The 70810-nt window shown below is 43.8% G+C and overlaps 4 protein-coding genes across 8 annotated transcripts in view; 1 reads left to right on the forward strand and 3 right to left on the reverse strand.

Moving 5' to 3' along the window:
- Positions 1–2762: 2762 nt before the first annotated feature.
- Positions 2763–4321, reverse strand: ccl27a (chemokine (C-C motif) ligand 27a). The gene is made up of 3 exons (XM_048243925.1): positions 4258–4321; positions 3444–3561; positions 2763–3190 (listed from the first exon to the last, which is right to left on the reverse strand). The coding sequence occupies exons 1-3, from the start codon at positions 4319–4321 to the stop codon at positions 3058–3060; spliced, it is 315 nt and encodes a 104-aa protein (XP_048099882.1). The 3' UTR covers positions 2763–3057.
- A 21795-nt stretch (positions 4322–26116) lies between these two features.
- On the reverse strand, positions 26117–36565 carry ubox5 (U-box domain containing 5). The gene is made up of 5 exons (XM_048244204.1): positions 36312–36565; positions 35416–35483; positions 33292–34588; positions 32120–32239; positions 26117–27148 (listed from the first exon to the last, which is right to left on the reverse strand). The coding sequence occupies exons 2-5, from the start codon at positions 35467–35469 to the stop codon at positions 26946–26948; spliced, it is 1674 nt and encodes a 557-aa protein (XP_048100161.1). The 5' UTR covers positions 35470–35483; positions 36312–36565; the 3' UTR covers positions 26117–26945.
- An 11186-nt stretch (positions 36566–47751) lies between these two features.
- lzts3b (leucine zipper, putative tumor suppressor family member 3b) lies at positions 47752–59189 on the reverse strand. 4 transcript variants are annotated; one of them, XM_048244493.1, is made up of 8 exons: positions 57698–58042; positions 56940–57289; positions 54726–55471; positions 54187–54368; positions 53472–53910; positions 52110–52430; positions 51429–51659; positions 47752–50898 (listed from the first exon to the last, which is right to left on the reverse strand). In XM_048244493.1, the coding sequence occupies exons 3-8, from the start codon at positions 55329–55331 to the stop codon at positions 50191–50193; spliced, it is 2487 nt and encodes an 828-aa protein (XP_048100450.1). In that variant the 5' UTR covers positions 55332–55471; positions 56940–57289; positions 57698–58042; the 3' UTR covers positions 47752–50190. The 4 variants fall into 4 exon arrangements, with proteins under 4 accessions (XP_048100450.1, XP_048100451.1, XP_048100452.1 ...); XM_048244494.1 differs by lacking the exon at positions 57698–58042 and adding an exon at positions 56042–56269 and having other exon boundaries at positions 56940–57425; XM_048244495.1 differs by lacking the exons at positions 56940–57289; positions 57698–58042 and adding an exon at positions 59092–59189.
- A 4345-nt stretch (positions 59190–63534) lies between these two features.
- smyd1b (SET and MYND domain containing 1b) overlaps positions 63535–70810 on the forward strand; it is a 10059-nt gene continuing 2783 nt past the window's right edge. Inside the window, exons 1-6 of one of the 2 annotated variants that reach the window (XM_048244205.1) lie at positions 63535–63796; positions 65496–65672; positions 66019–66232; positions 66452–66582; positions 67481–67519; positions 69143–69338. In XM_048244205.1, the coding sequence (XP_048100162.1) occupies positions 63675–63796; positions 65496–65672; positions 66019–66232; positions 66452–66582; positions 67481–67519; positions 69143–69338 (879 nt within the window). In that variant the 5' untranslated portion in view covers positions 63535–63674. The remainder of the gene's footprint in view (positions 63797–65495; positions 65673–66018; positions 66233–66451; positions 66583–67480; positions 67520–69142; positions 69339–70810) is intronic. The other variant, XM_048244206.1, reaches the window with a different exon arrangement.

Here is a 70810-nt window from a genome sequence, read left to right on the forward strand (position 1 = left end):
CCCAGACTTGGTGGAGGCTTAGCCACATTTACATTTAGAGGGTATTCTCTTTCTCAAAGCAGATGTAGGTGTGAAATGCTCCCCACTGGCTCCTACCATCTGTCAATCTCCTCTGTTCTGTCATTGGGTTAAACAAAGACCTTATAGTTAACTTTAGCTGAATTATGTGTTATTAACTGTAAATGTATTCATGTTTGGTATCATTGTAATAGTCTCAGTACAAGGATTGTAATGATTTGATTGTGAGAATGTTTGGAACATTCTATAAGTGAACTTCTGATATATAAGATATCTCTCCTCATGTTCTTCAGATAGGTGTGAAATGTTAATGTTTGTAGAACAGCATGTGTCCAGGCCTCTGAAGGACTTCCCAGGAAAGGGGGTAGAAGCTGACCAGACCTGATGAAGGCCTAATCCTCATCCTCCCTTTCTATTGCATATTCAAACTGGGTTGGACCTAGAGGTCCCTCCTTCTCTTTGTGTGTAACTTAAATTTGGTAGACTGTTTCTGTATAGTCAGAGAAGTCAGAGAATACTGAGAATCTGGTGAAATCCATGATGGGGTGAAACAAACATGTACTTCTCTCCCTTGAGGGCCACTGGCCCCTCATTGAAAAGAATAAAGCCTGGATCCTGATCTTGCATCGTCCTGATTGAGTCTCAAGAGAAATATGTTAGTAAAAATATACTATCAGAGGTTAATTCCTCAGTGCTGCCCTTAAGCGGTGAGTCTTGATGAGATTTAACAGCAAGTTTGAAAGCTGTTGTAGTTTGTTCATTTGTAGCTTTATATGAACTTTTTCTCGTGTCCATAGTTAGTAAGGTTTAATATGTTGTGTTTGCTTGATTTTGTGTTTGTTTTCCACTAGTAACCTAGCCTAGAAATGTAGACGCACCCTAGCGGCGCCAAATTAATTTGCTCAGCCTGTACGTCTAGTACCAAACCATAGGGATTTCTATTGGCTGACGCCGTGGACGTCATCCAATCACAGGGCTCTATTTTGTCTTAAGGCGGGCTTAACAGGATAACGACAGTCCTGCGACAGTGAACAACAAGGAAGGTGGCTATGGCGAACGAAGAGCGGTTGTTTGAATCGGTGTTGGCGTCAACTTTGGAGGAGTTGGACTAGTGCTTTTCTTTGAAAGTTGAGCAACACAATGCACTTAAGTCATTCCTTTCGAAGAAGGATGTATTTGCCGTTTTGCCGACCGGATACGGATATGGTCGTAGCGCTGGCCTATTGCATGCCTAGGCAGTTTGAAAGACAATTCTCTGCCCGCCCCTTGGATTAAGCCAGGTGAATGGTTCGATTCCAGACTATACATTTCAATGATATAGGATGGCCCGCCAGGCTACTAGTAACCGTTTGGTTGGTTTTTAAATATTTATGTCATGTGTCATCGCTTGTGTGCTGCATGTTTGGGAACCTTTGAGGCATGTTGCCTTAGGCTTCTCTGAAGGCTGGGGCTTTGAATAGACTGAGATTCTGTGGATACACTACAAAGAGATTATGTGGTTACACAAAAGCCAGGCGTAACTAAACATGCACCAACAGGAGCAAGCCTGTGATCCCTTTAATCATCAGTTGTTGTTTTTTTACATGAAATATTGAAAGAAAGCCAGACTTAAAGGAACCATATGTAAGATTGTGGCCAAAACTGGTACTGCAATCACTTTCAAATTACTGTAGAGCGGTGTATCCCCTCCCCCTCCCCCCTGACTCGAGGTTGCCAACCCACATGCCGAAAGACTACTGACTTTGTGATTAGTAGATAGGTGGAGAGTGGCACATCAGGCCAAAACACAACATGACATGACAAAACACAACATCAACATCAGATGAGGGCTGCAACTTCACATGACAATATCCTGGCCGGTCTACAATTGTCAGTGATATAAGTATTTGAAATGAACATGATTTCTTAATGTCTAGTGACATATCAGGGCCATTTTATGATTAATTGAAATACATTTCTTACATACGGGTACTTTAAGAGATAAGACCTAATGACCTAAATGAAATGGTCATAACACAGACAGTTTAGGCTGCTCTGAATTTATTTGCTTGTTAAGTGGCAACAATTCTTTTATAAAGAAATAACATATGCCCAGTAAAAACTCTTTGGCTTTGTCTTTTCAAGAGGTCATAACATCAGCCAGACTTTTTTCCCTCATAGTAGAGCGTTCTGGTCTTTGGTCACAAGTATGGTCTTGAATATTGAAAATATGAATATTACATAGAAAAACAATATGACTGAAATGATGAATGTTTGCTAAATGTGGAATAACAGTAGAATAGACATAGAGTAGGATGTAGGATGTTAAGAGGGGATATCTCAAAAGCCCCTCAAACCCACCTGGTGTCTCTGTCTGCTCTGTGGGGACACCTGTCCCCCCTAAAGCTGCCTTCTGTGATGCCTTTTATTGTAAGCTTCTTCCACTGTTTATTCTTGCCACTGCATTATGACCTTGCTCTTGCATTTAGGCCAGGAGCTCTTTTTTTTTTGTTCAGACTCTCTAAATGTGCAAAACTTTTAGAACATAATTCACCAGTGACTTGAACAATGACTTGTGATAGTTTGAAATATATCAATGTGGAGACCCAGGCTTGATGTCTGGATAGTCCCCTTTATTCAGTCAGACCCCTTAATACCGGTAAGTAAGAAAGGCTTGTTTGATTTTTGCTTGTTTGAGGGTTTAATACTAGCTGCCAAACATTAAACATTTCAGTTAATAATAATAATAATAATAATAATAATAATAATAATAATAATGCATTTTATTTATGGGCGCCTTTCTGAACACTCAAGGTCACCTTACAGAATCAACAATAAAACATTAAATCCATTAAACAAGCAATCAGAGAAAACAAGCAATAAAATAACAAGATAATACTATTAATAAAAAAGAGTAAATGAAAGAAAGAAAGAAAAAAAATGAACTAAGTTACAGCAAATTGGTTAGTTATTTGTAAGTAATTGAGGTGCGATAGCAAGCGTGCCAAGAAACATGAAACGGCAAAGTTATCCTCAGATGCCCTTTCCTACATACAGGGTTCATGGTGCTGCAATCTTTGAAGAGAACAGTTGTTTCTTTTTCATCCATGGTTTCAGCAGTTTCATGGCGTTTGGATGAACGCAGATTCTTTTGTCCTTCTTTCCTTTTGTCCTGGGCATCTTTACGTATATTCTAAAGTAGACAGGAAACACCAATAACATCTTGGTCAAGGTTTTGAGTGATTGAGTTTTCACATGCCTATATTGTAACCTACCTCATCTTGTTATGTCACACTACATGTTATGTCATCTTGTCATGTCAATGTTATACAGCTTGTATAACATTTTCCCAACAGTAAGTTAAATACAGTATAATGATATTTTAAAACATGCCTTGTAAAATAAATGACTGATAGTTGATTGGACAGACACATGTGCACACTCACATAATGGCATCGATGTCACACAGTCCTGAGCTGCTCTGCTTCTCAAACCTCTGCACATTCCTGATAATTTTGGTTGGGATGCGCTTTGAAACAGCCACACAGCACTTAGGAAGATGTCCTGAGGCCCACAGAACAACAGTATGAAAGTAGTTAAAACACTCTAATCAGTAACTACTGTGTGGACCATAAGACCGCTTCTTTGTTAGGGTTAGTACATAATTACATAGAGTTGTGTAAGAGACATACTTAGGTCTTAGGAAGCAACATTGGCCTGTGCGCTGAGTGATATCAATAATTCTGGTGTATTAAAAACTATCTCTGAATTGCTGTATAATTAAGGGTAAAATGTTGGCATGTAACACAGTAGTGGATTATGCTGTAATTGTGCTGTACATCAGTGCATGTTTCAACACATCAGTTCAGTGTTGAATGCAGGGGAGCAAATACCTGTCAGGGCAAGAGTCTGCCATTCAATCAACCCCCCACACACACACACACACGCACACACACACATTCCAATGCTTATTTGAACACACACACACACACACAAGCACACACACATTTCAATGCTTATTTGAACACACACACACACAGAGACACAATGAGAACATGACATCATTTTTACTACATTTTGAACTTTAAGTTCATCAGCGTTATCTTAGTAAAAAAATAAATAAATAACTAATCACAATTTTGCCTACAGTAGCTCTTGAAGGGCCCTATGTGACTCAAACTGAAAGATTTTTTTCAAACGATTATAACAGCTGAGGACAGAAAGGAGAAACGGTCTGTGAGTCTGAGCAAGGCAACTCACCATCAGTGCTGAGGAGGACTGCAGAAATGACAAGTAGAAGTAGAGTGATCCCTCTGAAGTCCATCGCGGCAATGAGCACTAACTGTGGTACAGGAAGATAAATACACCACCCGGGGAGGAGCAATTGCCACCTGTCTCTCATGCGCACACCTGTATGATCGCACACGTCGTACAGAACATCACTTCAACAAATACATTACGTACTGTTGTAGTGCTCCCATATAAAACATATACCTGTGTAATAAGATGGAAATGCATGGCAAATGTATTTTTAAAGGTAAAAAGGGACTGCCACCAGGCAAAGGGGGGAATAATATAGTCTTATTGTAGAACAGACAAGTTGCAAGGGGAAGCAAAAGGAATTTCAGAAAAGTAAGGGGTTCCATTCATCTAACCTTTACATTCTTACATAACAGTTCACTATCACTTCCCTTTACAGTAACTTCTTAATGGCGGCTGAATTACAGTTTTGTTTCTCGTTTATCTGTAAATGTGGAGCATAAATGAAAAAATCTGTAAACTCTGCAAACGTGGAGCATAAGTTAAAAATGCTCTTAATTATGGAGGCTGACATGGGTGCAGGAGACGGACCCTCCGCTCCTGCTGTTCCTGCCTCCAGGAAACTAACGGTACTTTGCCAGTGCACATTCATAATAGCCTTACTTGCCAGGCAGTAGGCTATCATGGAAGAAGTGAATGTGTGTGTGTGAGAGTGAGAGAGAGAGAGCGTGAACAAGTGCGTTTCTCAAGGGAATGATTTGTTCCTGAAAGAGCAGCTGTTCAGAAATCATCATAGTCATAGTTTTGTAATCCAAACATAACCATCAACGGCTGGGTATGCAACATTTCCTGTAGTTCTTTTACAATCTCAGGAGATACTTGTCTTAATGCCTACATGGTTAGGCTGTATTATACCGGACTTTGTGGTAAATAAAAGAAAAAGTAAATGTTGTCATATCAGGATATTATTTGCCTTATGTGTGGGTTGACAAGGTAACTGATTATGACCATACATTTTAGCAGATACATAGCAATGACCTATATCCAATTAGGCCTATTAGCCTACTCATTGCGTTGTGTATGAAAACTATTTTAAAACGTAGATTGTATTCATACCTGTAGTCCATGACAACGCAACGTCTGGATCATGTAACCTATCTCCTCAAGTGATTAAAAACGAAACAAATGTCAATGACTTATTTAGTTTGCTTTCTTGCAACAATACCCGAGGGATGTGCGCTTATCAGTAAGTTTAATTTGCGCTGGCATTTCGTCTGCCTGCAAATGAAGCCTAGGTTTAACAAGCTGCAAATTCACACTGGGTGCAGCAAAAATCCCAGCTATCCACAAGTTTCTTACATCCCATGTCTACTTAATTATAGCCATTTTCGTTAGATAGCCTATTTCGTAGGCCTACAACCTGTCCAAATATAGCATCATTATATGTGTAGCCTAAAGTGACTCAATATTGATTCGCATTGTTTATTATCGCATATAAATATATCACATTAAATAACCTAGGACTTCAGAGACAAGGCAAACTTCTACCACCATTCCCAAAATGTTATCCAATGAAATAAATTTGCGCTTATAACAAGGTGAAGTGAAGCGCGTTCCTCAACAAATTCTTTTCCTCTGAGGGAATGTCCAATCCTCATCAACGACATACCGTTGTACCTGACGTTGTCTCTGTCTGTAACGTGAAATCGAATAGGCTAATTCTAGCTGGTGCCGGAAACGAACACCCATGAAACGCCATTTTCATAAAGATGGCTGCGGTCAATTTCAAACTTTTTTGGCTGAAGTAGCTAGCCTAGCATGGGCCATTGAAATGAATGGGGGCGGGACTTAGTCACTCTCTCCAGTTATATATAATACCTCCATGGATAGACCAGGCGCTGTTGCTCACCTGTCCATCATCGTAAAGCCCGATTTGATTGGTCCACCCGATCTAGGGCTAGCATACTTGCTCCACAATGGAGCAATTCCAGACCGAACTTCCCGACCTCAAATGTTGTGGGCGGGACTAAGTTCAGCATTGCACCCAGGCCAGCCTTGACCAGCTGTTGCTATCAAACTCACCTTCTCATGTTTGCAGTAGGATATGTGGATATGAGGACTCGCTCAGGCACAACCACTGGTGAACCAAAAAATTAATAGCATGTTTGTGTTTGATTTGCTGTTTTGTTTTTTTGGTTCATTTAATACACTTGCTGATCACCAGATTTGTAACGCTGTACAAAATGAGAGGTATGAAAATTATTTAAGTTTGAATGTGTAGCCTAGGTATCCTTTTCCTTCATGTTTGGAGATTTTAAGTGAATTGATTTCAAAATCCTCACTTTGACAAATCCCTCAAAAAGTGGGCAATAACACCTGTAACCACTAGTAATATTTACCAAAACAATCCTGTAAAAGCTTCAATTATGCATGCCTTTAAAAACAGTTGGTTGTTTTGAAAAATAGCACTTTGATGGCAATGCTTGTCAAACAGATGTAGGGCCAGGAATCGCTGAGTAACGCAGGCATTATTTTCCTGCTAGTTTGATGTCCACGTAGTCTTACTGGCATACAGTGGGTCTGAGAACTTTTCAGTAAAAAATCACTTTGTAGATGTTTGAGGTAGGAAATTATTTCCTTATCATTAGTCCTCAAAAGAAACAAATAATGCAGGTGCGATAAAATGTAAATGTAAAAAAAAACATAGCTTGTTTTCTGTTTGACTTTACATTATTGACTTTTATTATTTACATTTAATTTATGTAGCTTTTAATGTATCAGCTCCAGCAAACATTGAAAAAATGGTGGAAATGAATGTTTTATGGAGAGTTAAAAAAAAAACAGCCATAGTTCACAGCAATCTAAACTATGCAGATAAGGCCAGTTGAGTATATTAGCATTGTTGTAATATGTTTGCTGCTCTCCTAAAAGAATGACATCGTCAACTTTTTATAGTCAGTTTGGGACCAGCTGGGGAAACTGGGCAGGTGGACGTCTCCACCAGTGTTGCTTTATATTTGTTATCCTTATGGAAGCCTGGTAAGCACTTAGTCCATGCTAGTGTGATAATTTATTGAAATCGTCAGGGTTGGATGCTGTATCATTGATTTTGTTCATCCTTTTAATAAAGCAAAACGTGTACTGTAAGAGGTCTGTCCTCTTTAGAATTGTTCACATGATCCAAATCCCATTACAGTGATTTTAAACTGCAGTGTGCCAGGTTAGAAGGAAGTTAGCAATTCTATAATAGTACAATTTTGTCACATTCTGGTGTTTGTACACAGCCTTGGCTCTGTAATTGAGAAACAAAAACAGGCTCGCATACACAATATACTAAACCAATTTCATCCAAACAACTGGTTCAACTGGCATTAGAACTGAAAACCTTGAGCAAGGCACTTAACCCTTAAGTTGCTCCAGGGACAATGGCTCTTGTAATGTAATTGACATGTAAGTCGCTTTGGATAAAAAAGCATCTGCTAAATGAATGAATATAAATAAAAAGGTATGTGATAATATAAGATATTAATATAATAATGTAAACGATATGACATTTGCCATTTTTGTAGTAGATTCATATATCATTCCTATTACAATAAGTCATGATTTCTTCACATTTTCTGTGGAAAGTTGTGTGTTTGCTGTTCATTTCTATTTGTCACATACATAGAGATAGGCTACTGTTGTAAAACATGTCATTCAAAATGCCATTCAGCTGCTCAACTTTCCTGTGCAGAGGTGTTTTGAGGAATCACCAACTATTTATAAGGATAAAGAAAGAATGTTTTAAAAGAATTGAATAACTAGATTGAGAGAGAAGTGGGTAAAGTGCAGTGTGTGTGAGCGCAGTACAGCAAGTCCATGTAAGCTAATGTAGTTTGATGTTGTACGTGTATGTGTGCAGGATGCGAATGGCTTGAGGAAAGAAACCCCTCCTCAGTCTTCCTGCTTTGGCCATGTGGGAGCAGAGTCGTCTGCCTGACCTCAGTGACCACACTCCATGATATGGATGCAACCATGTCTCTTATCCATTTGTGCCACTTGTGGGTCGGTTGGGTTCGGGTCGATGCTAAACGCATATTTTTTAGGTTCAGGCGGGGGTGGATTGGATTTCCAAAATGGGTCGGGCAGGTGGGGTTTATAAAACTCCCCAACCCACATATAGACAACTCTCTGAACCAGACAGGGCATGAATGAACACCCAACACCCATGAAATGAAGGATCTGCATCTAGCCTTTGACTCAGGGATTTCCTGGGATTTTCTGATAATGCTCTCCAGAATTATTGGCACTCTTGGTAAATCTGACTAAAAACAGGCATCAAAAAAATAATCTTTTGGTGATTGCTTGTAAATCCAATAAACATTGAGGAAAGATCAAACCTTGAAAGGAAGCAAATTTATTCTGAGAAACAAAAAAAAAACATATGACATCCCATAATATTGGAGAATACAAAGCAAGGGATTTGAGACCATTTCTCTTTACAAAATCTCTTCAGATCGTCCAGATTGTGCATTCTTCTCTTTGAATCACCCTGCGGTTTTGTTGTGGAGTTTAGATCAGGGGACTGATATGGTAATGGCAGAAGTTTGATTTTGTGTTCAGTGAACCATTTTTGTTTTGACATACATTTTGGTTTAGTGACCTGGTAAGTGATCCTTCATGACCCACGTTTAGTGTCTTGGCAGAAATTGACAGATTTTCATCTCTGGCTCCGATGCTCCAAAAACTGATCACAATCTTGCTTACGGTAGGCTAGCAATTGAAGGGCCCTACTGTGACTCAAACAGAAAGATGTTTTCAAACGATTGTAACCAAAGATTCTAGAACAGAGCTCCGCTCTAGAATCTTTGATTGTAACAGATAAGGACAGAAATGTGAAACGGCCTGTTAGTCTGAGTAAGGCAACTCACCATCAGTGCTGAGGAGGACTGCAGAAAGCAAGAGAAGTAGAGTGACTACTCTAAGGTCCATTGCTGAAATCTGGGAGAATCCCACACCTGCCAAGCTTAATGAGGAACACTAACTGTGTCCCCTTGGGTGTTATCTTACTGTACCATACATGTAGTTTTAGAGCAATATATGGTCCTTGCATTATTCTATTAGGACAGATAAGAATCATATGTGTTTTCAACAGGACTTTTCCATATGGGAAAATAACAGCATGAGGTATTTTGATGAAGTCACTGGCATTGTGATGTGCAGAGGTGGAAAGTAACGAAATACATTTACTCACTTTACTGTATTGAGTAGTTTTTGTGTGTATTTTGTATTTTTTTAAGTAGTTTATAAAATCGGTATTTTAAATTTTACTTGATTACATTTTGAGTGAAGTATTGTACTTCGCTACATCAAAAATCCCATCCGTTACTTGAGTAAAAAAAAAAAAAAAGTTAAGACTGACGAAAACGGAAAGGGAGAGAAAAAAAATCGCGCCCTAAACCACTAGCCTAGTAATAATGATCAGCGTGTAGCCTACAACAGGACATGAATCAAGCTGGCGCCATGCAGTCTTTCTGAAAGTGATGGAGCTGGATCACCAGATGCATCAGATTAGCCTAACCTATGAAAGTGTATTTTCCGCTATTCCAATCGGTTGTCTCAGTTCATTTTAGCACTAATGATTGCGGAGATATTTAAGCAAACACCATGGGATTTCGTGTTTTGACGTTTGTGCTCACCTTTCTTTGGAAAGAAGTTTATTAGCAGTTGTTGTTTCCCCTCATTTTGATGTCTCTCTTTTTCCTGTTTTGGCCTTTGTTTTTAGTAACCTGACTTGGCTTTCTTGGAGAAAGACATTGCACCAGCAGCAAAACAATTAGCGGTCCACTACTAGCGATGCTCAACTAAATAAACAAAAGATAGACTACCTTATGAATCGTGCAGGCGGACTAAACCATTTAGCTCTTTAGCAAGGGAGAGTGAGAGTGACCTTACACAGTTTTCACTATGTTTTGTATACAAAATCCAGTCAGTCAACCTTTAAATTTCGTCTGACATTCATTTTGACATTTAATTTAGAAGTTAAAATATTCAGGTAAAATAAATATATGGTGGAAATAAGTATTGAACGCTTAATTTTTTTTTTCAGTAACTAGCCTAAACTTCCAGTGAGTCTATTCGAAATTTTCACCACACATTATATTAACACACATATAAAAAATCCAAACATAAGAGTTTTATGTATTAAAGTGGAATGACACAGGAAAAAAGTATTTGTGCCTACTGAAATTTCTTCAATACTTTGTGGAAAAGCCTTTGTTTGTAAAGACAGCTTCAAGACATTTCCTATATGACAAAACTTATTAGTGATTTTGGCCCATTGTTCTAAACAGATTCCAGGGGTCCCTCTTGTGAACTATTTAATTGAATTGGCTGCCTTCAAGTCTTTCTGGAGCTTTCTCCGAGTGATTCTTGGCTCTTGGAATTGACTATCCTTCTGACTCCCTGGTCAGAAATATTGCGATCCTGTGCATGGCGGTTGATGATGCAGTGATGTTTCTTCCACTTGCAGATAATGGCTCCCATGCTGCTTACTGGAAGATTCTGATGTTTTGAAATGCATTTGTAACCAGTTTCATTGATATGTTTTGCAACAATAAGGTTGCAATGTCACGGTTCAGACAGACGACCAGAGGACCACAATTGCGTCACACCAGAAAGTTTATTAAACTTAAGGGAAAAGGGAAGTAGGGAGTGAGTGAAGGCTCCAGGGGTTACTGGGAATAACCGGATTCCGGCCCAATGCGCTGGGTCTGTGTGCCCCCAGTGGCAGCGATCAAGGCCCTATGACGACGGTGGTGGGTGGTCCGGAAGTCCTGGGGGAACACAGACACAACGGGCGGATGAAACAAGGCAGAAGTACAGTTCAAGGGAGATCCAAATTCGTAGTAGCAAGGCAGAAGGCTGGTCAGAGTTACCGGGATCAAGAGTAGTCAGGAGTCGTTACGGGCAGAAAGCAGGTCTGGTTCTCTGGGGCAGAAGAGTATCCAAGATTCAGGCAGGTCCAGGGTCACAAAACAAGAGTGAGCCAGAAGCCTTGAAAGCAAACAGGTTCCGGGTGTGAGCTTTGCAGACGATCTGACAAAGGAGAGCTGAAAGACAGGGCTTTAAATACTGGGAGAGGTTAGTGGGTAATGCAGCGCAGCTGGCAGAGTAATTAGAGCAGAGCAGAGCAGGGACAGGTGGAGCTAGTTAGGCTGAGTAGAGAGAGTGGTGAGCAGAGTGGAAGATAGTGGAAACCAATTAAGGTGGTAACCCGGTGGAGTGAGAGGGCTCATGACAGAACCCCCCCCCCAAGGGACGGCCCCAGAAGTCCCAAGAGCAACACCACGCCGGGCGGGAGGAGGGGAGCCGGAGGGGGCTAGAACTCCTCCGAACGGTCCCGAGTGAACGCCCTCATCCCTCGGAGGAAGCCGGAGGGTCGTGGTCGGGAGATGGGACAGGTCCCGAGACAGGGTCAGGCACAGGACGGGAAGCTGGGCGGGCAGGACGGTTAGGGACCCCTCTGGGGCGGCCCCTACGGATTGCAGGTTGATCAGGATGCCGTTGGTGGAAGGCGGTGATGAGAGTCCTATCCACAATCCGACTAGCTGGCACCCAGGTCCTTTCCTCAGGTCCATAGCCCTCCCAGTCAATGAGGTACTGGAGGCCCCTACCCCTCCGTCTGGACCGAAGCAGGCGGCGGACGGTGTAAACCAGACCACCATCGACGAGCCGTGGAGGAGGAGGACAAGGCGCAGCAGGGACCAGCGGACTCTCATGAATGGGCTTAATCTTAGACACATGGAAAGTGGGGTGCACCCTCATGGAATTAGGCAGTTGGAGCCGGACAGCAGTTGGGCTAATCACTCTTACGATAGGGAATGGGCCAAGGAACCGAGGTGCCAGCTTTTGCGACTCCACCCTGAGTGGCAGGTTCTTCGATGACAACCACACCCTTTGACCAACATGGTAGGTGGGAGCAGGAATTCTCCGACGGTTGGCCCCGGTAGTGTAGCTGGCAACGGATCTGAGGAGTGTGGCTCGGGCTTGTGACCAGGTGCGGCGACATCGACGGGCAAAAGCAAGTGCAGATGGGCAAGTAACCCCCCTTCCTGGCTGGCAAATAGAGGAGGCTGGTATCCATAAACACATTGGAAGGGGACATACCGATGGCAGAGCAGGTCAGAGAATTGTGTGCGCATTCTACCCATGTCAATTGCTGCGACCAGGAGTGGGGGTTGCGTGAGGTCATGCATCGCAGTGCCTTCTCGAGCCCTGATTTGCCCGCCTGACTGCCCATTGGATTGGGGATGGAACTGAAGTCAGACTGACTGTGGCTCCCAGCAGGTGACAGAACTCCTTCCAAAAGGCGGAGGAGAATTGTGGGCCACGGTCAGAAACTACATCCTTTGGCAGTCCGTGGATCCGAAGACGGTTCCAGGACCACCTGGGCGGCCTCCCCTTTGGCGGTTGGGAGCTTGGGGAGGGGAACGGGCGTGCCATCTTGCTGAATCGGGTCAACTATGGTGAGAATGACGGTCATGCCACTTGAAGGGGGCAGCCCCGTGACAAAGTCAAGGGCGATGTGAGACCAGGGACGCCTGGGCACAGGCAGGGGCTGCAGCAATCCGCTGGGGGCTGGCAGGACGACTTGTGTTGGTTGCAGATGGGGCAGGCTTGGACCAATTCCCCGCATCCCTTCTCAGAGAGGGCCACCAGAACCTCTGGGCGAAGCAGGTTGTAAGGCGCGGGTGGAGCCAGGGTGACAAGCTAGGGCGGGAGTCATGTCCCCACTGAATGACCTGGGACCCTCAGGTCTTCGGGACAAAAAGGCGGGTCAGCTGGGCAAGCTGGGACCTGGCTGGTTACGGAGAGCTTCCAGCACCTGTTCCTCAACAGCCCAGGTCAGAGCTGCTACGATGCAGGGACTTGGCAGAATCGACACAGGATCCTTGGAGGGGTGTCATCCTTCTGGAATTGACGGGAGAGGGCGCCTGGCTTGGTGTTGCGTGATCCAGGCCGGTATGACAGAGTGAAATTAAACCTGGTGAAGAACAGGCCCAGCGGGACTGCCTGAGTTCAACCGCTTGGCCGCGGGCGGATGTACTCCAAGTTCTTATGATCGGGTCCAAACGAGAAATGGAATGGTGGACCCTCCAGCCAGTGACGCCACTCCTCCAAGGCAAGCTTCACAGCCAGCAGCTCGGTTCCCTATGTCGTAATTGCACTCAGAGGGGACAACCGACGGGAGAAAAAGGCACAGGGATGGAGCTTCCTATCCTCCGCAGCCCACTGAGAAATCACAGCACCAACTCCCACATCCGGTGGCCCCACCTCCACAATGAATTGCCGGGTCCACATCAGGCATCTGGAGGATGGGAGCGAGGTGAACCTTACCTTGAGGGTACTGAAGGCTTTGTCGGCTGCTGGGGTCCAGGTGAAGGGGTTGCTTGGTGCTGGTTAGAGCAGTGAGAGGGGCAGCAATGGTACTGTAGTTCCGGATAAACTTTCTATAGAAGTTAGCAAACCCCAGAAACTGTTGCAGCTTCTTTCTGTTCTCCGGAACTGGCCATGAAGTGACTGCTGATATTTTGGCAGGATCCATCTGGATACTTCCTCTGCCACTATGTACCCCAGGAAGGCCACTGTCTTGACGCGGAAACTCACATTTCTCTGCCTTGGCGAGAGGGAATTCTCCAGGAGACGATGAAGGACTTGCTGGACATGGCGGGTGTGTTCAGACAGGTTTCTGGAGTAGATTAAGATGTCATCCAGGTAAACGAAGACAAACTTGTTTAACATGTCCCGCAGCACATCATTCACTAGAGCCTGGAACACAGCAGGAGCATTGGTGAGGCCAAAAGGCATAACCAGATACCGTAGTGGCCTGTTGGTGTATTGAATGCGGTTTTCCATTCATCTCCCCCCCGGATCCGCACTAGGTGGTAAGCGCTTCTGAGATCCAACTTGGTAAAACAGTGGCTCCCTGGAGCAACTCAAAGGCAGAGGTGAGCAGAGGCAGAGGGTAACGGTTCTTCACTGTGATGTCGTTGAGTCCCCTGTAGTCGATGCAGGGGCGAAGAGATCCGTCCTTCTTCCCCACAATGAAGAAGCCAGCACCAGCAGGAGATGAAGATGGACGGATTAATCCTGCGGACAGAGAGTCGTTGATGTAGTCCTCCATGGACTTTCTTTCAGGAGCAGACAACGACAAAGACGCCCTTTGGAGGGGCCGCTCCAGGGAGGAGGTCGATGGCACAGTCGCACGGGTCGGTGAGGGGCAGAGATGTGGCTCTTGCTTTGTTAAACACTTCTCTGAGACCATGGTAGCATTCTGGGACATTGGAGAGGTCAGGAGCGGAGTTAGTGGGTACTGGCCGAGGGGGTAGTGCGGCAGCAAGCAGGCAGGTTCGGTGGCAGTCCTCTCCCCACTCCCTGATCACCCCGGTCACCCAGTCGAGCTGAGGGTTGTGCCGGCGGAGCCATGGGTAACCCAGGATGAGGGGTTGGCCTGGAGAAGGGAGCAGGTGAAACTGGATAGTTTCTTGATGGTTTCCGACAGACCCATCGAGACCGGGCCGTGACATGAGTGACCGATCCGAGTAAGTGTCCGGCCCAGTGCCCGGCAGGAATAGGAGGTGTCAAACGGTCGCTCTCCAGTCCCAGTTGGCGTGCCAGCTTGATGTCCATTATGTTGGCTTCGGGCCCAGAATCCACCAGAGCAGCCAGGGTGTGAGTTGAGTCAGAGAGGCGGAGGTGAACCTGCAGCAGGGGTTTGGCGGTCGGAGGACTGATGGTCATTGAGCTCAACCGACTCTCCCTATGCCCGGTGAGCTTCGCCCTTAAAAGGGCAGGTTACCACACGATGTCCATCACCTCCACAATAGAGGCAGAGGTTTGAGGTGAAGCGGCGCTGGCGCTCTGCAGGAGTGAGAGAGGCTCGCCCAATCTCCATGGGCTCAGACTGGTCAAGCTGACTTGGGTGAGTGGCAGTAGATGACAGGAGCCCAGTCGGATCTCTCCGAATGCCGGTAGTTGGTGGACCTTGGCGCCCCCTCTCACGACGATCGGTCTGTATCCTTCTGTCGATCCGACAGTCAGTGCGATGGCTTCATCAAGAGTGGAAGGCAGTTCATGGGAGACCAACTCGCCCTTGATATAGTTGGCCAAGCTATGGAAGAACGCTGGCCCACCAACGATGGTGTGTTCCAAGAACTTCGCCTTGCCAGGGTTCGAAGTCGATGGAATGGTCTGGCGACTGTACGCCTGCCTTGTCGAATACTGAACAGTTCACGAGACGCCTCTGCGTTGGTGAATCCAGGTCAAACACCTTCAGCATCTCCTCAGCAAACAGGTCGAAGGTTGCACATGCGGGGTTTGACGCTCAACTCTGCTGTTCCCCAGAGTCGAGCTCGCCCGCCAGGTGAGTGATGGCATACCCAACTTTGGCCCCTTCCGTGGCGAAGGTCCTTGGCTGCAAGGAGAACTGAAGTCGGCAGCTAGTCAGGAATGGCCGGACCTGGGTTGAATCGCCGCTGAACCGCCGGGTTTCCAATCTTGGGTTCGAGCAGCGCTGCAATGACCGGGCAGGTAACTCGGGGCAGGGCTGGTGGGCAGACTGCCTGAACTGGGCCGGTGGGCGGAGTGGCTGGGGTAAGGTTGGTGAGGAGTTGGATGATCATGGCGAAGTTGTTGTTGCTGCTGGAACTGCTGCTGGTGCTGCTGGAACTGCTGATGCTGTTGGTGGCCGACCTGAAGCAGGGGGAGGTGATGTCGCCGCCATGCGGGCTAGCCCTCTCTCAGTGTGTTCCAGGCGCTGCATGGCGGTGGGTTGCTCAGGTTCGCCGGTTTCCATGTCGGGGAAGTGTGCGCTGAGTCCATGATGGTCAGATCGCACTGTCACGGTTCAGACAGACGCACCAGAGGACCACAATTGCGGCCACACCAGAAAGTTTATTAAACTTAAGGGAAAAGGGAAGTAGGGAGTGAGTGAAGGCTCCAGGGGTTACTGGGAATAACCGATTCCGGCCCAATGCGCTGGGTCTGTGTGCCCCCCAGTGGCAGCGAGCGCGCCCTATGACGACGGTGGTGGGTGGTCCGAAGTCCTGGGGGAACACAGACACAACGGGCGGATGAAACAAGGCAGAAGTACAGTTCAAGGGAGATCCAAATTGTAGTAGCAAGGCAGAAGGCTGGTCAGAGTTACCGGGATCAAGAGTAGTCAGGAGTCGCACGGCAGAAAGCAGGTCTGGTTCTCTGGGGCAGAAGAGTATCCAAGATTCAGGCAGGTCCAGGGTCACAAAACAAGAGTGAGCCAGAAGCGCGAGCAAACAGGTTCCAGGTGTGAGCTTTGCAGACGATCTGACAAAGGAGAGCTGAAAGACAGGGCTTTAAATACTGGGAGAGGTTAGTGGGTAATGCAGCGCAGCTGGCAGAGTAATTAGAGCAGAGCAGAGCAGGGACAGGTGGAGCTAGTTAGGCTGAGTAGAGAGAGTGGTGAGCAGAGTGGAAGATAGTGGAAACCAATTAAGGTGGTAACCCGGTGGAGTGAGAGGGCTCATGACATGCAAAGGTCTTGGGAGAGCTTTTTGCTTTTATCCATCATGAAATGTTTCTTGTGTGACACCTTGGTAATGAAAAACCTAGCCCATTAATATTTAGGCTACTAACCAAGCTTATATTAATTTGCACAGATAGAAAGGATAACTACTCTCTACTACTCTCTACTAACTACAGATTCCAGCTCGTTCCTTCCCTTTCCTTGCCTTAGTGCTTTTTCTTAGCGTGTTCAATACTTTCCCCCTTTGTTATTCAACTTCATTACATGACTCTACTTATGGAGTTGTTTGGATTTTTTATGTGTGGATTACCTGAGTTATTACTAATGCCTGGTGAAAATGTTGTGCCCCCTGTATTGGGGCCCTATACTTCCCACTTTCCCCCCCAGTACGACGCGCTTTAATCTGCTGAACCTTCTGCTCGTTTCCAAATATAAAAAAAACTCTCTGCAACTCAATATTGGCCTGCCTGCCTCAGCTGCCTGTGAGGGGCTTTTCAGTTGTGCTGGATTACGGTTCACTGCAAAGCGACCCAAGGATGAGTGCAACTAACTTTGAAAATCAACTACTGCTCAAACTTAAAGGAGAACTCCGGCGGCCCTCGGCGGCCATATTGCAACACTTTTTGGGCACTTATCGTGCATCTATTTCAGCAGAAATGCGTGAGCGTAAGGCTTCACGACACCAATCTTGCTCCAGCAGCTTAGATCACAACAGATGATTGGCACGATGTCTTCACAGCACACCACATGATTGGCTCAATGTATTTTACAACACACCACATGACTGGCTCAATGTCACATGTCGACGTTTTGCCGCGGAAGGGTTGTGATATGTGTAGACATATGATGTGTAGACAACTGCCATATTGGCATTTGGCCCCATACATTACTATGACCCCATACATTACTATGGAGGATTTTTTGAGTGCTGTATCTCCTCATTAGAAAGTCTTTGGTAAAACTGGTTGTTCTGGTACCCCCAAAAAAAAGTAACTAAGTAACTTTTACTTAAAGTACATTTTAAATTAACTACTTTTTTTTTTACTTGAGTACATTTTCAGATCGGTATTTGAACTTGTACTTGAGTAATATTTCATCAAGGTATTGGTACTTTTACTTGAGTACAATATTTTCATACTTTTTCCACCTCTGGTGATGTGTGCCTGTATTACACTAAGTAATGTCATTGTTACTGGTAGGCGCATGATTCTTTTTATCAGTTTTAAACTAACTAGTGCAATGCCCTTTCAGACATGCTATTCCCTTAGAAAACCTGTAGCCCAATTACATGCCTGCTTTAAAAATAGGATGATAGGGAAAACATCATTTCAGCTAAGCATTCAATAATGACTACTGAATATTATATTATAATACCAGTACATTATAATACATGTGCAGTGAGCAGAATTTAAGCATGGCTGCATGTGTCATTTTTTACAGATCAAAATGACATAAGCCTAACAACTGTTTTGAGTTAGGGCAATATGTTTAGCCAATTGAACTTGATAATAGAGAAGACAAATTGTTTTGTGGAATGATGCATCTGAAATTTGCAACGATATGACTCAAAAACAATCTCTGGTAGCCTAGGCCTATATGTGCTATCACACTCTTGCGTTTACACATGGCCGGCTATTTTCATTTCACCCTCTCTGTTTTCAAAAATAACATCGTGCACACCTGTCAGTTTTCGGAAAGGTTTCCTTTACACTAACCCGGGTATATGCCTTCAAGAGCATGCCAAACCTGTACGTGGCAGTGTAACGAGAAGCTCAAGCCCATGTTAGCCAATCAGAATCCCGAAAATATCAACAACAGCAACACAGCAACAGAATCATTTCCTCTTTATCTTTTGAACTGACTAAAAATCTCATTACATCTCATCTCATCACATAAATCTCCGTTTGTGGGGGGGGGGGACCTCCACTTGCGTCTAAATGACAGGGTCAAACGCAGAAAAACATCACCGTTTGCGTCTAAATAACAGGGTCAAACGCAGAAAACATCACCGCTTGCGTCTAAATGACAGGGTCAAACGCAGAATAACATCACCGCTTGCGTCTAAATGACAGGGTCAAACGCAGAAAAACATCACCGTTTGCATCATTTCCGTTGTCGTCTAAACAGGGCCTCTGTCTGCCACTCGTTGTCTGTAGCTGATCAGTATATTTTAATTATATATTTGGGGCTTTTATGCCTTTAATGTGACAGGATAGTGGAGAGTGACAGGAAGTGTGTGGGAGAGAGAGTCAAGGTGGGATCCGGAAAGGATTGAGCCTGGGTCGCCGGCGTACGGTGCAGGTGCCCCAGCCAGTTGCACCACGGCTGGGGCCTAAAATATTTTTTATACATCATATTTTTATGTAGCATAGTCATATAATAATACCATTTGAAAGCTTGGACTCTTGGGAATCAATTCATGGTTATCTTTTTCATGTAAAACATGAGTAGTACATGATCAAATTGATCTACTATGTCTCAATTCCCCCCCCCCCATCTTATACACATGAATTGAATTGAAATAGAAATTGCCCAGATTTATATTTGTGTGTAATTATTCCATATTTAGTGTAGTCATTCCATATCAGAGTCCATGACATACAATCCAAATGCAAGCATGAAACTTCAGTGTTACCTTTCATTTGTGACCAATATTATGCTTCTACACAAAGGGGTCCATATGCAGTAAGCATTTGATTGTCAGTATGCATTTCGGATAACCAAAAGTCCTATAGGGTTTTTCCATAGGGCATTTTACAAAAACGCATGAGCATATCTTGGCAAATAATGGTCTAAAGTATTAGTAGCACTTCACTTGACAGTATCGACATAAGAGTGACATGACACTAACCCTAACCCTAAACCCAACCTTAACTTGTTATGACAAAAACCGAATGTCACCTAATAACAGAAGCGTTATGTCATAAACATTTATGACTTGTTTATAACACGTTCATGACAGTGTCATGTCACTCTTATGTCGACACTGTCAAGTAAAGTGTAACCAAAGTATTCATATTTTCATTCTAGATTGATTTACCTTTGCACACAGCTTCACAAGACCTGGTGCTAGGGCTCAGTTGTGTTTCTAAGTCATATAAAGTGACCTAGATGGCTGAAATGTGGTCAGGTCAGAGATGCTTGTTATCCAGCAGAAAGAAAAAACAATAATGTAGCCTCTGTAACTGTGTCGGTACATCATGCAGTTTTTCTGATTGTTTTCCAAGAAACTACTGTGTCTCAGCTTTCCAAAGAAAGCATTTGATTTTAGGCCAAACTAGGTGGGAACAGTGACCTCTGAAGCAGGCGTGCAATTTCAGGCAAAAACTTGAAATTGAGATCCATGCGGTTAAATTCGGGACCATTATCGCTTGTTTCAATTTGGGACCTTGCCGTTGAAATTGTCGTTTGTTTATTCAAAGTGCAAAGATAGTCCAAAGTAATGCAATATTTTGCATTACTTATCCAAACAAGGTCAAAACTGACTGTTGCAAGACACCTGTAAAGTTTGAAATCAATCGGATGAACGGTTGGAGAGATATGCGAATAACAGTCAAACAGACAGACAAATGTTCCTGTCATTTATAGATTATAGATAGATTGGCTACTTTGTTAGCACTAAATATAAACCTGCCTAAGGGACTTAAGATGGAAATTAGCCACTTATTGTTCATTAATACTGTATGTGCTGTCCCTGTTATAAATAAAATTACAAATCACAAAGTAGACAGCAGGCCTTTGTTGAAAACGGAAAAAAGGGGAATTCCTACGTTTTGTTACTTTAAGTGATACTTCTTCCTTCATTAACTTGTATTGTAATTTCAAGGGAGTGTTTAGTCTGACATGTGGCGCCAGTTTGTCAGATGTTGTTTCACCAGTGATTGTGATACCTGTACCAGCTGAACCACCAACACCAACCTCTGTCATATAAGCTGTCATATACTGCTCTTTCTTTCTTAAAATACCTTACCTTCCATGTCAGTCTTTCTCTTTTTCCTATTTTCATCTAATATTGGCATGAAGGCTTTTATCACATCCAACAGTTTAGCAATAATTTTTGAGAGAAAGCAGGAATTGGATAACAGGAAGAAGAGGCGTCAATCGCACACAGAAGCAAGTTCCAATGTCTCCGATTCTGAACTAGACAGGACATGAATCCTGAATGAAAGATTTGAGAAAAAAACACATGCCAACCTGCCATTCATAGCCTGAGGACTGAATCCCACGACGACTGGCGTTATTACAATAAAACCGAAAGTATGGGAATAAACACATGTTATCATTTAACTGACATTTGGGTGTGTTCAGTTTTTTTGTTTTGTTTGTACAGGCGTGCTTACTTTTTAGACTCCGTTGGCTGCCTGCAACAAATGTGAAACACGGCTCCCTGCACTTGAATGAACGGTGGAACCTGCACAACAGATCTGGAGATACTGTAGGCCCTAGGGGCTACAGGTGAATAAAAGACAACGAAAATGCCAAACCTAGTTGTTTTTGGCATACAGGTGTTGTTTTCTTAATGGTTATACCATGGTTAAACAAACCGATGACCCAGGGGCACAGGAGATATTTTCAAAGTGAAGGGGACCAAATTGTAAGCAAAAACACAGACAGTGAGATCAGGCTTCCAGATATCGGACCACTACTTCTGGCCCACTGTCGACCATCATATTTTAAAGCAACACTAAAGAAGAATTGCTCTCAGGGTCCCCATAGTTAAGAAGCGCAGATTCCTAATAAATTAACTAAATATGCGTCTGCAACAAAGTATAAATATATCTCCTATTATCTGTCGGGTGGGGGGTTGGGCTCCCTATGGCTGTTTTACAAGTGATAAGACCTGCTCAGAGTGCCGTTTGCCCTATTGAGAGTTTATGTGCCATCAAAATGATTTTGGAAATGTTAAGGTAAAAAAAAAAAACTCTTTAGGGGGCCTTGCAATGTACTTCAATGAACTCTACCCACTGCCCTGCTGTTTTTTTTCCCCTACAGTACCCTCCAGATTTATTGGCACCTCTGCTTAAGTTGACTAAAAACCTGTATCATACATAATCTGTTGGTGATTTATTGTAATCTCACAATGAAAAAAGTAGAAAAAATCCAACCTTGAAGGGAAGCAAATTTGTTCTGAGAAAAAGAAAAATCTCATAAAGAAATAAATATTTTTAACAAAATCACATCGCTCAGAATTATTGGCACCCCTGCTTGTAATACCTTCTTAAGCCTCCCTTTGCCAATAAAGAAGCTTGTAATATTCTCCTATGACGCCCTACAAAGTTGGAGAACACAAAGGCCGTTCGTCTTTACCAAATCTCCCCAGATCGTCCAGATTCCTAGGTCCAAAATATAGGCATTTTCAATAAAGTACCTAGTTTTTATAGACATCCCCTGACTTACAAATGTCAACACGCTTTGTTATTATTTAGATTTAGTGTATTCTCTTGTCTTTCCAATGTTAATTTTACTTTAGGTGTTCGAGTTATCAATGGTTTAAAAATTTAAGATCCAAAACTGACTTTGCCAGTATTCTCGCATGGGCTGCTCAGGTGATTTTCTTGGGTACAGTGTGCCGTCTCCTGGAACCCATAACGCAGCCATGGTTTTCCAACCAGCAGATGCTGGGACCAAAGCATGGGCCACGGCCTCCTGGACCACATGTCAGGCACTGCTTAAAAGGAATCAAATGAATTGTTTGTCATCTCAGACATGAGTATTTTCAAGTTAAAAGGCAATATTTAAAGACCATGTGTCTTAAACACCAAGCAACACAAATGCGTAATAGAACAGCGGTATGCCCAATGGGACATGTGAACAACCGAGACACAGCAACCTGTGCACACATGTTGCTGTTGCAACGCAGGGCGCAACTTTTTCTAAAATTAATGAGACAGCGAGTAACACTACCTGTCTAATAGCACTGGCTGGAAACGAGCGCATTTCACCCCTTGGACAGTTTTGTATGTAGCATGCCGATGAAAGCGTAAGAAAACACAAGAGGCGTATGATGGGCCTTGATGAAAAGCGTCGCTAGACTGTTCATACACATTTTAACGGGCCAAAGTTGAAGAGCTTTTGTCCGTTATTGTTCGTGCAAATATAGGCTGATTCATGTTCCCTTGCATTGTGTAACTGAGGTCCATGGCTAGTCTGGCTTTCATCAGACCAAGCTGAATCTTTTAAGAAATCAAAAAATAAATAGCGGGCAGATCAGGCTGGGTTCACCCAGCCTAGTCCATAGGCACCCGATATTGTTTAATTTTCCGATTGAGATATACACGCTCTGGCTTTTCTAAATGCAAAAATGCATCAGGGAGTTATGACAAAACGGTAACTAACAAACTAGATCCTAATAGAAAGCTGTTAGCTTCCCTAAGCTACAGGTAGGATTATAAGGTAGGCCTATTTACAACATAAATCGTCAATAGGCTATGCTGGCGACACAAATAAACGAAATTAAACGGGGACGAAATTAAATTTTTCCGTAAAAGTCTAGTGGGGCTACATACCCACCAAATTTCATGTACCCTGGTGGTTCGGTGTCCCGGGTATCAATGACCAAAAATTCAGGAAGTAGATGACGGGAAAAATTCTTGAATTGTGTGCATGTGCGTGTACAAGTTTATGTTTATGTGTGTGGGTGTGTGTGTGTGTGTGTATGTGCGTGTATGTGTGTTTGCCTGCGTGTGTGTGTTTGTGCATGTGCATGCATGCGTACATATGTCTACTGTGTGAGTATGTGTCATACGTATGATTACTGTAAATGTATGTGTGTGCGTGTATATCTGTTTATGCACATGGAATGGGTTAACATGACCCCTGGAGGCAAACATACGGAAAAAAATGGTCATCCTAGGCCCTACAGTTCTCAAGATATTCACAGAGAACTGTGTCTGCCCTACCCTCCTTTCAGGGGGTCCAGTCCAGCGGGGGGCTACAGATCAAAACGAAAAAAACGGTTCCATGCTATCCATGTGGGTTACATGCCCACCAAGTTTCGCACTACCCGGTCTTTCAGTGTCCTGGGACTCATTGACGGAAATTTGGGCATGCGAAAAAAAAAAAAATCTGACTAAACCTTAGTCAGCTTCGCTGCGCGGCGGTCATAATAATAGAGGCCCTAAACTAGAACCCTGGGAGACACCACACTTAATGGTAGCAGATGACGAAGAAGCATTGCCTAAATGCACTGAAAAAGATCTATCAGTTAAGTAAGATCTGAACCAATTTAATACAGTGCCTTGCAGACCAACTTCAACACCCAGGCGTTTTAAAAGGATCTTGTGGTCAATGGTGTCAAAAGCAACACTAAGATCTAACAGGACCAATAGGGTACAAGAGCCAGAGTCAACAGAGAGCAATAGATCATTATGGACCTTAAGTAAGGCAGACTCTGTACTATGAAGTGGTCTAAAACCAGATTGAAACTTGTCAAGGATATTAGAGGTGTTTAAATAGGAAGAGACTTGTGACAGAACAACTTTTTCTAAGATCTTAGAGAGAAAGGGCAGTTTAGAAATGGGCCTATAATTTTTCAAATCAATTGGATCAAGGGAAGGTTTTTTCAGGAGAGGTTGCACAATAGCGTGTTTAAAGCCAGAGGGTACTACTCCATTAGCCAGGGAGCTATTAATGATGCTCAAGATAAAAGGGCAAATAGCCGCAAAAGCTTATTTGAAAAGGTGAGATGGAAGAATATCAGAGTGGCAAGAAGAGGGCTTCATATGAGAGACCAAGTCTGACAACTGTGAGGAAGAGACTGGTTGGAATTGTTGGAGGCGGCAAACTACACTGATACAAAGCTGGATCAGAAATTGAGGGTGTGATATGAGACTTTATGTTGTCAATTTTGTCAATAAAGAAATTGAGAAACATCTCACAGGTTTCTGTTGTAGCAGGAAGAGAGGACATTGTAGTAGGAGGATTTATGATTTTATTAATTGTGTTAAACAACACTTTTGGTCTGTGAGCATTTTTGTGAATAAGCTCAGCATAGAAAGCTGCCTTTGCTGCTTTGACAGTGTTTTGATAAGCCTCAAGAGAATCTCTAAATATATCATAGGAGACCTGTAGTTTATCTTTTTTCCATTTTCGCTCTGCTTTCCTACAAGCCTTTCTGAGCGAACAGGTAGTGGAATTTAGCCAAGGAGTAGTTGACCTATTGGATTTACACCGCTTTTGTTTTAAAGGAGCTACAGAATCAAGAGTGGCAAGGCAAGATGTATTTAAAAGAGTAAGTAGATCCTCAGAGTCAGTGCAGGTGGAAAGAGAATGTAAGACAGCAGGTGAAAGAGAGAGCATAAAAGTATTAGTGAACTGTGAGGCTGTGGTGGAGGGAGGGGGGACAAAACAGTGAAGATTCAAATAAAATCATAAAATGGTCAGACACACCAGTACAAACTATTTTAACATTGGAAACTGAGAAACCAGAGGACAACACTAGGTCTAGTGTGTGACCCTTCTGATGTGTTGGGGCCATAACTGACTGCACAAGGTTAAAAGAGTCCACAAGGCTTAAAAACTCATTGACCAAAGGTTTAGATGGGCAGCATATGTGGATGTTAAAGTCCCCCAAGATTAATAACTTATCAGCACGAGAGGCCATAAAAGATAGAAGTTCAGCAAATTCTTGAATGAAATTACAATTAATATTTGGTGGACGGTAGACTAAGGCACAAAGTACAGATGCATTGATCTTAAACAGCTGTAGTTCAATAGTAGAAAACAGATCAGTTGGTACAATTCTACATTTAAAACTGTTCTTAAACACTTGTGTCACTTTATTTCCATACCTGGGTGAAAAGGAAAGTCGTGAACTACTCCTGAAAAGAGACTCTGGTTATCTTAAATAAATTGTTCGCAAATAGTTCTGTTAAATGTTGTATATAAGATTTTCTAGGGATGCCAATAATTGTGGGTAATGTGTTTTTGTTAAAAATATTAATTAATTTTGTTAAAAATATTAATTTCGTTTCGATTAAATTTGCTTCCCTTCAAGATTGGATTTTTCTTGTTTTCATTGTGAGATTAAGATAAATCACCAAAAGACTATTTTTATACCTGTTTCTAGTTAACTTTACCAATAATTGTGGAGGGTACTGTATGCATATTTATTGTATGTATATATACATATACTCCTGGCTTACTCCTGGCTTCCACCTTAACCCGGAGTTGCTCCAGGAACAATGTTACATTGCCCTTGTAATTTAATTGACATATGTATGTCACTTTGGAAAAAAATAATTATGAATGTAAATCTTTATCTACTGTATTATATTATATATCATGGCAACATTTCAAATGAAATAATATGACCAATTTAATTGTGACATCTTTTCCATTTATTTGTTGTCAAACAGTACACCATAATATAGTTGTGAGTAGTGTGGATTAGAAAGTCCTTTGAATTGCTCCGTGCTCACACGTCCAAAAGGGTCCAAATGAGCCTTTGGGAGGTGGAGGTGGAGAGTGCGACACATTGCGTTCTGACCTCCAGAGGCCTGGACTGCACCTCCCTTCATCCTCCTCCATGCTTTCTTTTCACACAAGCAAGTCAGCCTTGGGCCTCTCAGCACGCTCCCCCTCATCTCTTTCAAGCTCATCTCTGCTGCATTCTCTCTCTCGCTTGCTCAAGTTCTTGCAGAGATTTTCAATTTCCACTGGCCAAGGCCCCCAGCCAGAGCCCTGGGCCACATGACCAGGGGTACAGCATTTAATGACTGCAGTGGGCCAAGATGGAGATGATCAAGATGGAGCCGATCAAGATGGAGCCCATGACCTCGGACATCAGCATGGCAGGTTTGTATAGCCATGCTTCACATTCCATCTGAGCAGTTTTGGTAGGTCAGTAAGGTTGGTAAAAAAAAGAGGACAACGATGCTTTTGAGACAGAAGATCACTACAGCACAGAGCCTGTCCAATTCAATATTAAAGTCAGGACATTATGAATGTCAAAATGTAGAGTATCAGATGAGAAAATATTCAACCATCCCAAAGTTCCTGAGAGGCACAACTGAGTACAACCGATGCTATTCTCTGCCCGTCAAAAAGTTCATGCTGTACATTTCAACACATTTTGTCAGTAATCTGCTGCGTTCTGTGTACCATGGTCTGTCTGAAGTTCATTTTATGCAGCGGTCAACAGTAGTCAGTGGTGCACACGTGTGACCGCACTAGCTGCGGCAACAGAACCGCATGTAGGGCAGACGATCTGGGGTCCTCCAGTGTTTGGTGGAGCTTTGCGGGTGAGGCACGGGCGGCAGAGGAGATGCCTGCATGGAAGAGCGTAGGCCGCAGGGCTGGTTGGATAGCGGGTAAGAGAGACAGAGCAAAGGGCACACTGATCCTCACCTGGGAATGGAGGAACAGAAGAGCCGGTTAGTTTATCATACACCAAAATAAGCTCACTCAAAGAAGTGTCGGCGGCGGTGTGTACGTACAGTTATGAGTATATCTTTCTTACACAGTCTCCTTTAAATTTTCAGATTTAGGAATGTAGATAATCAATTATAGAATAGTGTAAATTGTTAAACAACTCTCAGATGTGCTTCATCCAGTGCCACAATCTCTAAGTTAACAGTCTAATCCTAATTAGTACAAATGTGTAGTTTCATGTTACAGTGATCAACCAGTTTTTTTTAATCCTGCAACTTTCCCACGCTAATGTAACAAATATGTGGGCGGGCAAAAGTGAGCCGTTGGAGCTGCTCAGACTTGTTCGTTGGTACAGTTGATTTGGTGATGGAGCTCATGCACTGGCAAGTTGCGTTAGCTCTTATGCTAGCACCATACTTCATTGTTGTTTTGAATTGGCTAATGTCAGACACTAGTTTACTCAGTCATTGACTTGTCGGTTGTACAGTGCCTATAGAAAATCATCATACCCCTTTGAAAAAGGTTACTTTATTTGTCATACAGCCTGAAATCAAAACCCATTTAAAAAAAATCTTTTTGCAGTTTTATTTACAAATTTAGCTGTACAGCATCAACATAATGGAAAAAAGGCAACAGTTCTGAAAATTAATAAAAAATGAAAAACTAGAATAACAGGGTTGGAAATCTAGAAAAACAGGGTTTAGTCATCAACCCCCTGATTTAATACTTCGTAGAGCTTCCTTTTGCTTTAATTACAGCCATCAATCTGTTTGGATATGATTCTATTAGCTTTGTGAACCTAGATTGGGGAATATTTGCCCATTCTTCCTTGTAGAATTGTTCAAGTTCAGTCAAATTCTGTGGGGAACGGCGATGGACTGCTCTCCTCAAGTCCATCCACAGATTTTCTATAGGATTTAAGTCAGGGCTCTGACTTGGCCACTCAAGGATATTCACCTTCCTATCCTTAAGCCACTGCTTTGTTCTTTTGGCAGTATTAGGATCATTGTCGTGTTGGAAGGTGAAGGACCTGCCCATCCTGAGCTGTCTAGCAGAGGGACGCAGCTTTTCCTCAAGAATTTGGGTGTAATTGGCAGCATCTATTATCCCTTCTATCCTGACCAATTGCCCAGTCCCCGCTGAAGAGAAACATACCCACAACATAATGTTGCCCCCAAATGTTTCGCCAAACATAGCGCATGGAGTTCAGTCCAAAAAGTAAAATCATTGTCTCGTCTGCAGTATGCAAAAACACATCTAGAATATTCAAAGTCAAAGTCAAAGTCAAAGTCAGCTTTATTGTCAATTTCTTCACATGTTCCAGACATACAAAGAGATCGAAATTACGTTTCTCACTATCCCACGGTGAAGACATGTAAAGTGTACAAGTGTGCAAGTGTTCAAGTGTGCAAGTGGAGTAGTGCAGGCGGCCATTGTGGGTCCAATGTCTAGGATGTTATGTAGCTGAGGGTGGAGGGGGGAGGGAGGGAGAGAGTTCAGCATCCTTACAGCTTGGTGTATGAAGCTGTTGGTGAGTCTGGTAGTGGGGGCGCAGGCTTCTGTACCTCTTCCCAGAGGGCAGTAGATCAAACAGATTGTGGCGGGGTGACTTGCATCACTCACAATTTTGGTCGCCTTTGGGGTGAGGTGGGTGGTGTAAATGTCCTTCAGGGGAGGGGAGTGAAGCACCAATGATCCTTCCAGCTGTGTTCACTATGCACTGCAGGGCTTTCCTGTTGTATTCAGTGCAGCTTCCGCCCCACACAGCGCATACAGCTGGAGAGGATGCTCTCAATGGTGCCTCGGTAGAATGTGGTCATGATGGCTGGTGGAGCACTTGCTTTCGCCTGAGTTTCCATAGGAAGTACAGGCGGCGCTGAGCTCTCTTAAGCCAGTGATGCAGTGTTGGTGGTCCAGGAGAGGTCTTCACTGATGTGCACCCCCAGGAATTTGGTGCTGCTCGCTCTCTCCACCACAGCACCGTCGATGGTCAGTGGCAGGTGTTGGGTGTGACCTCTCCGGAAGTCAACAACAATCTCTTTGGTCTTGCTGGCGTTCAGCAGGAGGTTGTTGTCCCTGCACCACGTGGTCAGATGGTCGACCTCCAACCTGTATTGAGTCTCGCCGCCCTTGGTGATGAGACCCACCAGAGTTGTGTCGTCCAGCAAATTTCACTATGTGATTGTTGCTGTAGGTTGCAGTGCAGTCATCGTCAGCAGGGTGAAGAGCAGCGGACTGAGCACGCAGCCTTGGGGGCCCCTGTGCTCAGTGTGATGCTGCTTGAGGTATTGTTGCCAACACGCACTACTTGGGGCCTCTGACAGAGGAAGTCCAGTAGCCAGTTGCAGAGGTAGGTACTGAGTCCCAGTTTGTCGAGTTTGCAGATGAGTTGTTGTGGTATTATGGTGTTGAATGCAGAACTGAAGTCTATAAACAGCAATCTCACATATGAGTCTCTTTTTCCAGGTGGGTGAGGGCTGGGTGGAGGGCAGAGCAGATTGCATCCTCTGTAGACCGCTTGGCTCGGTATGCAAACTGGAAGGGGTCCAGGGTGGGGGGGAGAATGGCTTTGATATGTGACATGACAAGCCGCTCAAAGCACTTCATGATGATGGGTGTCAGTGCCACAGGGCGGTAGTCATTGAAGCAGGATGGAGCAGTTTTCTTCGGCACAGGTATGATGGTGGCAGCTTTGAAACATGATGGGACGATGGCTTGCTTCAGGGAAGTGTTAAAGATGTCTGTGAAGACATCCTTAAGCTCCCCCTCAGTCCTTCAGCGCCGCGACCTGGGATGTTGTCTGGACCTGTTGCCTTACGGGTGTTGATAGCAGCAAGTGTCCTCTTCACGCTGTCGGCAGAGAGGCACAGGGGCTGCTCATGTAGAGGGGGATGGGTCTTCTGTGGGCAGGTGCTGTTTTGTGCTTCAAAGCGAGCAAAGAAGCGGTTCAGGTTGTTGAGCAGAGGGATGTTGCTCTCACAGCTCTGTGGCGGGGCTTGTAGTCCGTGAGGGCCTGAATGCCCTGCCATAGGCTTTGTGAGTTCCTGCTGTCTTTGAAGTGGGTGGTTATCTTGTGAGTGTATTCCTTTTTGCTTCCTTGATGCCACGGGGACAGGTTGGCTCTCGCTGTTTTCATGCCAGCTTCATCCCCAGCTCTGTAGGCTTTGTCTCTGGCCCTCAGCAGCCTGAGGACATCCCCTGTCAGCCATGGCTTCCAGTTAGCCCGAGTGATGATGTCTTTGTGTGGGTCACATCATCGATGCACTTGGTGATGTAAGAGGTTACAGTGTCTGTATACTCCTCTATGTCTGTCCGGTTGTTGTAAGTGGCTGCCTGCTTAAACATTTCCCAGTCTGTTGTGTCAAAGCAGTCTTGAAGAGCATCGGAGGCTCCCTCAGGCCACACTTTTACCTGCTTACGAACGGGTTTGTTCGCTTTTACCCTTTGTCTGTATCGGGGCATTAGCATAACAGTGATATGGTCTGAAAGTCCAATGTGGGGGAGGGGGGTGGCTTTGTATGCTCCTTTGTGTGTAGTGTAGACCAGGTCCAGGATGTGATCTCCTCTTGTTGGAAAATCAACATGCTGGTGTAGCTTTGGAAGTACAGATTTTAGATCAGCATGGTTAAAATCTCCAGTGAAGATGGTGAAACCGTCTGGGTGTGCCGTCTGTTGTTCACTGACAGCCTGGTACAGTTCACTAAGAGCCGCGTTCTTATCGCTGTTGTTGTTGGTAGGCGGGATGTAAACTGCGACTAGCAGAATCGCAGTAATTTCCCTTGGCAGGTAAAAAGGACGGCACTTTATGATCATAAACTCTGCCAGTGGTGAGCAGTGTTTGCATGCATATTCTGCTACAATGTGGAAAAAGGTTTTATGGTCAGATGACACTAAGATTGAACTTTTTGAACTCTGCGTCGCCGCGAACCCCTCTCCGTCGAGGCGACGCAGACCGCAAGGACTGTGATTGGTCAACTCGTCCTGTGTGTTGATAGTCGGTGTTTCAAGCAGCCTACTGTGGGGAGTTAGCAACATGTTAGTTCGCTGACATAAGCTTTGCAAATAAACTCAGACATATTTTGGTTACATTGACGGGGTTATCCGTTTGTAAAGTGTCTATATGTCAGTAACGTTTTGAAATTAGCACTTCGCCAGCAAGCAGTACTTTGTGGGCAGTTGTGCTAAGGTTCTCTTGCTACCATAACTTAAACTGGCTGGCAGACCTCGCAAGTAACTAGGTCAATGGATTTTACTGTGTCTATTTCTCGATACTTTGTACAAAATCTAAGCAAGAAAAGGCCAAACAAATAAGATTCATATTTTGGTTTGCCATTCTGAGTACTGTTTCGGTCATACAGTCTATTGTTTCGGTGGTGAGCGACGCAGACACAGGCGACACCGAGCGTTATGGCGGTGAAATGCACTGTGATGCAAAGCAAACCGACACAGAACCATAAAAGGGTCACAACGCCGTAGGAGTGGCGGCGTAGCTACGCCGTGGAGTTGACGCAGAAGCATGTTGTGCCCTTTAGATGACACATATATATTTGCATGTATATAACTATACATTTGTATAGTTTAATGTAAAGGAAGTGAGTGACAGAAAATTGCTGTTCTGATTTTGGTGAACACCATGACGTCTGGAAAAACACATAGATGTATAATTCATCTTAAATTATAGCCTGGAGCTGATTTGTGCCCTTGGCCTGACAAAATGATTTAAGTCTTTCTTGGAATGTACAAAAATAAATGTAATCACTGGCCATTAACTTGGTCTACATGCTGACTACAGCAAAAATGACAGAGCTGACCAGTTTTCTTTTCAGCAAAGCTTCCTTACAAAATGTGTAATATACCAAGAATATTACACATTTTGTAAGGACATTTTCTGTTCCCTTTCCATAATTGATTGCCACCTGATTGATTGAAAGGGGAGTGTGTTTGCACCTGTGTGTGGGGCGGGGGTGTGGCCCTGCGGATTCTTCTTGCTGGTGTAGGAGGGTAGCCCCTGCAGAGCACAGCTCAGCGCTGCATCCAGACTGGCCGACAGACGCTCCTCATGGGAGCCTGAGGGAGCAGCACACACAGGACATGGAGGAGAACAGTTCTGAGATCAGCCAACAGCATAAAACATCACACAAAAATAAACCATCATATGGAGAGAGGTAGCAGTAACGGATCCTACACACAGTTGCGTTCCGTCAACGCATGCCAGTGGGTGTTCCCGACGGTAGCTATGCAAATGACTTGAAGTATAACCGTAATTTGATTGGCTGGTGCCTTCCCTCGATTGGCTTGATTGGCCGGTGCTGTCCGTCAGTGCAGCAACAGCTTAACTTCTCAACGCGAGCAACGGGAACAACGCGACGCAACGGACCCACAATTCAGTTCGGCAACGGATGACGTAAGCCCATGTAAAGTGGACGGGGTGCGTCTCCATCACTGCAATGCACGCAACTGTGTGTATGAGCCGTAAGACATAGAAAAAAGGGAATTGATAAAAGTCAACTTAGACTAAAAAGAAGAACACAGCGTGCAGGTATATAATCAATACAAAGGTCTCAGGCCAGAGAGTAGAATTCAATCAAAGTTGAAGTCAAGATTTCAATTTGGGCATTTAATGAACCCTTCAGTGAGGTGTGCAGACATCTGAAAAGAGAACATCAGTAGTGTACCAACATGGGTAGTGTAGCACAAAAGGAGGCGCTCAGAAAACAGCACTAAGTTCAACCAGCCAACGTGGCTTTGCGCAAACATACACGCCACTTCAAAAATAGCCAACTGCAGTGTTATCTGCACACATTTTGCGCTATCTGCGTGTATGTCAACGCCACGTAAACATACACGCCGTCTCACTTCTGCGTGTATGTCGACGCCAAGTATATGGCGTCCTCTAGGGTTAGGGTTATGGTTAGGTTATGGTGTTGATAAACACGCAGTTCATGGTATCAGTCTGAACCAGCTTGTGGAGAAGAGTTGTGAGAAAGACATCTGCAGATTCTGTACAGAGAGACTGAACTAAGTCTGAGTGAGGAACACGGATCAGTACACAGAATAGGGCTCAGACAGAAAAGTCCACAGGACAGAGAAGGGGAATTACTTTTAGATTTGCACCTCACCTGTGGAGTGCGTTTGCTGTTCTGCTCTTGTTTTTTTGCATGGCTGCAGACTGTTCTCTGCTTTTTTGGACGCACTCTTACTAGCTACTGCACAATCCCTCAGTCTGTCCATGTCTGGATTAGAAGCATCCAGTCCTCTCTTTCTCCTCAGGACCGAACGCTCCCATCGTCCTGCTGCTGCTGGGGTCACCCCCTCACCCAGGGCCTGGTTACTGGGCGGCCCATCACTAGAGGAGGATGTGTGGCAGTCCACAGCACCATTGCTTGCAGTACAGCCGGGCTGGGTGTGTGAGGTAAGTGAACTGTTGGGTAACATGGGCGTCTGTGGTTGTTTGGGAGTCTGAGGGATGAGCCTGGAGGCCTGCGGGCCCAGGGTGGTGGCTCCTTCTTTGCTCCCGCAGACGCCCGGCCGCCCTCCTCTCCGGAGGACCATCTGATCGATGCGGCATTTCAAAAGTGGGCATGGCAGGGGCTTGGAGTCTGAGGTGAAGGGCACGCCGGTGAAGGGGTCACTGGGCGAGCGTCCCCAGGTGGCCTCGCGGCGCTGGTACTCCTCCAGGGAGCTGAGGTCCACCACCGCCCCACTGGGCAGCACCATGGGCAGAACCATCAGCTCCTGGGTCAGGGGGTCCAGGAACTCCTCAGGGACGGCTTCATCTGGGTCCGAGTAGGTGGCGGGCTCTGAGGTGTTGGTGGAGGCAGGGGCAGGTGGTCTGGGAGGCGTTAGGGGCTTTGCGGGGGCTAGGGAGTGGCGATAGGCCCTCTGGAACTCCTCCAGGGCATCAGGGGGACTAGAACGGGCTGGGAGCCCCCACACGGACAGCGCTTTGAATCCGAGCTGCGAGCCGGCGCTGCTGAACGGAATGGTCAGGCGCAGCCGGGCGACACTGCCCAGGGACTGCGGCCCCCGGCTCCAGAGGTCAGACTGCGTGGCCTCGCCAGAGGGTGGCGGGGGAAGATGAGGGAAGGGGGCGCGAGAGCGAAGCCGGGCCGGGGCACGGAAGCACACCAGCACCCCGTCCCTCACGTCACACCGGCCCACCTGGAGAAAGTGCCCCTGGGTGGCGTCAGCGTTGGCATCCGAGCTGCTGTGGACCTCCAGCCTGCGGGAGGCGCCATTCTGGTCCATCCCACACGGCCACAGCTCCACATCCACGCCACACACCTCCACCTGCCAGCGGAAACCAAGCGTCACCTGTACAGGCGGCCGCAGGAAGTACTCCAATTTGAAGCCACGCCGTCGGAGGGCAGGGTCCTCGGACACAAGGTTGGAGATGTCAAAGCCATCAGCACACAGCTGCAGAACAATGGGAAGAGAGGGAGGGGAGAACAGACATGCAGTAGAGGAGTGACAGAGAGATCAGAGTGGAGAAAGGAAGGACAGTTAAGTGAACTGAACCAAAGATGAAAAGACCTCAGAGAATGCAGGGTTGGAATAGACTACAGTGTTTCGCAGAGAACTAAATTCCACTTGTGGTGGTTGGTTTGCAGAATTAACTTGAATGCAACAGTTTTTAACAAATTAGCACAGCGTGGTTATGATGCTAACCAGATTTAAGCACAATTTAGTACAACCTGGAAAATCATTGTGTGGTGGTCAATGTTGATATTGGGGTGGGCCGCCACAAATAAGTCAATGTATGGGAAACACTGGACTAACACTCACATGCAGATACAGTTGCTACACTGTAAAGGAACACCACAAGGCATATACATACATGTACACACCTTCCTGGCCTTGGTCAGAACAGAACATAAGTTATGCACTGCATTGTAGGGCTGGGTTTAGAAGTTGAATTGGGATTAGTTTTTTGTTTTCTCAAATATAAAACACCTTCTTTGGACAGTTAATTTGTAGAGAAAGGTTAACCATCATATTTTCAACTCATAAGGTCTCAATATTAACTCAGGGGGAAAAAACTCTAAACACTATGTTACTTTTGAAACCATTTTTGACAAAAGCCTTCATTTCTATAGTCTAAATATATCCATTCATATATGTAATCTATATGCATTAAATACAGAGATTCTACTTATCCCTCTGCAAAATGTATACTGAACCTAATTACAACTACAAGTTTGAATTAAAAAGTGACAATTTTATTTCATGTGAAATATATGTACCTTATTGCACTGAACAGTGGTCTGAAAAGGTGGCTGACAAAGGTTGACCACCATTATCCTCTCAAGGCCTGACAACAAGGGCAACAACAAAACTGGAGTTAGCCAGAGTAGAGGTAGAAGAGGAAAATGAGTTAGATTAACAAGCTTTTAGTTGGAAAAACACAAATGTTTGTGATCTTTACTATGATGGAATGACACTAATGTGGGATGGGGGACATGTTTCTGTAGCCTACATTTTAAACTTGTCCGTTTCAGATTCCTCTATCCTAGAAACACCTCAAATATCAAAATGTGCACGAGCATCGGAATAAAATGTTCATCAGAAATTGATCATTATATCAAGTATTTTAAAGTAATGTGTTTAACAGCACACTAAGCAAACCAAAGCACAGCACTTTAACCTAACGGATGCATGGTTAAACAGGGCGAGAACGTGAAATGCAGTGCACGCAAAACAATGCAGATTACTGTTATTTTATTCAAGCTCGCTCGTTTGTATCATTTTATCATCATCTACTTCATCATATGGAGCATTTAAGTACTTCGACGTTGAACTTGGGCTGTAGCTTAACCTTAGCTTGCCTAACTGTCCAGCATCTCAGCCTCCCTCACTGACAATGAAGAACTCAATATTTCGAGGTTACATGGATGAAAAGTTGCCTTACTCGTCATAAACTATAGTTTGTTCAATGACATTACAGACGGCCATCTTCAATTGTCAGTTTATTACCAATCAACTCAAGTGCTAATGCAGGAGACTCAGCATGTGAGCGATTTTCTGTAAGCTAAGGCCGTTTCTCGTTAGTTGAGAAAGATGATGACGACAATAATATAATCGCATTTAAACACTTTTCATAATAAGCTTACAGAAGCGCCACTACTCCACACTGACTTACATTTGCCTCCTCAAAAAGTTGTAGCACAGCAGCTTGATCTTCCTGTAGCATCCTACCTCTGCAGTACAAAGCAAACGCAATCTAGTGCCGTACAGGGATTTACTGCCACCAAGAGCCTTGGCTATGTACTGCAGCAGTAATTCCACACTAACGAGTTCGCCAGTAGGAGTGATGGTTTACAATTGCAGTGAAGTTTAATAGAAGTCTAATAGAGGACGTAATACATTACACAGAAACTGATTTTAACATATTTTCCAGGCCGTGAATGAATGCATTACAAAAAGTTTACTCTACCGGGATATATATAAAAAAATGCCCATGTTCTTTTTACATCTATTACAAAATAATATATGACCACACTTTGAAATTGTGGTTTGATCCAGTATTTTGAGAAGGTTTACCTTCCTTATTATTATGACTCAGTAGGGCCTTTAAAACCAAGAGTAACATACATTACATTACTGTACATTTGGCTGAAGCTTTTTAACCCAAAGCGACTCCCAACAAGGGAAACAATAGCTGACATGTCCTTGTGATATGATTAATATGTGTTGATAATTATTTGGTTAACAGTGTCAACAAAGAATTAAACATGGCAAAGGTGGATGCATGTCAAGGCCCCGAGACACGAAAGACCACAAAAAGCCTGGTTTATTTCAAAGCCCGATCACCACATCAAGGTACATGCCAGGAGTGGGGTGTTAGTATGACAAGACAAGACACTGTGAGTACATAACAACATAGCATTTCAAAACTTCCTTAAGTTGAACTATTAACAAGAAACATTTTAATCTTAATTATTTGTTTTATCTAACAAATTATGTAAACTGGTAAGGTTTTTTGCAACATACAAATAAAATGTGCGACACAACAGTATAATTTTTTATTTAGCATTTATTTAAACAAACCATGCAGGGAAGACTATTTTAGTAAGCTGCCATTCATGTGTCACAGTTGTGAGCTTTTCCTACACACAATGGTAAAAAAAAAAAAAAAACAGTTTATGATTGTAGAAAGGCACTGGAAAGAATATAAAGGTCCATATGCAAATTTGCCCTTAAAACCAAAATACAACAAACATCTATGTAACATACTGTAAAAACAGACACACACACAAGAACAACATTTACATAGAACACATTAATACAAATATACCTTTAAAAACTATATTGAAAAAACTTTACTTATAAACAATCACATGTAGACAGGAACATCACCATGCATTTTGTTGCTGAGAGAGCAATATGCCCTCAGCAAAGGGGTTAGCTTTTGTGCCTTCACTTTCCTCAGTAAAGGGGATAGCTTTTGTGCCTTCACTTTCCTCAGCAAAGGGGATAGCTTTTGCGCCTTCGCTTTCCTGTTTGCTTTTGCACAAGGTGCTGCGTTCTGATCTGACAGTACCAGTAGGATGTCATTTTAACCAGCAGATGGACATGATTATCCTCCACGGCGGTCTCAAACATGTGCCTATGCAGCCCGGGAAAATAGTCCTTCTCTGCACTATCAGTCAGAATGTCTCTGGCAATAGCGCAAAGTGATGCGGTGTCATTTTCAAAAGTCTTTGAAAACAACGCTCTGTGGCTTTGCATATCTCCACAACCCCATGTGATGGCTTTCCTCCACATACCACAGCTCTTCCATTCACAGCAGCCAAAGAATGGGGAGAGGCATCAACGCTTAATGCTTTAATGCACGAATAGCATTTATGTTGTTCTTTGATCTTCTGAGTGACAAGCTCCACAAAGTGACTTAGCACTGACTCAGAAGTAGCTTCAGGCTGGAGTTCTGGCCTGGAGGAACAAAGGCGGTCCTTCTTCAGGGGTGTGACGGGATGAATATCAAACCTATGAACGAGTCCCACTGTTTCATGGGATATGTGTAGTATTGGAGGGTCGCCACCTGTGAGACCATTTCCTTCCCCTACAAGGACTCGGAGGATCTCCCTGTACCTGGCTTTTAACTGCCAGGCTGTGGGATTATTTCCAAGGCCAACCTCCTCCTGTATAGCTGCAAAGAAGACTTTCAGGTGATCCATGTTCAGTTTATGGGTGAGGAGGTACCGGCATGGTGCATCAGGAGTGTCTACAAGATCTTCGAAGACATTCCATATGCTTCTACAACAGGCTATGAGGCTAATGACATATCTGCCCCTTGGTCCTAAGTGCAATGGTTTTCCTTCTCTATCCTTAAGGCCAAGTAGGCAGCTCTCAGCATATTGCAAGATGTTTCTTAAGTCATCTTTATTCGATGTCTTCATTGGGGCCTTAGATCCATTGGCGAGGAGATTTTTGCTGGTTAGCACATCATACATGTTGTCCATTACACGAAGGAACTGAGCAGTCTCCTCACACCCCTGGAACTGAGGAAGGCGCAGCTCTTCATTGCAGTACTGCAGGGCATCTGCTAGACTGTGACTGAATATTTGATCTATGAGCTCCACCTTCATCACCTGCATTCGCCACTCTATGTGTCCCATTTTCCCATCATCTGGATGACTCAGTCCTCTTTTTTGGAGTTTACCAAGTTCAACTAAGTACTGCCATCTTATCTGCCCATCTGCTGTCTGTAACACTTTTTTCTCAGCCAAAGTGTGCCCAACCAATTTCAGCAAGATGGGAACATCCAAAATGACATGCACCAGTTGTGAAGGATCAGCTGGATGAGGGAAGTACTCTGGACTCTTTATGTCCAGACTGGCACCTAGAGCTTGAAGCATGTCCAAATCATAGAGCCAACTGCATGACAGGGCAGTCACAGTAACCTCTGTCTCACTGAGCCTGTGAAGAGACTCTCTGATTATATTGGCTATTTCTTGACTGGCTAAATGATTGATCAAGAAGTAGGCAATCGGAATCGCCCAGCTCTGGTTTAGAGACACCACCATGAGCACCATAGCAGCCCTGGCTTCATGTTCATCACACACCACATCATCGCCTAGATCCACATCCCCATGGAATTTTCCCTCTACATATTCGTCAAGGTAAGATATGTCCATCTCATCTATCATCAGAGCACATATTGTAGGATTGCCTTTTTTTTTTTGATCTTGGACATAAAATTTAAGAGCGGAAAATGTAGGTTTGGTGAAACCCGGACTAGAGGGGTTGCTATAAGACATTCGCATTGTGTCAGGGGGAGGTAACGGTAGACTGAAGCTTTCATGGACATAATCATGCTTTGGCTGAATAAAAGTGTAATGAGAATGCAAAACATTGAAGATCCTCTGCTGTTTGAATTTCTCTTCCACTGAAGTAGAACTCCAGTATGTCTGCAATGCTTTCAGAAATAAGACTTTTCTGTTTGATCTCAGTGATGACCACAGACAAATCAGACACCACTCTTTTCTTTCTCCATTTTTTTTCTCTTTCCATTTTCAACTTTTTGCCGGTAGACAGACCATGGGCTGACCTCAAATCCCGTTTTTGCATCTGAGGAGGCTGAGCTATGTTAGTGCACCTGGACACAGCTTCTGGGATCTGGGCAGTGCTGCTCTGTGACTCAATGACCACCTCTGCAACCATAATGTCAAGAGAACTAATCATGTCTACCGATGGATCGGAACCATCTTCTTGTGGCAAGACACTCATGTTGCTGGGTGAGGTTAGGTCCACACCCCTAAGCAGCAGAGGGCAAGCTGTTGAAATTTGGGGACCTTGGGACCTATAAGAAAAAAGAAAAGCAGGAGTCAGTGCTCTGAATGAGTAAAAAAAGTTTGTTTCATGTGTTGTTTTCTTCCATCAGGCTACCTGAAGTGGCAAGTTGACTTTAAAGCGTAACTCCCGCCAAAATGCTGGGGTCTTTTTGTGAATTTGTTTTGTTATCTTGAAATAACGTGATTATTTCATGTACTACAGTGATAATATCGTGTTATAACGTGACACATATCTTGTGAAAACGTGATCTTGTAAAAACGTGAAAATATCATTATCTTGAAGTTGAAATGTGATAATTCCATGTAATACCGTGATATAGATACATATCTTAACGCGATCGCGATCTTAATATAAAAATATTATTATAACAAGAAACTTTTTAAGTGATACTTTTTTTTAGTGTGGCAGCAATACGCTTCCGTTAGCCTAGAAATCTAGACGCACCCTATCAGCGGCAAATTAATTTGCTCAGCCTGTACGTCTAGTACCAAACCATAGGGATTTCTATTGGCTGACGCCGTGGACGTCATCCAATCACAGCGCTCTATTTTGTTAGAGTCTTAAGGCGGGCTTAACAGGATAACGACAGTCCTGCGACGGTGAACAACAAGGAAGGTGGCTATGGCGAACGAAAAGCGGTTGTTTGAATCGGCGTTGGCGTCAACTTTGGAGTTGAACTTGTGCTTTTCTTTGAAAGTTGAGCAACACAATGCACTTAAGTCATTCCTTTCGAAGAAGTATGTATTTGCCGTTTTGCCGACCGGATACGGATATGGTCGTAGTGCTGGCCTATTGCATGCCTAGGCAGTTTGAAAGACAATTCTCTGCCTGCCCCTTGGATTAAGCGAGGTGAATAGTTCGATTCCAGACTATACATTTCAATGATATAGGATGGCCCGTCAGGGTACGCTTCCGTATTTTTACACATGAACTCGAACATTGAGAACATTTTTTGTGTACACAGAGTATTGTAACGACTCATGCGCGGATCTACGAGGTGGCAAAGGGTGGCAACTGCCACCCCTGGGTCACAGTCTTGCCACCCCTGTTGCCACCCCATTTATAAATCAGATAATATTTTTTTAAGTATATTTTTTGTTCATACATGTTGGACTGTGAGAAGGTGTGAAACCCGCACCAAACTCCTCTCAAACAGAAATCGCCGATTTAGAATCCCCCGCCCCCTCACAATGGTTTCACCCATCACCATCAGCGCAGTGACCCCCGCGAAATTTCACCATTGGCAGCAGATTGCACAGTGCATGCAATTAAGTCAACTGTCTGTAGGCCTACAACGAAGTGGTACGTTTGACCACCAAGTCGAAAAAGTCCATAATCAGACCCATAGTCAGTCCATCAGTTAACCCGGCAACAACCTCACTGTTAGTCTACGTCATTTACATCCGCAAGACTTTGTCTCATCGAATTTTTGATGATGGTCAGGTCAGATAATAAGGGCATGCTCATCGTGTGGCTTAACGTTTAACATTTAAAGTCTATTTGTGTGTGTCGCTAGTTTATAACATTTGATTGTAGCCTAAATACTGCTGTCAATGTCAACCCATACACGTGATAATTCAACACGGGTTCTCAAAATTGTCATGCATCCACTTTCCCAGCATCTATGACTATCCAAATTTGGTCAACATGTCAAATCAAACTAGAATATCTAATCGGTGTCAAGCTATCTACCGATGGCTTATTTTGTATGACTAAATTTGTCCATATTCCCTCAAAACTCACTAGAAGACATCATTTGAGCGGTCATGTTTTAAAAATACCCCCAAATCATCAGAATCTTGTTTCAATCCATATAACCTAAATCTATTTATGGCTTATTTTATAAATGTATCCATATTCCCTCAAAACTAACTAGAAGAAATCATTTGAGGGGTAATTTTTTAAAAGAATTCTCTGGGGGAACATACCTCCAAACCCCCTAGAATTGCTTTTTGACACTGTATACTTTAAGTACAGACTACACAGAGAAAGAAATTCACATATTAAGACCCACATCATCCAAAACGCCAGCTACATCTCCGATTTGCCTCCGACCTCGTGTAATGTAATGTAGAGAACAAAACATATTCAATGAAATCCGTAGAATTGTAAGTTTTGAATAATGTCCATGGCCCCCCTCCTGGAACCTCATGTCACCCCTTCACCACCCCAGGAAAAAATCTCTAGATCCGCCCCTGTAACGACTGATGTGACAGCGTTGTCCAATCAAAAGTTTTATTGCCGGGCAGGAGCAGGGACACAAACCAGAGCATAGCACACGCTAGGGAAGTCATGAGAGAACACTCATACATTACACACACAGGGTTGGAAACAGTCACACCAACAGGAAGAGTCACACAAGAGGCAGAACTAAAAAGGGATTCACGCTACATTAAAAACACCTACATAAACAGTAAATAAAGTCACAACCCCCCAAAGTTCTCCCAGAATCCCCAGCGTGAAGCGTCGTGGACTCGTGGGAGCCGTAGCACACAGTCCAGTGCACAACGTTACAGTATAAAAAGAAGGGTTTGAACAACTCACTTTAGCAGTTGTTTTTTCCACTCGCCGCCATCTTGCCAGTCAAGAAGTGAGTTGTTTTTGAACCTGTCTTAGTTATTTCACCCACATGTGGTGGTTAAGAGCTGATTTCCAACCCTGGGTCAAAATATGACTAAAATCATTGACAGAGGACATTCTTTTTCCTCTCACATCTACTGGAATAGTGGCAAGCGTTTTGCGATCAAAAGCACCAGATCTCCTTGAGGAACTCAAGTTAAGCTAACGGTAAAACAGTTAACCTAGCCTCAGTTAACTAGCACTTTTCTTTTTACAGTGGCTGACGGTCAGTCAACTTACCCTCAAATTCAAACCGATGATGACAATATTTTGAGATTTAATAAAAGGAATAGGTATCCAACAAATGTTAACGTTACCTATCTTTTCTTTTAACTGTTACTTAGACATTTGTTTCCAGTTGGTAAGGACCAGTAAGAGCGCATCAACTTTTGCTAGTACACGAACTTCTGCTGGGTTGTCTCAGTGTCTCTCTCCATGGACTGTGTCTCATCACATTTATTGATGCATCACTGCCACCAAGTGTCCTGGAATGTATTGCAAACTGTGGAAAACATGATTGGACTGAGAATTTTTATGGTTATGGCTTTTGTCCAAATGCGACATAGGCTACATATAACAACAATACAATAGTTGCAATTAACAGTAAACAATTTAAAATGTTGGTAAGACTACATTAAGGAGAATAGCAATAATAAACAACAATGCCAATTCAAACAATAGCCTAATGACAATAAAGAGGCGGATTATTGTCCCTGCTGCCGAAACCATTCATAAGGCTTTGCATGTACAAATGGACTTATCAAAACATGATAGGCCTACTCTTTAGACCAGATCATGTTTAATATACGTGTAAAATGCTTTGAGTAGCCTTTTGTACCCAAAAATGTAGTCCTAGGCTACTTTAAATAAAGTTGACTTGACAAGATGTGGCCAACAGGTGTGTGCGTCATCAGGGCTTGGAACACTGCGGTAGAATGTTAGAACGTTAGAATGTTATGCAAAGTAGAATGTTAGGAAGTCCTACTTTTGTCTGATGTCCCATTATGGTTATGGTTATGGATTTGGCAGACGCCTTTGTCCAAAGCGACACACAAATACAAAACAACATAATATTTAAAATTGAACAGGGAACAGATTAGAATGTTGGTCAAATATAATAAAGAGAATAGTAATAATAAACAACAATATCAATTAAATCAATAGCCTAATAAAATAAGCAGTGAAAATGAGGGGGAAAGCAATAATACAAAAATAATGTCCATTCAATCAATAATATAAAAACAATGACATGGTAAGACTACATTAAGGAGAATATCAATAATAAACAATAATGTCAAATTAATCAACAGCCTAATGAAGATAAAACAATATTATACAAACCATAACACATAAGCGCTTAAACAACTAAGTACATGTTGAACAGGAATGTCTTTAGACCCCTCTTAAATGACCCAAAACTACCACAGGAACAGAGAGCACTGGGCAACTCATTCCACCAACATGGAACCACTGGGGAATAGAGTCTTGAATTAGACCTAGTTTTTATGACTGGTCGACATAACAGACGCTCATCAGAAGACCGCAGTGGGCGGTTGGGGATGTAAGGCTTGATTATTGAATAAAATAACTAGGAGCAGATCCAGTCAGTGTCCTATAGGCCAAAGTGAGAGATTTAAATTTAATTCTGGCTACTATAGGGAACCAATGGAGAGTAACTAGGAGAGGAGTTATGTGTCCTCTGGCTGATTGAAGACCAGGCGTGCTCCAGAATTCCGAATCAGCTGTAATGATCTTATTACACAAGCGGGTAAGCCAGCTAATAGTGAATTACATAGTCCAGCTTAGAGATGACCATGGTCTGAACAAGAAGTTGTGTGGAATCTTGTGTGAGATTAGGTCTGATCTTCCTAATGTTGTAAAGCATAAACCGACATGATTTTGCAATATAAGTTACATGCTTAGAGAAGTTAAGTCGGTCAACCTGTCCCTGCCAAGACACGTTGGAATTCAAATAGGCCTACACGACACACGAATTGTAAGATATGAGCTTAACCAGATATTAATGAAATCTAATCAATATTAGATTAGCTTATTCACACAACTAATACATCAGAAGACAGATGCTGTTATAAGATAGCTAGACTAGTACGCAGACAAGAAACTGTCGACGGGAGTGTGTGCCTAAACTAGCCAGCTGTCAATTTGTTTAGCTGTGTGTATTTAACTTCTAATCTACCGCACTTTATTGGTTGCAGCCCAATCCAAGGCCATGTCCGTTCACGTTGTAACACACATCAGCTTAGCGGAAGAGTGACAGCTCTGTTACCTGTGATGTTATTGTTGCCATTGAGAAACTGAACGATGAGTATGGATAATTTTGCTATCTTTCTTATCTTTGATATACTTCCTTATTCAATATAGAGTTTCTTAATCTTAACATATTTTTATGTAGACCTACTGTTCTTGGTCTAATCTTGGCTATGTTTCACCATTGTCAGAATAGCCTGCTGTCTATGTTAAAGAATGTGTTTGATATATTTTTTTCAGACAGTGGATGACCATTACAGGGCGCATGTCTGATGTAAGTTTTTACAGCAACTGTTTTACAATCATTTGTGGCATGCTTGTAGGCCCTACATTTCTTTACATGTTCTAGTCTGTTCTTTTGTGTACTGGCTCTGATAACCTTGTCTGTTGTTTAGATTGCAAGACTGGGCTTTGTAGAAATATGCTTATGCATTATTTCAAACGTGTCAAAGTCTGCACGCAAGATGCTCATGCCAGTTGTCCAAATCTTGGACTTCAGTACAACTCACATGGAGGAATCACAACAGTCTCTCAACTCACCTGGCACTGCTGTCTCAACAGACTCCTTACTAAAAAAAAAAGGAAGTGACTGTTTATATAGAGAAAATGTTATAAATACATATTTCCCATTGGTATACCTATAGGCTAACTTTTCACAATATTTACTAGGTCTCCTTTGGACATACCTCTCGTCCGTGCCTTGTGTGTGCAAATTCTTCAGGAGGTCAAAGGAGCCTGTCTTGTGGCTATTGAAAGAACAGTGGGGAAATTCACAAGTTTTCACTTGACCTCACAACGCAGGTGCTTCACTTGCTGAAAAAGAGCACTTGCCAGAGAGTCAGCCTGCCTGTCAACCAAACAGTTTCAGACACAGATCTTCAATCACTACAGAGAGGAAACAATGAGATAGACAGCAGCAGTGTCTCTCTTGAGTTCGCCTACATGTTTGCCGAGGACTTTGTGAAATGCTTTTCTGCATCAGCTGCTGTTCCCTTCTTGTCCAAGCAAAGTGAGCGACCCAAATGACTTCATCCAGAGCACATGGAGCTCCAACCCCTGCATGGCAATGGCGGCACATGAAAGCTGCTCTGGAAACACACATCTGTTCCTCTCATGCCCTGCGTGTAACAGTGGACTTACTGAGGGAGGTTATTGTGAACCAGGTGATGGGCAGCTTTTCACCAGAGCCAGCTTTTCCTTGCACAAGCCACTCTGAGGATGCAGCTGGCCATACCAGTTGTTTTCAGACGACTGATGACCCCAACTCCATGTCAACCGCTAAAAAATTAAAGAAAAAGAATCAAAAAGAGCTGGAAGCAAAAACTTTGCATCTTGCCTAAAATGAAGATTTCCTAAAAAGAGGATCTATAAAAAGTAAAGGTATAGTAAAATACCCAAAGCCAGAATTCTGTTTTGTTGCTCTGTATCCTGTAATGTTATCGTGCGTCTGTGGTGATGTTTGGAATGGCACAGGATGCAATTTCTCAGTCAGGAGCATCACATGTCATAGTTGACTACACTGAGGGCAAAAAGTGACATAACATGCCTGTGTTGCTTGAATTGTAGTATTTCTCTAGGGGAAATGCTGTGAGCCGGTTGGCACCAAACCAGGCATGTCGACTGGACATTGATACAGCAGGAGGAAATCATTTGCTGGAGAACCTGACCTCTACACCTTTTGTGGTCATCATCAGTAAGTCATGTATTATTATTATTATTATTATTATTATTATATATTTTCTGTCAGTATATGCTATAGGCTATGTTTCATGTGAACCTTGACAAGCTGTAATTTTTGAACACTGTCCTGCTGCTTTGCAGGTGAACCACATGTCCCCTTAGGGGCTCTGTGAGAAATGAAATCATTTCATTACATTTTTATGTTTATGTATCCTTTTTATGTTTTAAATAAAAGTTAAAAAAATGTATGTGTTGTCGCGAAAGTGTGCAGTTCAGATATCTTGTTGGTAGCAGAACACAGATACCAACAAGGTAATTCACATCGGCACAGCCATGATCATACTGATGAAGAAGGGAAACTATAATATATTACCAATAGTTTTACACACGCTGCAAAGATCTGAGTTTATAGTGCTCGCATTCAAAGGGAAATGAGACATTTTATTTGTTATATAAAATTATGTTTTCATATGAAAAAGTGAAGACTCCCTATTTCTCTATCAGATGAAGGCTACATTATCTCTAGATTAAGCAACAGCGGCGTAGTAAGTATATTTTAAAATGATAAAAAAAACATGTGATATTTAAAATCTGTATCGATGCTGTAAATATGCAGCTTAACACTTTTTTATTCTTCATTATATGTTATTCTTTTCCTGGTATACCAACCCCCACCATCCACCACTTTCAATCAGTTTTGCTTTCTTGTGGGATACACAATGACTTTCCAACCAATCGATTAAGCGATTAGTTGTCTAACTATTAAATTAATTGCCCACTATTTTGGTAATCTTTTAAATCATTTGTGTCAATTTTGTAAGGAAATTACCTCAAAATTGTCTGATTGTAGCTTCTTAAACTAGAATATGTTTAGCTTTACCCATCTCCTGTAAATTTAATATCAACTAAATATTAGTCTTGGGCTTTGGAAATCACTGATGACATTTTTTAACCTTTCCTGACATTTTATCAAACATCTAATCGATTCATCAAGAAAGAAAAAATTTGACAAATTAAACAACTATATAAAAATAATATTTAGTTGCAGCCCTATTATTTGCCTCCTAAAATGTGTGTTGTGCACCTGTTAAAGTTACTCTCTCTTTGCCACACTCCTGCAAGTTTGCCATTAGCCCTTGCTCTGTTTGTGGAATGAGCAACACTGTTGGTGTAACATTAGATTTATACCACAAGAGGGCAGTAAAGTCTCACTTTGTGAGTCCTGTTCATCAGCTATGTTTTTAATGATCATCAGAATTATTTTGTTTTCTTACTTCTTATCAAACAATTGACAGAAACATAACAAACAATATGTAATAGAAATAAGTATAAAAAGACGCAGCTGGCATTTTCTCTCTATAACAGTACTGTCATCACATTTTTGACAACATCAAAAGGAACTGTTCCTAAAGGGATAGTGGCACCCAAAATGAGGATTCTTCCATGATCTTTTGCACCTCATGCCAGTTGTCATCCACACAACATTATCTTGTAACAGCAAATTAATTATCCAGCAGAATGCCAGAAATGTAATCTGTGCTGGTATTTACTCTTTTTTACACATTCTCTGGAATAAAAATCTAATTTGTTTTACAGACAAGAGGGTGAATTTTCATTTTGGGCTGATACATCCCTTTAAGCAGGGCAGTCATGATGATGCTGAATGAAAATATATGTACATATATGTATATGTAAATATGCATACTTATATTTATATATAGACATCATATACAAAAAATAAAAGACTCAAACTTCTGATTTAATCAAGTCACATAAATAATAATGATTAAAGAATGGTTATAAGAGTAGCAGTACTATTTATATTAATAATATATTTTCAAAATAGTCACACACAATATGTTGTAATACTAGAATAAACATGTTCACATAAACAACCATAATGTAATTTCATGGCCTTCCTGCCTGCAGTTCCACATGCTCTTGGTGGGGGCCAATACTCCTACCTCATAACATCACAATCACCTCTACCTAGCCTTCCCTCCAATCTGGAACCATTGAGATGTCAAACAGCACCCGACACACCAAAACACAGAGGAAAAGTTTAACAGAGACATTGTTTTTTTTGTGTGCCTTAATTGTCCATATTTGTAATTTTAATCAATTTTTCAAATAACAAAATAAACAAATGGTTATCAAAAAGAACACCTTTGTTCAAGTAATTCCCCGCATCTGTTGGAGCTCCTGAACTCTGATCTAGTGCCCTCTTGAGCTCATCTTGGGTTACTGCAGCCACAAATACTGGAGAAACAGATTCTCCATTTCCCTGAAACACCAAAGGCCTATTATTATGATTCCACGATTTGTTTTGAAACATCCCTCGGCTACTATGACATTATCCCCAACAAAACTTTGATTTTTCAATACAGAATTCTTAAGAGCACCATACAGAACTTTACCCTCAGAGAGCACCTAAAATGAAGTGTATAAACCTTACCGCTGCAGTTTTGGGCACCAGAGACAACCTGCTTTGGGCAGTGGCCACAGTGGTGCATGTAGATGATGACAATGACTCTCATGCTTCCCATGCTGTTGCTTGGTCACCGTGGTAAGCAGGTTTTTGGTTCTCGTAACAAATTGGCCAATGCTTCCAAAAAAGTGCAGAATAATTTGGCTACATGACTGTAAACACGGTTGCATGACTGAAAGAAGAGCAGGTATAGCCTACATTTCATGCCAGATGATCTCTGACAGCTCAAGCTTCATCCAGATCTCCATCTACTACACCTGAATCCTAGTGCAATGCCAAACACAGTAGTATTGACACATTACCCAGCACTTAAAAAAGAACTCAAAACGTATTGCATTACATGTGACCACATTCCTGTTTTGAAAGTACAATGTAGTACAATGTAATGCCTACACAGGCACCAGAAATACTAAATTCTTGCTTTGTATTCATATGTACTTCAGCTTGATATGTTTTTCAGCATGAAATTTAAGGTGGTTTCAAATGAATCGTACCAGTGATTATGTCAAATTGTATTGCCAACTTGCCTGATAAGTTATTCTTCTAGTCAACAAGTTTTGTATTCCTTTGAAAGTACAGAGAGATGCATAGATTGTCTGCAACATCCACCCTACAGACAAACCAATGCATCTGCTTCAGATGAGGCAGACAGAGATTAGGTTCAGAACCATAATATTCTTTTAACACTCCCTCTAAGGGTAAAATATCAAACACATGATTCACAGAAAAGTAAAACACAGCGAGCTAGTGCAAACCAATCACATCGGCAGAATGCTCACATAGTTGAACTGAGAATCACAAAGGTGTTTTCAGAGTGAAAAGCATCTGTCTGTTGTCTGTTCATCAGTCACATTTGAATTCTTAACCACTGTTTCTCTTTTGAAATTCTGTTTCTTTGTTTTTTGTTATCATGTGTGTGTGTGTGTGTGTGTGTGTGTGTGTGTGTGTGTGTGTGTGTGTGTGTAGGAAACGAGAGAGTGACAGAAAGAAAGAAATGGGAGTTTTGATTAAGCCAAAGGTTTTTTTTTTTTTTTTAAATTCCACCTCACTCAAGAAACCAGCACATTGTGTCTTCTAAGAGCATGTGGGGCTGAGGGGCTTCTGGACCTTGTCTGCTGGTTATCTCCTGACAGAGGGCAACCCTCACTAGCCCACTCACTCAGTGGCTCACTCAAATCTCTGTGGACTCGATCCGCTCCAGCCTGGAGGGCCCGGGCCAGGGTGGAGCCAACTGGTGGAGCGAGGGGGGCAGCTTGAGCTCTTCAGGGGTGGGGATGGAGGGGGGTGGGGAGAGGGGCAGCGGGGGGGGATGCAGGATAGTGGGAGGCGTGGGGGCAGTGGTGGGCGGGGGTGATCCGGGCGACGGGCAGGGTGAGGAGGAGGACGAGGAGGCCAGTCGCTGGCCCAGCTGGCCCACGCGGCGCTCCAGGGCCTGGTTCTTCTGCAGCGTCTCCACGTAGCTGAGCTGCAGCTGCGCCTGGTACTTGAGCACGCGCTCCTTCTCGTCGTGCCAGACGTGGCGCTCCTGGGCGAAGGTGAGCGCCTGGCGTTCGCGCTGCTGCCGCTCGGCGCGCAGCTCCTCCTGCAGGCGCTCCAGCTGGCGCCGCAGGTCGCCCGCCTCGCGCCGCTGCGCCTTGGCCTCGTCGCTCTGCAGGCTCAGCAGCGCCTCGGACGGCGGCAGCGACAGGGGCAGCGCGGGATGGGACGAGAGCGGCATCAGGCTGCCGTCGGACGGGTTCCGGCAGGGCAGGCTGGCCCAGTGGCCCGAGGAGAGGCTCCCACCTGCCGACTCGTGGCCATGGCTCCTCTCCCCCAGAGCCCGACGGAGCCCCAGCACCTCCGCCTCAAACACCAGCAGCTTATCTCTCAACATGGACACCTACAATGGGACCAGAAGGACCTACTTTAGCACTGGTTGTTTTATAAGGAGAATGTATAAAGGGCCATTCACGCCAGGAACGATAACTGTAACGATAACGGCAAAAAAGAATTGCTGTAGCTAATAACAATGGCACCGTCCACACATAAACTGTAACAATAAATACATGAAGAGCGATATCGTTGGGGATCCCTTTCAGAACGATTTTGCGAACAATATAGAGCTGAGAGCCAGTCAGAATCCATCAAATTCTATACGTCACATTCATTAACACAAGGAGAGACTTTCCTTATCATTGAACAGTGGGACGCCAATATCATTATAGTTACCTTTATAGTTACCTGGTGTGACTGCTCCTTTAAGACACATCATTCTACTGTGTTTTGAAAAAATATTTTTCTTTTCATGCAATGTGCAAAGGGCAAAATTAAAAACAAATTGTTGTGTCACTTACAGTATGTGCATATGTATGTGTGTGTGTGTGTGTGTGTGTGTGTGATTGTGTCTGTGATTGTGTCTCCTATCCTCACCTCAGCCAAAGTCCTCTGCAGCTCTGCCTCACAGCGTTTGAGCTCCAGGCTCTTGCAGTTGTAGGACTCCTTGAGGCCCAGGATGGCCTCCTCCTGGTGTTTGAGCTGGGCCGTCAGCTCCTTCAGCTGCCCCCGGAGCGACAGCATCTCACTGGCCCGCTGCGTCACCTCGCCCTGGCTCTCACGGAGCTGCTGCTTTAGCAGCGAGATCTCACCCACCTTCTGACACACCTGTACAGGCCCAGATGGAGCGGGATGCAGGTAGGGAGGATGGAGATGGAATGGACAGAGGAACATAACGGTTGTTCTTCACATGTAATCACAGAAAGTCACTGTCTTTATACTTGTACACCTAGCCTGGACAGTAATTTCCTGTGTATTAGCCGCATTGTGTATAAGCCGCAGGACAGTGTTTCATGCAAGTTAAAAGAAACAAAACCATATTAATAACATATTAACTGCCCCCTTGTATTAACCTCATAGCTGAAGACATTTTGCAAAATCAATGTATAAGCTGCGGCTAATAGTTGGGAAATTACTGTAGGTGAGTATGAGGTAGTCTGTGCACTGACTATAAAGTTGAAGCTAATCAAAGGCTTTCATTGAAAGAACCTCCTAATTGATCTCATTGAAAGAGCCTCCTAATTGGTCTCATTGAAAGAGCCTCCTAATTGGTCTCACCTCCCACTTGGTCTCCTCCAGGCGCGGCAGGATGTCGGCCTGCTCCTTCCTGTAGTCCAGGCACTTCCTCTCCAGCTCCTCGCGCTGGGCCAGCAGGGAGGCCATCTCGTCCTGCAGACGGGCCTTGTCCTGCTGCAGGCGCGTCACGTGGCTCTGCAGGGCCTGCTGGGATCGCTGGGCGCGCCGCGTCACCTGCTGCAGCCGCACGGCGTAGTTCTGCCGCAGGTCCTCCATCTCGCGCTCCCACACGCGCTGCTTCTCCTCAAACACCTGCACGATGGCCGCCTCGCTCTGGTCCAGGTTGCGGCGCATGTGGAGCACCTGTGAGGACGTGACCAGGGGGAAGAGACGAGGAAAGAGAAAGAAAGGAAGAAAGAAAGGGGGGGGAGTGATGAGGTAGCAGAAGCCAAGAAAGAGAAAGCACAGTGTTTCCCATACATTGACTTATTACAATTTTTTAGGTCTACGTGATCAAAACTGTATTATACCGGGCTTTACCAAGGTGAAGTTAAATTTAGGGTTATTATACGGCTCTTCACAAGGCAAGTAGAACGCTCCATTGGCTTGAATGGGATTTCCCAAAGTTCTACGGTAAAATATTTTCATGTAATTACCGCTGCAAACATATAATTACCGCTGTCAATGGCAACAGGTTTGGTGCTTCTGATACGTCTTTCATATCACTACGCAAGGACTGGAACTTCATTCAAAAGTGAAAGCAGACGGTTGATCAGCTGTGTTCTAAAGAATGTTTGATTCAAGTTCAGCATGTGTTGTTACATGTGTTGAACTATTTGTTTCTCAGCAAATGCCACGATGAACGGTAACAACTAGGCTAGGCTATGTCGGCTAAAGTCATATCGTGGGGAGTTTATTATTTCGTTTTGGCAAGTAGGCGTGTAATAAGCGGGATAATGTATAGAACGCCGGTCATTATTGGGAAAATAAGTCCCTTCAGGGCGGAACAAGACCCCTCCGCTGCACGTCGGGGTCCGGTTCGCCCTGTCGGGACTTATTTCCCAATAATGACCGGCGTTCTATACATTATCCCTTACTTATTTGTGGCGGCCCACCACAATATCAACATTGACCACCACACAATGATTTTCCAGATTGTACTAAATTGTGCATAAATCTGGTTAGCATCATAACTACGCTGTGCTAATTTGTTAAACTGTTGCATTCAACATTAATTCTACAAACCAACCACCACAAATGGAATTCAATTCTCTGGGAAACACTGAAGCGAAGACAAGTAGAGGGGAAGGAGTCTCAGTCCTCAGAGAGACTAGACATCCTACTGCCAAATGAAATCAATCCTATAGCAACCCCACACCCACTCACTCTACTGACTGTTCATACCTCTTGCTCCTTCTCCCAGAGTCGGTCCTCAAGGTCCTGTATGATGTCATCGGAGGATGGGGAGGGGCGGACCGTGGCGGGGATGTCCACCTGGTGACAGAGCCGCGGATAGGACGAGGAGCTCTTACCGGACGAGGAGCGTCCGCTGTCCGAGGCGCTGAGGCCTAGGCCATTCTGGTAGGCCGGCTTGTCCAGCCGGTCTCCCGGGCCGCCGCCTGTGGCGCCCCCGGCCGTGTTGGTGCCCACACTGGCGCTGGCGGCAGGAGCGGCGCTGGTGCCCAGCCGGTTGAGCTGGCTGGTGGAGGCACTGAGGGGTCCGAGGGCAGGCGGCCCCGAGCTGGTGTAGGTGGGCAGGCTGCTCAGGGAGTTGCTGCCCGAGTCCGACATGCCACTCTGACCTCCGCCGCCCGCGCCGTTACCATTGTTGTCTCCCGGAGGGCTGGAGAGAGAGTTTTCGAGAGTTTTAAAATAGTTCTCTCTGAGCATGACTCATGAGCCACATCAAACGCTTGTGTAGGAAAAAGAACACAGTAAAATCCCACAACTCTCCTGCCACTTATGACAGTAACGGCTCTGACTTGTCCCCTGATATGAACAAACGGGAGGATTTATGCAATATGTGTGTGTGATGATAAAAGACAGAATTAGCATATGTGTATGTGAAACCAAATTACAGAATTAGCACACGTGTTTTTCTTGCCACCAAGAACCTTACCTGTCCAGCTCTCGGAGAGGCTGTGGGATGTTGGAGCTGTCTCCTCCTCCTCCTGCTCTCCCTCCAGCAGATCTCCCTCCTCCACCTCCTCCACCAGCCTGGCCAACCAGGTTCTGCATAGAGTGGAAGCTCTTGGGCACCACAGGCTTGAAGGCAGAGGGGCGCACCAAGGCTGAGTTATTCTGAAACAGAACACACGGAAGTCAGACACAAAAATACATGGATGGCGAGAGAAAGACGGAGAGGGAGAACAACAAGCGAGTGCGGGGTAACTCAAGGCAGTAATGTTTATAAGATGAGTTATGCAGGAAAAACCCACCCCAACTTCAATCCTACAAGTTCAAATTGAGATGGAATTGTTTTATTTTGGTTATTGCACTGTAATAAAGATAATATTAAGCCACGTTCATCTTTGTGTCATGTAAACAACATGTCATGTAAACAGCTTTACCTCAGAATGAAAGGCTACTGTGTGGTCGCTATGAACTCAAATAATTCAGCCTATAGGTCTACCAAACTCTCCTGTCCCAGTGTGTTACCTTTTCCCGCACATGCTCCAGTTTCCCCGAGACAGGCAGGAGTTTGGGGGGCGTCTTCTCTGGTTTGGGCTTGGGCTTCAGTTTGGGTTTGGGGTTGTTGGCAGCAGCCATGGCAGCTGCTGCAGCGGCGGCGGCTCCTGCCATGGCTTTGGCCTTGCTGGCTTCTCGACTCTGCTGCTGATGCCCGGTCGCCATGCGCACGCGGTGGGCAGTCTTTTCGTGACTGGCCGCGGCCGCGGCGGCCACCACGTTCCCGCACAGGTCGAGCGCCAGCACACCCCTGTGGACCTCCCGGAAGGCGCGGTCGGCGCGTTCGGTGGGCGGTGAGGTGAGCACGCTGGACGACTCGATGCTGGTGGTGGGCGGGGGTCGGTCGGAGGTGGCGCTGCTGCTGCGCCCGTCGCTGGAGCCCCCCTCCGTACCCCCCTCCGTGCCCTCTGACATGGGGTGGATGAGGGGGGGCAGGAGTGGAGGCGGTACGCGCTCGGCACTGTGACTGCGGCGGGGCAGGTGGTGAGGCGCCATGCGGGGCAGCGTGGTCCTGGTGCCAACACTCTTCATGGCAAACTCCTGCTCGCCCGCAACTCCACTGCCAACGCTACCCATGGCCACACCAGAGAGGGGAGGGGAGGGGGGTCCTTGCTGTGGCAATGGCAATCACTCTGCACCTGACACCAGGGGGACCTCCAGGGTGTTTAAGCCACAACCAGTGCTGAGGCTAGCACTGCAGCCTGTCAATACACACACTACAGCAAAGGAAGGCCACAGAAACAGAGAAAGAATGTTAGACAGAATAGGGAAGGATTGGGGTAAAACATATGACAAGTTTCTGGCCAAAGTATACCTTTGTCTACTTAATTTAAGGGCAGTTTCAGGGCTAGGCCTACATAGTTAAAGGAAAGCAAAGATGTAAGAATAGTTGTAGAGTAAAGAAATATTATGCATATAGCATTACGTAATATTATGTATATGTGAGCAATGTGTGTGTGTGTGTGTGTGTGTTTGAGAAACCAATAAAGTGTTTCGATTTGTGTTTGGACTTGTGCGTATGTGTAATTTATAGAGCTGTGTGGGTTGAGAAATAACTCTCTCTCTCTGTCTGTCTGTGTGTGTGTGTGTGTGTGTGCAGCAGCTGCGAAGTGCAGTTCTGGAGCCAGTAGTACTGAATGACTGCATCAAAACTGGATACTGTGGACTTGAAGTCTAGTAAAGCCTATGTGGAGAGGCCAACAAGTCCACTATTTTGGTCCTCTCTCTCACAGTGTGCCCTAGATACTTACATTAATCACCACTCCCCTTAAATCAGCAGAACTTACACTCTCACGCAGGTTTCACACAGACAGCCACTTGTAGAACAGTGGGTTTACACCCCCAACCATTTGAAATCCAAAAAGACCAAGCCTTGGAGTGCAGAAGCCAAACAGACAACCTCAGACATAAGGTTGACTCTCATCAGGCAATCTCCTCAGCTGGACATCTTGTAGCTTACATCCTCAACTTGTTCCACTTTGTCATGTGGAACCATTTCTAGCTGACCTACAAATCTGAACACAAACACTTGAATTCAAGAACACTACTAATACAAGGAACACAATACACCCTCTGAAACAATACTCTCTCTCACACACACGTACCCGCGCGCGCCCGCGTGCACACAGCCAAATGATGGCAGTTCTATATTGCCATGAGACGCCGATGGTAACAATGACTACACGAGCCTATATGTCTGGTCTAATGAGAAATGTAGAGCCGTGTTCGTTTTGTCTTTCTCTCGATAGCATTACATAATACGACAGAGTACACCACTTCGCCGTGTTCAGTGCCTCTCCAACCGAGAGAGAGCACGGCTAAAGGCATCCTACACAACCGCCAACCGCCAGCTCCCCAGAGCTGTCTCTATCGCTTCCACATATCCTTACTTCCAGTCGGCTGAATAACAGCAACCGAGCGCCTCCTTCCCCTCCTCCTCGCATCTCTCTACCTTACAGACCACGACAACGCTGACACAGGCATAGCCTCCACTCTACTCGCGATTCATTGTCTCCATGTCGTTGTGGAGGGGAGCGCTTTACTTAGCCTACAACGCAAACACTAAGACGCAACGAACGGTGTGATGAGACGGATGAGGAGAATCTAAAACGAGTAACGTTAGGCTGCAGCGGCTATCTACCTGGGAGCTAGTACCATTCTCCTTCACCATTGCCTCATACTTACTGTTCACAGCTGCACAAAGACCGCTTTGGATGCGCAAATTCGTCCTTGTTTCACTGACAGGTTTTTCATTTGGCGCCTGCTGCACTCCGTGGTCCAATGTTAGCTTGGGTTGTAGTGTGGATGGCCAGCGCTCTATAGGCTACTCGCACCTTCGAGGCGGCAGTAGGATGATGGCAGCATCAGCGGATGCGTGTATCAGCTGGTTCATACACACCCACCTCCGCCACGCCTCTCTGCCACACGCTAGAAACGCCCCCTTAGATCTCCCAGGGATGGAGCCTGCGCCACAGGGATGCTGTCCAAGTGTAGACTGACTTATTTTTAATTGATTAAAATCTTGATTGTGATAGCTAGAGATAGGAAATAGGAATAAGGTACCCCTCAGTCAGATGTCATAGTAGGCCTAGGCTATCAACTGAATGTAAGCTACCACCTGTGGTCCTGTACCACAGTTGTCTAGTGATGTTTTTCAAACTCACAGAGATTACCCCTCATGGAAATTACCTTTAGCCATTCTAAATTAAAATATACTTCATTCATTCAAGTAGGCTAATATGAATGTGATCATAATGTTAGGCCTCTATCTATTGGTTCTGTAGCTTTAATTAAATAAAAAATAATTCATAGGATAATCTGATACAACATTCATAAAATCTTCCAGAATGTCCTATAATTTGACATAGCCTACACTAGACTCCATGGTTAGTTCATAGCCTAGCATAGCCTATAGTTGAATAGAAAAAAGACTCTGTCCCCACCTGAGCACTCATGTCTGTAAATATTATCTCACATATTGAATATGTTTTAAATGTAAATTAACATATCATTTGCCTTCCTGTCCATGTTTCCAGAACTCTGCAGTCCTGACTTGCATCCATTCACAATTTTACTGGTGACAGGAACATGGTGGAGTTGCCATGGAAACACCCTTCCATCAAAATCATCCAAGGCTTGGGTTTGTATCATGTGACTGGCTAGAGATGTAAACCTATTCCTGTTTCACATGCAGCTGTAATACTCTATGGTAATACTGTGTAGCCTATAACTGTGTGCACCTGCAACTTTGTAAGTGGATTAACTGTGTGTGTGTGTGTGTGTGTGTGTGTGTGTGTGTGTGTGTGTGTGTGTGTGTGTTTATTGTGTGTGTGGGTGTGTGTGTGTTTATTGTGTGTGTGTGCCTCAGACAGAAAGACAAGTGCAGGTATGTGATACGAGTATGGTTGTGTATACAATAGGGATTAATAATGTACAGTGTAATAAATAGAGAATATATGTTGAGTATAAATAGGCATTCTATATAACTAATATATATATATATATATATATATATATAAACATGTAATATATATGTACAATATATTGCACAAGTTTATGGGCAGGCTATGGAATATATATATACATTTATTACACGGCTCTTCACAAGGCAAGTAGAACGCTCCATTGACTTGAATGGGATTACCCAAAGTTCTAGCGGTCATTATTTCTTGGGAAAGGACCTATAAATATTGACCGCTGTCAATGGCAACGGAGTTTGTGCTTCTATCAGGTATTTCTTATCACTATGCAAGGACTGGAACTTCATTCAAAAGTGAAAGCAGACGGTTAATCAGCTGTGTTCTAAAGAATGTTTGATTCAAGTTCAGCTAGGCTAGCTAGGCTAGGCTATGTAGGCTAAAGTCATGTCGTGGGGAGTTTATTATTTCATTTTGGCAAGTAGCCGTGTAATAAGCGGGATAATGTATAGAACGCCAGTCATTATTGGGAAAATAAGTCCCTTCAGGGCGCGTCGGGATCCGGTTCGCCCTGTTGGGACTTATTTCCCAATAATAATGGATAGTATGGGGTGTTAGCAGTGCAAGTGTCACAAGGTCGGTTCGTTCACCACTCACGGGCCTCGAGCCCGCCACCTTGACATACACACTGGCATGGGAGACGAACACTCTAACCACTGAGCTAAAAGCCCAGGCTTCCAACTCAGCGGTTAGAAGCGTTCTTAAGGTTAGGGCTGTGAGGATTTACACGGGCAACAAGCACGCTAGCTCAGTCTGCCTCCGTTACACAAGGTCATAGGTGAGACAGAGTAAATGATTTCTAGGTTAGGAGACATTTGCATTTGAGGTAAATATGACCAATACAGTATCACAATACTCACTGCCCAGAGTTCTGTAACTCTTGAGAAAGAAAATCCAGTCATCAAAATACTCTCCATACTTGCAGAACAGACTTGGAATTGTTTCTTGCAAAAGGTAGTCTATGAAAACAGACAAGTTACTCTCCAGTAATCCACGTGTGCTCCCGTGGGGAGGTCGACGTCCAGGTCGAGGAGCCTCATGAGCTTGGCGCCAGACTCCTGGCAGCTCATCAGCTGGCCTCGTCTAAACATGGAGCAGAGGGAGCGATGCAGCTCCACGTCCCCTGACGAGCAGCGGGCCTGGGCCTGCATGTCTGTGTCCAGTGGACCTGAGGAAGATGGGGCCGACACTGGGTTTCAAGTTGCGTATTGCAGTGTAGTGTATGTGTAGTGTGCTACTGTAATCATATATTTGATGTAACTTTTCATTCACACGAATGTCTGTTCATGTCACATTGGATTGAATTACATTCAACAAAGTAACCTGGATCCTCTCACTCCTCCTGGAAGGCCCATTATTAGTGGAATTGACACCATCACGGAACCAGCGTCTAAATACATAGACTTCCACATAAAACCACTTTCATTTTTTCTGGCTCTGCCCAACAGCTAAAAGACTTTCACCAGTACCTTAATGGGATTAACCACAACATAAATTTAAGCCTAGAATTCAGCATGACTTCCATCAACTTTTTGGATTTAAAAATCTATGTGGATACAGAGGGGATCCTTCATACCACCATCTACAGGAAGCCTACCGACAGAAATACCATCCTCAGGGCAGACAGTTTCCACCCGAGCAGCCTGATTTCAAACATCCCATATGGACAGTTTCAGAGACTGAGACGCATATGTAATTCGGACTCAACACAGTCAACTGAAATGTATGAACGTTTTAAACAAAGAGGTTACAACAACAAAACTCTAAATTGTGCATTGTCAAAAACAAAATCAACTGAGAGCGAGCCTTTTCAAACCCAAACCTAAAAAACAAGGAAGCAACAGGATTTTTGCTCTTTCCAATGTTCCAGGCAAACCAACAAAATTAAACAAATCATTAACCGGAACTGGGATATCTTATTGAGCGACTCCAGTCTTTCCTCTGTTTTTTTGGATTTTCCACAGTTTGCTGTAAAGAGGGCCCCCACCCTAAAGGATAAACTGGTAAAAAACTATGTCTCAGCTCCTAAACTAAAAACTTTTTTTTACTAAACCTACAGGCACATTTCAGTGCGTAGCCTGCAGACACTGTACAGACATTAACAAAATTACTCTCTTTAAGGACTCTACTGGTGAAAAGACTTTCTACTGTAAACATTTTGCAAATTGTAATTCTACTCATGTGGTGTATCGTTTAGATTGTAAATGTGGTTGTTTCTATATAGGTCTCACAAAAAGGAGACTGCGGGATCGATTCGCAGAACATAAGTATGCCATTAGGACAAAAAATCCCAATTATCCTATCGCAAAACATTTTCAATTCTCTGGACAATGCAACCCCAATGAACTCACAGTCATGGTCATTGAAGTGATTCATAAAAACATTAGAGGAGGGGATAGGCTTAAAAAATTGGCTCAGAGGGAAACCTACTGGATTGATACACTACAAGCTTTGAAATATCCTGGACTTAATGATGATCTTGATTTTTCTGTGTTTTTGTGATTGTCTTGTCATAGGTCTATTATATTTTATGATACATAGTGTCTAACTGAACTTTACTGGTGTGTTTGTATATACACATGTTGAAATGTAGTAAATGTAAGTGGTTATTGCCTGTTCCTAAATTGCCTGTTCCTAAAAGGAGTAAATGTGAGTGGTTATTGCCTGTTCCTAAATCCTACATGCTACTATTGTATGTTATTGTATAATTGTTATATGTTGATAGTCATGTGATCATATCACATGACTGAGCTCTACCTTTTTAAGTGCACCTGTGTCATTAATTGTAATTAAGCCCTGAAGAAGGTTCGGAAGCGACCGAAACGCGTCGGCAGGTCCAAAGTAAAATAAAGGACTTTTATTAATATATCAAAGTGCCTCGGATCTATTCTCTCCTTTTTTGACATGCATTCCTTTTGATCCTGATGAGCACCTGATTCTGGAACTCTACTCCGTCACCCACTGAAGCAGTCACTTTTTCTCTCTCCACGTTCAAAGTAACATACTCTTTGGCTACTGAGTTGTATTATTTTTGAAGTACAATCAATGCCTTGTCTACAAGAGTGGAAGTACTGATAAATCTGACATACTGTAAACACGGTCGGTCAGATTTCCATTTCCACATGTGGAGAGATTTTATCCAAGGTAGTTGTACAGGATTTTTAAAAACTATTCTTACTGTAATTACTGAAGAGGATTCTTTGCCTTATTTAGGGGATGCAGAACATTAGAGTTCATCATCCAGGTCTGGGGTTAGGGAATGCGTTCAGTTTGAGGGCCAAGTTAGGGTTCCTTACCGGGGGAGTAGTTTAGCACCTTCACATCAGGCTTCTCGGCCAGCACGCGGAACATCATGTCGCGAGTGGCCTTGCCAGTGCAGTAGAGGAACCAAGAGGGGAAAGCCTGCTGTGCACAGAGGGAGCTGAGGTTCACCACAGTCCGCCGAAGGCCCTGGCGCCGTGGAAACGCCTGCAGCAGGCTAGCCGTCAGGCTGAGGGCCGAGCTACAAGAGGTCTCTGAAGTTCTGAGTGAAACGAGAGACATCCCCAAGGGAGCCTGTTCGTAATGTGTCCCCTTTATGACTGCTTTGACTTTCCCAGGTCCTGGCCTTTTCTAATGAACTCTCTGTAACCATCTATGGACCCGGTTGTTTTATGAAGACACAGATCCTTAATTATGTTGAGAATTATATTATCTTTAAATTACTTGGTTAGGAAAACAAATGTTTAGGGCTCCTTTCATGTAAGTGGTGGGTGCCAAATGGAGGTAGGAGGACCACAGGTGGTGTGTTATAATACATGACCTGGGTGTGAAAATCTGGGGATAGTAAAAGTAAGATGGTCATGCTGAGAGTGAGGTCTGAAATAACAGCACTCCGAAATCGTGTTCAATAATGTTTTTGTGTTAAAATGTTTGCATTCTCATTCATGGTCAGCAGAAATTATATCACTGAAACAACTTACAGTACAAGCCTATGCTTACAGCACATCTAGCCATATCAGATAGCAGATAGCCTGGTTGAGTTGTCATTCCATGCCTTAATGACCTCACCACGCTTAATACAATCATCACTCTTCAAGGGCTGAGAAAGCTCACCTTAGCAATATCGGCCCAAGCTGATCACCTGATGTTTCCATTCTGAGGGATGTCTTGTGATGTCTCTGGGAAGGGTATCTGTCACTTTGGGAGTTTGAAAGTTGTGTTAACCAGGCATATTGTCTGTGTTCCAAATTGCACCTACGCCATACACTGTATGGACCCTTTCAAGAGAGTTCCATTATCAGCATCATAGTTGGCCCCACAAGGCTTCCTTTTTAACATTCCATATGTTATCTTAATGCAGAGGAAGTAGATTGGGGCCCAAATAGAACGTTCAAGCATTGTTTTTGTTTTTATTGTTGAAAGGGTCTATTTTCAGTACTGCAGTGTAGTGGAATTACTGTATTCATATTTACACACATGTAACATTACACATGTAATTGTCTGTTCATATGGGATTACATTCAACAAAGTAACATACTCTTCAGCTACTGAGTTAGTTGTATTATTTTCAAAACTTGAAGTAAAATCAATGCCTTTTAAGAGAGGAAGTGCTGATTAGCAGATACGTCTGACATAAGCACAGTGTTGGGAAGATTTAGGATGATCTGACTAAAGGGCTGTCTCAGTCACGTGTGGAGAGCTTTTATCCAAGGTAGTTGTACAGGATTTAGAGTCAAATAACAGAACAAAGAAGAGTTTAAAATCAAACAGATTTCTTCAGATGCCTGAATATACCACCAACCAACCAGTCAACAAACTATTCAGAAAAAACACTCAGCAACAAACAACAACAATGAGGAGTTAGTGTCTAGAAACACCTAGAAACCGAAACATTGCAAAATAGATTAATGAGCAGGACACGTTCAGGGGGAAACAGCAAGAAAGTGCCAGAAGACATGAGCACTGTCCCGCGTGTTGCCAGGTGGCCACAGCTGTCAGATGTCTCCGCCCCTCACATTTGATGAGCAGGCCCAGCTGATATACAATAATAGCTTTAGGGCTCCAAAGTGGCTAATTCCAATTTTTGAACCAAACATGTCCCTGTTTTGGCAAAATATTTTCAAGTAAAACAGTAAGCAGGCTAGGAAAACTCCTGTGATAGTGTAGAGCTGAGCCCAGTAGTGATCTCAGTTTGTATTCACATGAGTAGGGATCACCCCAAAACTCCCCCACCCCCCTGTGAGTGCCCACAATGGTACAGCTCAAGAGAGGGTTCTATTTTAGTGTGTGGTAGTGGTGGTGGAATGCACAGTTGCTCCTATCAAGGGTTTAGAGCTAAGGACAGGATTGGCCAGGGGGACACAAGAAGTGCTTCATTCTTCATTCATTCATTCATTCATTCACTCGCTCACTTTGCCGGGGTTCTCTGTCCAGAATCTAAGATTGGACCACAGGAGAGATCATGGACAACGTGGAGGTGTTTAACCCACCTGGGAAGGGCCGGGGCCTTAGGGCTGTACGGGAACTATGGGCCGGAGACGTGCTCTTCATAGAGCCCAGCTTTGCAGCCGTCGTGTTTGACAGGTATGACAAAGGCCAGGCTCCATAGAGACACATGGCATGTTGGCATTTTGGCTTGGACTGTGTGAGATCAAGTGAAGTACAGAAAAGGAAAACACTCTCATATCATGTCCTAAAGGACCTTAATGGAAGAATTGACAAGACGGTACAAAGTTAGTCAACAAATTACTAAAATGGTCAGGATCCTACTTCTCGAATGTTACATAGTGCAATATCAAGTGTTCTGGGCACACATTGGCAATGTCAGAGACTTCATTCTTCGTATTACAAGTCAGTGTAGCATCAGAATGAGTTTGAAGGCATTATTGTAAGGTGAAAGTACTGCATTGTGTTGCTTTAATGTGGAGCTGAATTGACTCTTTTTAATAGATCCTGAGCTGAGTATTAGAACAAGCACCATCTTCACTTACTTTCCTCAGTTGTCTTTCACAAGAAGTGGGACATTTTGTTTTGCATTGTTCGGTTTCATTTTGACATTGGGTTTGGAACTGACGTTGTCCTTGCTTGCTGTATCATCTGAACACTTGGCTTTCACCATTCATTGCTAATATAGTGAGAGATAGCTGATCTGGTAAAGTGTGAGAGAGGACATGGTGTTAATGCCTCTCTGGACCACATCAGATCAGTTTAGACTTACCCCTAACATAGGTGACCACTAGTTACATGGGTGAAATGGACAGTGCAACCCACTCTGAAATGTAACATGATCTAAAGGTACCACAGCAATTCAACTGGGTTCATGACTTGGGATCATTTTAGTCTGAGTAAATCAAGTTTTCCAACACATTTTGGACAGCTCTGCGTTAGTTGTTCTTGCATTTGTTCCAGTATTAAAATGTAAAATGTAACTCTTCCCACAACACTGTTCATTTCCTGTGTCTGGTATTTGCAAGATGCGGCTCATTCAGCTCATGTGATCTTTCATTACTAGGCAAGTGTTCCATGTTGTGTTTCTATGGAATACAGTAGAATGAACTCCACATGGTATACTGTAGTAGCATGGCCCAACCTGCTTTGTTGGAGTGGACGTGATGTCTACTGTGCCATAAATACAACATGGCATCATGCATGTGATGTAATAGAGTATAATACATACCTGGCTTTGAAAGCAATGGAAAGATATAAACACGGAGAGCCAGATGAGATGCCAGAGATTGGTGATCAGATTTAGAGTCAGTGGAAGAAGCCTTAGATAGGAGTGTGCTGCTTGTGTGTCTTAAACACTCTTGAGGACATTAGAGTTTCCCAAGAAAATAAGACTTTGGACAAACACAACAAACGCATACTCAATTTCATAAGTTATATCTTTGAGTACAGGTGATGTGACAAGATATTTGCAGTAACAGAAAGCTCACCCAAAGAAGTGCATGTCAGTGCTCTATACGTCTGTGTGCTCTGAGTGTCTCAGATGAGATACAGTGAAAAATATGTCACTGTATGCAGAAGTGATACTTTGGATTAAAATTAAGCTTTAAGTTTACTGCAGTACATGCCTGCAGCATATGCATATTTGATATTACGATATGACATCATAATTACTCCATTACTACTGTACATGCCTGCAGTACATATTTGATATTACGATATGACATCATAATTACTCCATTGCTCCATTACTACTGTACTACTATAACTTGCATTGTCTTTATCCTGTTTGTCCCTGACGGCTACATGTGTTCTATTTGTCTTTGTCGTCACCCAGTATGGCAGCAAACGTGTGTCACAGCTGCTTCCGTCGGCAACAGAAGCTGCATCGGTGCGGCTCGTGTAAGTTTGCTCAGTACTGTGACCGCACCTGTCAGAGAGCAGGCTGGGATGAGCATAAGCTGGAGTGTCCCGCCATCAAGGCCTACGACAAGGTGCCCAACGAGAGCGTGCGGTAAGGGCAGAGGCCTGACCGCAGGCTTCAACACACAGAGCAAAAGACAAGTTTCCATCGGGTGTTTACAAATTCAGATACTGAAACTGACATTGAGATAGATTGGATCATTTTTTCATGAACAATGTAATGTGCTCTTAGTAATCATGCTGTAAGTGAACAACATTTATTTTTTCCTTTCTTTTGATAATCAGGATTAGAGTCTAAGTTTGCAAAAAGTAAAAAAGTGACGATGCATTAAGGTGCAAAAATCACTGCTCCTATTCAATATGCATAGCACAAAATATCTTTTATTTAGTTCAAATATTAAAGATTGAGGATCATATTGTACATTGTTGTGCATCAGACTCGCTGCCCGTATCTTCTGGAGGCTGGATAAGGAGGGAAGCATCGTGTCTGACCATCAGCTGACCACCATAGATGACCTGGAGGACCACGTCGAAGACTTGCCTGAGGACGACCTCAAGCAGCTCAAGATTGATATCCACAACTTCCTGGACTATTGGCCACGCAACAGCAAACCACATAATGTGGACAGCATCTCCCACATTCTTGGAGTGGTAAGACTTTAATCACCTGTCCTATCTCTCTTTCCCACACTAGAAATGAATAATAACATATAAAAACTATAGATGAATATCGTTTATTTGATCAAACACATTTGTGTATCAAAAACACAAAGAGAAATCAGATTGTGCCCATGACCATTTCTTTTACTGAAATAAATAATAATACACATCTGTCCTGTATTACATTAATTCTTATTTTTATTTCCCAAGATAAACTGCAATGGCTTCACCATCAGTGACCAGCGGGGGTTGCAAGCAGTAGGGGTCGGCATCTTCCCCAACCTGTGCCTGGTCAATCACGACTGCTGGCCAAACTGCACGGTTATCCTCAACAATGGCAAGTGAGTACTACCCTTCACTGGGAACTTAATTGTGTCTGGCATTCCAAGGATGCACGCAGATAGTTGGGGTGGTACTTCAGAGGGGGGACTGGCTGGTGATGACCATTAGCGGTAACTGCTGATAACAATTAGCATTAACTTTAAAGGAAACAGAAAACTCACTTATTGCGAAAAGTCATTTGAGTTGACCTGGACAGTAGAAAATGAAAAAGATTGTTATAATGGTTAATATAAACATAAACAGAATTAACAGATTATATTAGTTAAGGTAAAGCTGTCAGCTGTCAGCCAGCAGCTGTCATATAAATGGCCCATGCTGACTGTCATTATATTATGTAAGACTGAGGACGCCATCTCCTCTGATAAGCCTATGATGTTTTAGCCCACTTATCATCAAAATAGTGCCATACTATGAATGTTTCCGAGGATTTATGACATAATCTCTGCTTCACAGCTGACCAGATGAAAAAAATATCTGTTTCATTTTTTTTCATTATCACTGGTTAGTTCAGCTGTTATTCTGCTAGTGGAGGATTATTGCGTCATTCCAAATAGAGTGATGAAAATACGACCTTTCTGTGGTCCAGGGCACATGATTATAAAAACAACCATTGCAAAGAAAGTCAGTTGTGGCAAAGTCATCACAAACTATAACAACCAGGTCGACAAAAAAGGAGGAGGGTCTGTCTTCGCTCTTTAACGCATTAAAAGACATTGTGTATCCCCACGTTGCAAAGAGTGCGGATTCTCACAGCATGGTGGTGTCCCTCAGTCAGAGTTGTTGGGTGTGGGGGGTGAGGAGGAGTGGAGAGGGTGTTGGCACAGCCACAGCTGAGGGAGACAAACTGGTGTGTTTCTACTGCATAAAGAAAAAAACAACTGTTGTTTTGTTTTTCAGTCAGTCGGCTGTGAACAAAATGTATCACTCCTACAGGAGGTGGGTCAGTCTAGAGCAAACAGTCCTTTTCCTCACATGGAGCACTCCCTGTAAACTCTTTCCATTTGTCTCTGTCTCCGTCACTCATCTTTCTACCATCCCTCTCTCACAATCAACTACCCAAGCACAATTAACCCACTACTCCTGTGAACTCTTTCCATTTGTCTCCGTCTCCGTCACTCACCTTTCTACCATCCCTCTCTCACAATCAACTACCCAAGCACAATTAACCCACTACTCGCTCAGGAGGACCCTTTCACCACAGATACACGTCACGTCCATTCCATTACACTGGTATTTCCCAGGTGATTCCATTGGACACTCCTGCAGTTCCCAATTCTGTGCAACTCATCCCACTGCTCTGATTCAACCAATCACAGATTTCCTTAGTCCACTGATTGGTTGACAGAAATAAAAAAGGATGTAGCCAATAACCCAATATAAGTGCGGAACTGAGAAAGTGCTGTATGGTAGTGCTGTGATGGAACAGTCTGGGTCTCAGTTGGTTAATGCCTGCGGGTGGTTGGTAAGTTGACTCTCTCTCTCTGTCATAAACGCTCATCAAGTTCTTCACCTCTAATCCCCTCATGTGACTCCATGGATTTTGCCACGTTTGGTTTTCATACTGTCCCATTTTTGACAGAATGCAGCGTGTGGCAAAATGTTGCATGTTCATCTCAGTGCCTTATGGCAGTTTGAATAAAAAAGGCCTGTAGCCTATCGACTGTCCTTCTCTCCTCTTCTCTTCCTCTGTCTTTCTTGCCCACTGGCTCCACTTCATCACACGTGTGTATGGTGTTCCTGGCAAAATGGGTGTGAAATATACAGTATGGTCAAAATGAAGGCCAAAATCATTGTGCTATTTACCCCACAGGTGTTAGGTGTTGACTTTTAGTCCTTTTTCCTTTTGATCCTTTTTTTTAACCCGTTCTTAAAAGCCAAATCAATTGACTGTCTTTTTCAAAGAGCTCTCTCACTGCTACTCCTTCAGTTTCACTGTAAAACATCCAGAGCGATGCTCATCAAAATGAATCATGACATGTTTGAATGCATTGAAATTAAATCAATGAGTTGTGTGATAGCTTTGGGTGCTATCTAGGACAATTCTGCTTATGGCAAACCAGTCAAATGTGAGTGCTTCAGCCTGATAATCTATGATAAGGAGGTGGACATTATCCATTTTTATTTTGACAAGTTTTTACTTTCTTTAATGATGTGTTCTTAAAGTAGTATAATTGTTTACAAAATCCTTATGTCTAGTATTATTAACATCACACAGCATGTTCACACTGTAAGTTGAATCACAGAAAACTAAAAACTAAAAAATAGACTAATCACACCAATATCTGCTTGTTGAGAATTCTGGTTGCTGACAGTTGAATGCAGAAATACCCATATAATTATAGGGGTTCAGTTCAGAGGAATGAATTACTATCTAATTCATTGATTTGTAAGGCGTCATGGCTTTTCATGTTGGATCTAGAGATGAGGAATGAGTCTTATTCTCTATAAGAGTCTTATTCTTTATCTGTCATCTAACACCTGAACTGAGGTCAGACACCCAAACCAGTCCGCCCTGTCTTCTCTTGCAGTGTTCATACCGAGTTCTGTTTTTGTGCGTAGAGTGGAGCTGAGGGCTCTGGGCAACATTAAAGCGGGAGATGAGATCACCATCTCCTACGTGGACTACCTGCACCTGTCTCACGAGCGCAAAAAGCTGCTCAAGGACCAGTACTTCTTTGACTGCACGTGTGAGCATTGCACCAACCGCACTGGAGATGACCTCAAGATGGCAGGCAAGGTGGTGGATGATGTCAAGGTGAGATTGAGCTTCATGTGTAGATACCTTTAATATCATTTGCAAAAATACTACAGAATTTTGGCAGAAGGATAGTGATTTTTGCTCATTCCTGGGAATTTGTTTTGAATTAAGTTTTACACTGTTTATGTGCATATGGAAAAGCACACACACACACACACACACACACACAGAGAGACACACACACACACACACACACACACAGAAGCCTGGGACCCAAGTGACTGGTGGAGCTGTAGGAGAGCATGAGGTGAATCAGGAGAGCGTGCTGTCAGCACTCTTATCTGCTGCACTGGAGGTCAGCGCTGGAGTCTTTGTGCGGGGCTAATTTTAGCAGAGGGCCACACTTGCTCCAGGGAACAGCTGATTCTTCTGATGATGGAGGAATCCCAGGCTTTTGTGTGTGTGTGTGTGTGTGTGTGTGTGTGTGTGTGTGTGTGTGTGTGTGTGTGTGTGTGTGTGTGTGTGTGTGTGTGTTTGTGATGAAAAGGGAACATTAAGATAGTAGCCATCTGAGGACAATATTTTCTGTCAGCAAACACATACAATGGTACAAATACCTCAGCCAAGGACGAGTAACTGTTCCGCATACTGCTGAGAAGAGACAAATGTGTAAACCTGTGAGAGGATGCAGTGATAGGTCTGAGACACACTGCAGCATTTATCACACAGTCGCTGGGCTTGTGCATTCTGACAGCGTTGCTGCTGTTATTTTTAGTCCCGTCAGAGTCTTCTGAGAACACCTAAAGCAGAAGGTGCTGTAGTGGCTTGTTTTAGAAGTAATGATAGAAGATAGTGTGGACTAAAATAGCAAACACGGATACATTTAGTGTGCACAAACACACACAACGTTTGTACATGTGGTGATTACTGTAACTAAGATTGAAAGACAGTTATGCTTTACAAATGTGACATGAAGACAGACATAATTATGCAAAGTGTATTCTGAAATGGCGCAGAGTTATCCAGTATACTGCTTAATGTGGGCAGCTGCGGCCTAATAGTTAGCGCTTCGGACTTGTAACCGGAAGGGTTGCCGGTTCGAACCCCGACCAGTAGGAGAGGCACCTACTGTAACCCCTCACTGCTCCCTGAGTGCCGCTGTCGTAGCCGGGATTAGTGTGTGCTTCACCACTAGACCAAATTTCCCTCACGAGAACAAAAGAGTATAAATACTTACTGTATCAGTCTGGTACTGGACCCGAGGTTCTTCTGCTTCTGGTCTCATTATCTGACACAGGTTAGGACTGATTAGACTGGTAGAGCGGTAACCTTGTCTGACTCCAGTCTGCCTGGGTTTTTCACTGCTCTTTGCCTCCCAACGGTGTCATTTGGTTTGATCAGGCATCACAGTAGCATGGGGTCTGAGAGTAAATATGATGTGTACAATATGACACCTATGTATAGATGGCGAGGCAGTATTTTGCAGGGATAATTGTCTGATGGTGTGATGTAGGCTGATGTTGGTGTGA

Source organism: Alosa alosa, chromosome 5 (assembly GCF_017589495.1).
Source record: "Alosa alosa isolate M-15738 ecotype Scorff River chromosome 5, AALO_Geno_1.1, whole genome shotgun sequence".
NCBI lineage: Eukaryota > Metazoa > Chordata > Actinopteri > Clupeiformes > Clupeidae > Alosa > Alosa alosa.

What these genes read in the sequence shown, in the direction of transcription:
- ccl27a (XM_048243925.1), bottom strand. Translation starts at nt 4,321, where the DNA reads ATGGACTTCAGAGGGATCACTCTACTTCTACTTGTCATTTCTGCAGTC. An exon ending in AGTCCTCCTCAGCACTGATG is followed by an intron (nt 3,562 to 4,257) that starts GTGAGTTGCCTT and finishes TGTGGGCCTCAG; the next exon opens with GACATCTTCCTAAGTGCTGT. An exon ending in TGTGACATCGATGCCATTAT is followed by an intron (nt 3,191 to 3,443) that starts GTGAGTGTGCAC and finishes TGTCTACTTTAG; the next exon opens with AATATACGTAAAGATGCCCA.
- lzts3b (XM_048244495.1), bottom strand. Translation starts at nt 55,331, where the DNA reads ATGGGTAGCGTTGGCAGTGGAGTTGCGGGCGAGCAGGAGTTTGCCATG. An exon ending in TGGAGCATGTGCGGGAAAAG is followed by an intron (nt 54,369 to 54,725) that starts GTAACACACTGG and finishes GTTCTGTTTCAG; the next exon opens with AATAACTCAGCCTTGGTGCG. An exon ending in CCTCTCCGAGAGCTGGACAG is followed by an intron (nt 53,911 to 54,186) that starts GTAAGGTTCTTG and finishes CTCTCTCTCCAG; the next exon opens with CCCTCCGGGAGACAACAATG.
- ubox5 (XM_048244204.1), bottom strand. Translation starts at nt 35,469, where the DNA reads ATGGTGGTCAACCTTTGTCAGCCACCTTTTCAGACCACTGTTCAGTGC. An exon ending in ACAGCAAACGCACTCCACAG is followed by an intron (nt 32,240 to 33,291) that starts GTGAGGTGCAAA and finishes CTGCTCCCTCAG; the next exon opens with GCTCCCATGAGGAGCGTCTG. An exon ending in CACCCCCGCCCCACACACAG is followed by an intron (nt 27,149 to 32,119) that starts GTGCAAACACAC and finishes CTCCATTCCCAG; the next exon opens with GTGAGGATCAGTGTGCCCTT.